The 72,089-nt window shown below is 30.0% G+C and overlaps 4 protein-coding genes across 4 annotated transcripts in view; 1 reads left to right on the top strand and 3 right to left on the bottom strand.

Moving 5' to 3' along the window:
- LOC145331850 (uncharacterized) overlaps positions 1–1,477 on the top strand; it is a 9,945-nt gene extending 8,468 nt beyond the window's left edge. Inside the window, exon 8 of the mRNA XM_080176699.1 lies at positions 550–1,477. Coding sequence (XP_080032825.1) covers positions 550–632 — 83 coding nt within the window. The 3' untranslated portion in view covers positions 633–1,477. The remainder of the gene's footprint in view (positions 1–549) is intronic.
- Positions 1,478–5,492: 4,015 nt separating this feature from the next.
- LOC145332055 (uncharacterized) lies at positions 5,493–11,881 on the bottom strand. The gene is made up of 8 exons (XM_080176963.1): positions 11,564–11,881; positions 10,269–10,390; positions 9,892–9,948; positions 9,339–9,397; positions 7,692–7,800; positions 6,627–7,437; positions 6,358–6,453; positions 5,493–6,023 (listed from the first exon to the last, which is right to left on the bottom strand). Exons 1-8 carry the CDS (start codon positions 11,621–11,623, stop codon positions 5,937–5,939), a joined length of 1,401 nt encoding a protein of 466 aa, XP_080033089.1. The 5' UTR covers positions 11,624–11,881; the 3' UTR covers positions 5,493–5,936.
- Positions 11,882–23,190: 11,309 nt separating this feature from the next.
- On the bottom strand, positions 23,191–62,586 carry LOC145331188 (calcitonin gene-related peptide type 1 receptor-like). Its single transcript, XM_080175809.1, has 21 exons — positions 62,519–62,586; positions 62,041–62,130; positions 61,064–61,101; positions 60,361–60,412; positions 58,270–58,323; positions 57,658–57,732; positions 56,763–56,800; positions 54,977–55,138; positions 54,161–54,202; positions 53,335–53,458; positions 52,760–52,889; positions 51,282–51,368; positions 50,941–50,995; positions 49,701–49,758; positions 45,881–45,934; positions 44,768–44,795; positions 26,419–26,499; positions 25,861–25,908; positions 25,259–25,339; positions 24,653–24,777; positions 23,191–23,940 (listed from the first exon to the last, which is right to left on the bottom strand). The coding sequence occupies exons 1-21, from the start codon at positions 62,584–62,586 to the stop codon at positions 23,886–23,888; spliced, it is 1,545 nt and encodes a 514-aa protein (XP_080031935.1). The 3' UTR covers positions 23,191–23,885.
- Positions 62,587–69,700: 7,114 nt separating this feature from the next.
- Positions 69,701–71,826, bottom strand: LOC145331187 (uncharacterized). Its single transcript, XM_080175808.1, has 5 exons — positions 71,769–71,826; positions 71,064–71,165; positions 70,486–70,656; positions 69,989–70,148; positions 69,701–69,740 (listed from the first exon to the last, which is right to left on the bottom strand). Exons 1-5 carry the CDS (start codon positions 71,824–71,826, stop codon positions 69,701–69,703), a joined length of 531 nt encoding a protein of 176 aa, XP_080031934.1.
- Between the last annotated feature and the right edge of the window lie 263 nt (positions 71,827–72,089).

Genomic DNA, 72,089 nt, shown 5'->3' with positions numbered 1-72,089 from the left:
TACCCTGTTAAGGAGAACCAGATCAGTTCAGCGGTTAGCGAGATCCTCTTCGGTACAGACAGACACAAAGACAAACACACATCCTGTTACTTTATTATAAGGATAGTATGATGCCATAATGTTTGATATTTTTTTATTGTTTAAAAGCATGAAAACAAGATGTATTCACTTTCCTCTGATGTTTGCTATACATTTAGTTGTATTGAAAGATGGGTAAACATAGTAAACATGTCATATAAAGTGACATACTCACATACATTAACAGATAATAAATTTATCATAACAAGTTCTTAATGGAGATAATGTCATAGAATACCAAGATTAGTTTGCATAAAAACTTTTGAAATGACAAAAAAAATTACATCCCTTTTGTGTATAGAACGTCTAAAAATTGTTTTTAAAACCTTCAAGAAACAAAATTTAAAATCCAAAGAGGTACCAATTCCCATTTGATCAGCCTTTTTGAGAGTGTTTTTTTAAGAGAATCTTAGATTTAGAACATTCTGAAATTAAAAATGAATTTTAAATAATCATCATTTTTTTCTTCAGTGATTGGAATAGTTGGCCTGATCCTTGCTCTGCTGGTTGGCTGCTGTGCATGTGCTGGAGTATATGTTTTCTGCAGAAGATAAACCAGACAGCTGCTAAAAAAAAGCTGCAGCCGACAAAACTGATCAAAGACAAACTTTAATTTTCTAAATCCGAGAAGAGCTGTTTTTTACTTAAGAAATCCTCGAACTTTTTGTGGACCAAAATTACCATTGAATCTTACCTATTGTAAAACCACAAATGTGCTCTTATATCCAAACATGGTTTTTGTGAGTGGGGGTTGAGTTCCCTGGGTGATTACATTCTCAAAGTTAAATTTTTTACCACCCCTGTAACTTATCATTAGAATCTTTTTATAAACTTTTTTGACCTTTTGTTTCAACATATTTGTTAGAATTTTGAAGTTATGAAATGTATTTATATCTTATGTAAATAATGTCAATTTTTCCAAAATAATTCATTTCCATAATTGCCCATCTTTTGATGTGTGTATACTATTTGGCAAAACTAAACGGATCATATGAAGGAAATGAAGTAATTCCTAAAAAGGACAGAAATCCTCTTCCTTGGGTATAGGAAGGCTATTCCCTTTCCTTTTTCTTACAAATTCTCAGTAAAGAAGGTGATTTCTGTCCACTATCTTACAAATTATCACTAAAGGAAGGTGACCTCTGTCAACCATCTTACAAATTCTTCCTAGTTCTTAGAAATTCTTCCTTTTCCTCACTATTACAACCATGTTTAATTAATCTACCTTATTTCACCAAATTCTTCCTTATTCTCAGAAATTCTACCTTAATTACACAAATTCTCCCTTATTCTCAGATAACTTACCTTATTCTAAGAAATTCTTCCTTATTTCAAGAAAATCTACCTTATTCCCCCAAATTCTTCCTTATTCTAAGAAAATCTACCTTATTCTAAGAATTTCTTCCTTGTTATAAGAAATTCTACCTTATTCTAAGAAATTCTTCCTTATTCTAAGAAATTCTTCCTTGTTCTAAGAAAATCTACCTTATTCTAAGAAATTCTTCCTTATTCTAAGAAAATCAACCTTATTCTCCCTAATTATTCCTTATTCCCTCAAATTCTATCTTTTTCTAAGAAATTCTTACTTGTTTTAAAAAAATCTTCCTTATTCTAAGAAAATCTACCTTATTCTAAGAAATTCTACCTTATTCTAAGAAAATCTACCTTATTCTAAGAAATTCTACCTTATCCTAAGTTAATCTACCTTATTCTAAGAAATTCTTCCTTGTTCTAAGAAAATCTACTTTATTCTGAGAAATTCTACCTTATTCTAAGAAAATCTACCTTATTTTAAGAAATACTTCCTTATTCTAAGAAATTCTACCTTATTTTAGAAAATCTACCTTATTCTTCCAAATCGTTCCTTATTCTAAGAAAATCTGCCTTATTCCTCCAAATTCTTCCTTATTCTAAGAAATTCTTCCTTATTCTAAGAAATTCTTCCTTATTCTAACAAATTCTTCCTTATTCTAAGAAAATCTACCTTATTCTAAGAAATTCTTCCTTACTCTAAGAAAATCTACCTTATTGTAACAAATTCTTCCTTATTCTAAGAAATTCTACCTTATTCTAAGAAATTCTACCTTATTTTTTTTTAGAATAAGGAAGAATTTATTAGAATAAGGTAGATTTTCTTAGAAAAAGGTAGAATTTCTTAGAATAAGGAAGAATTTCTTAGAATAAAGTAGAATTTCTTAGAATAAGGTAGAATTTCTTAGAATAAGGAAGAATTTGTTACAATAAGGTAGATTTTCTTAGAGTAAGGAAGAATTTGTTAGAATAAGGTAGATTTTCTTAGAATAAGAAGAATTTATTAGAATAAGGTAGATTTTCTTAGAATAAGAAAGAATTTGGGAGAATTAGGTAGATTTTCTAAGAATAAGGAAGAATTTCTTAGAATAAGGTAGATTTTCTTAGAATAAGGAAGATTTTCTCAGAATAAGGTAGAATTTGGGGGAATAAGAAAGAATTAGGGAGAATAATATAGATTTTCTTAGAATAAGGAAGAATTTCTTAGAATAAGGTAGATTTATTTAGAACAAGGAAGAATTTCTTAGAATAAGGTAGATTTTCTTAGAATAAGGTAGAATTTCTTATAATAAGGAAGAATTTCTTAGAATAAGGTAGATTTTCTTAGAATTAGGTAGAATTTCTTAGAATAAGGAAGAATTTCTTAGAATAAGGTAGATTTTCTTAGAATAAGGTAGAATTTCTTAGAATAAGGAAGAATTTCTTAGAATAAGGTAGATTTTCTTAGAATAAGGTAGAATTTCTTAGAATAAGGAAGAATTTCTTAGAATAAGGTAGATTTTCTCAGAATAAGGTAGAATTTGGGGGAATAAGAAAGAATTAGGGAGAATAATATAGATTTTCTTAGAATAAGGAAGAATTTCTTAGAATAAGGTAGATTTTCATAGAACAAGGAAGAATTTTTTAGAATAAGGTAGATTTTCTTAGAATAAGGTAGAATTTCTAAGAATAAGAAAGAATTTCTTAGAATAAGGTAGATTTTCTTAGAATAAGGAAGAATTTGTTAGAATAAGGAAGAATTTCTTAGAATAAGGTAGATTTTCTTAGAATAAGGTAGAATTTCTTAGAATAAGGAAAAATTTCTTAGAATAAGGTAGATTTTCTTAGAATAAGGAAGAATTTGTTAGAATAAGGAAGAATTTCTTAGAATAACGTAGAATTTCCAAGAATAAGGAAGAATTTGGGGGAATAAGGTAGATTTTCTTAGAATAAGGAAGAATTTCTTAGAATAAGGTAGAATTTCCTAGAATAAGGAAGAATTTGGGGGACTAAGGAAGAATTTGGGGGAGTCAGGTAGATTTTCTTAGATTTAGGAAGAATTTCTTAGAATAAGGTAGGTTATCTGAGAATAAGTGAGAATGTGTAAGGAAAAGGTAGACTTTGTTATGAAAAGGTAGAATTTGGAGGAACTAGGTTAATTTTCTTAGGATAAGGAAGATTAAGTGAGATTTAGGGAGGTGATTTTTATTCTCTTTTTCAGATATGTGAGAAAAAGGAGAGTGATTTTTGTCCATATTTCACTTATCTGAGAAAAAGGAAGATGATTTCTGTCCTTTTTGGAATGAAATTTCTGTCCTTTTAAGGAATGACTTCATTTCCTTCATATGATCCAACTAAACTTTTTTATAATATCTTTTACTTACTCTGTCAAACTATTTTACTTAATAGAAACATTAAAATCAAATATCTGGAACTAAAATGTATAAAAGCAAACCTAAGATCATAAAATATGCTTGCATTTTTTATATTGTCTGTGTTGTATGTATTAATTTAGATAAATGTTGTATTTTTTTATATTTCAACCTTTAAAACCTAAAATATGAGCTTATTATTAAAAAAATCAAAAAGAGGTGCCTTTATTGGAAAAAATCTTAACTATATCTTTTTGAACATCTTTATCAGCCTAAAATGTGACATTTCAAATAATATTTTTGAGATTCCAAATAACCAAATCTTTCAAATAAAAAGTGCATTTTAAATAAAAAATATAACAGGTATATGACTAAAATTAAACTTTAGTTAGTACCTTCCCCCTCCTTGGAACAAGAGTTTAAAAATTGTCATAGAACCAAATGGGTAATACAGTCTTGATTCATTTTTAATATTCTAAAAACCAGTTCAGAATATTTTTATAAAAAAAAAACAACCTTAAATTTAATAGCGAGTATAACAAGTTTTGCATAGTCAACAGTTAAGATATTTTAATGTTTTCAAACTCATGTTTCATTGAGTGGTATATAAGAGTAACATGATGTCTATCTGTCTGTAGCAATGTATCTCGAAACAGACGTCCAGGGAAATTTTTCACTATTTTGGAGATGGTACATTTACTAGAAAAAATTTACCGCCTCAAAAAATCTTTTGCGTTTTTTTTTTAAATAGTGGATTTTTATTTCACAAATCCCCTTCACTGTAGTGGCGTAGTCGCTAGTAACTTTAAAATTGTAATTAGCCTTACCAGATTGCCTCATATTGAAGGTTTAGTTTTTTATCCAATGCTTTAGAATAACCAGAAGATGTATATTTAATCTATAACCATTAGAAAAAATAATTAATACCTATTTTCTTTACTTAAATTTATGTAATGTATTTTATTTAAATTGTATATTTTTTATAAATCTTACATTATAAATTTTTAAATGAATCAAATCTTTAAGTATCTTTATGTAATTAAATTAAATTTTATTTAATTTCTGCTACATATAAATTTTTTTTTAATCAACTCAAATGATTTCTATTTCTTATCTATTTTTTAATCTTTAAAATTCATTTAATTAATTTTTTGTTAGTAATTAATTTATTTCTCCAAAATTCAGTTTATTTTTACGTATTCATAAAATTTATCAATAATAATACAAAGTAGCTTGATGTCTGTCCGTCTGTCCTTCCGTCCCTTAAGATCTTGGTAACCACTGAACCGATCGGATTTTACTCTTCAGGGAATATACCTACTGGTCCTGTGGTGGTTTTAGGCTATTTTCTTGGGTGGTGGGACACCCCCAACCCCCCAAAAACTAAAAAAAACACCCCCCCAAAAAATGTATTTACTTTTTTGGTAAAATCTCAGTAACTGCTGATCAAATTGGGCTCTACCCTTCTGGGAATATACCTACTGGTCCTTTGGTGGTTTTAAGCTATTTTCTTGGGGGGTGGGACACCCCAATCCCCCCTCCTTCCCCCCCCCCAAAAAAAAAATGAAAAAATCCCCACTTCAGTAATTAAACAAAGAATAACCTTTTTAAATATTTCTATTTAGTAGGGTTGACTTCCCCTTACTTCATAGGGTGAAGCCCATAGAGGCTAGAGACGAATCCGCTAGTATTTTAAAAAGCTGTAAATCTAAGTGTTTGATGTTGTTGATATTTATATAAGAAAAATAACAATTTGTAAACTTAAAAATTTTTTATTAAGAAAAAATACATGTTTATGTTTGTACAATGTACATTTGTAAATACAGAAATAATAACATAAAAGCTCTTTTTATGCTTTACTTTTCTCTAACTAGTACATTTTAATAAAATGGCTTTTATCTATCGACCTATATCTATAAAAATAGACTTCTGATATCATCTAATTTATCATTTATAGCACCTTTGGGTAAAGTTTTAAATCTAAAAGTAACAAAAAATTTGAAATTTGAAAAGGCACCTAAACCTATTTATTTTACATACATCATTGCATTAATTATCACATAGAATAAAACAAACCGAAAATAATACCTTAAACTTTCATCAAACCTGTGATTACTTTTAACTACAGTTTTTATCACTTAGTGATGTATGCAGTGTCTATTTTTTTGTTCAGTTAGATCAAGAGCTGCAGTGCCCTTATGAGGTAGCTTCCAGTTTTTCGGCAGCAGCGACTCCTATTTCAGACTCCAGAGATTTCACGTCTTCAATGACTTTTTCGGCGTCCTTAAAATATTTGAATTGGTAGCCTGCCAGGCGAAAATTAATTGCCTTTTAAAAAACATGATAATAAGATAACTTTGAACTTTAATCCAAACTTATTTAAAAAAAAATATTAAATTAAGATAGGTACATGACTGCTTAATAAAGACTTCTTAACTAAGTACCTCATTAGTAGAATACACAAAAACCTAAGGAGGAGTTTAGAAAGAAAACTTAAATAATGTACAAGGGGCTTGTTGGAGTAAACTCAAGATTTTTAATTACAGCACCTAGATAAAAATGGTGGGAGGGAGTACGTCTATCTTTTTGGTAAAGTTAAGAAGAAATATTTAATAACCTGTATTAATTGGCCAGCCTCTTTAGCAATCTCTTTCACATCTTCCACAAGTTTCTCTGCGGTGTCAACAACCTTTTCACCATCCTCAATTACTTCCTAATATCGTTTTAAACATTAAATTCTCTCATAAATACATAAATAAAGAAATACACCTTTAAAGATACAAAATGTGACCTCTTTATCTTGGTGTCGTGTTGGAATTGACAGAAGGATGTACATGTGCAAGTTCTAATTAAACAGAACTTGTGCTATTTAAACATATGTTTTACCTTAACATCAGTTGCAATCTTGTCAGCAGATTTCAACTTTTCCTGAGCAACTTCAATAACAGTAGCCACAGCATCCAAACTCTCTTCTACAACATGTTCAATCTTTTGTATGACACCTCCGCTGGGTGCAGCTTCAGTAGCACCAAGTTCAGCAGGAGATTCTGCTTGGGCAGCGGCTTCTTCTGCGGCCTTTTGTGCAGCAGCAGCTTCTTCTGCGGCTATTTCTGCAGCAGCAGCTGCTTCTTCAGCAGCTTTTCTGGCAGCTTCTTCTTCGGCTGCTTTTCTGGCAGCTTCTTCTTCGGCAGCCTTTCTTGCAGCTTCTTCTTCGGCAGCCTTCCTTGCTGCTTCTTCTTCAGCAGCCTTCCTAGCAGCTTCCTCTTCAGCAGCCTTTCTGGCAGCTTCTTCTTCGGCTGCCTTCCTAGCAGCTTCTTCTTCAGCAGCCTTTCTAGCTGCTTCTTCTTCAGCTGCCTTTCTTGCAGCTTCTTCTTCGGCTGCTTTCCTTGCTGCTTCTTCCTCGGCAGCTCTTCTGGCAGCTTCCTCTTTAGCAGCCTTCAGTGCAGCTGCTGCCTCCTCTGCAGCTTTTAGTGCAGCCGCTGCTTCTTCTGCAGCTTTCAGTGCAGCTGCTTCTTCTGCTGCTTTTTGTGCAGCTGCTTCTTCAGCGGCTTTTAGAGCAGCTGCTTCTTCTGCAGCTTTTAATGCAGCTGCTTCTTCAGCGGCTTTTAGTGCAGCTGCTTCTAAGGCAGAAGTATCAATTTCCTCAACTTCCTCCAAAACTTCTTCGGCCACTTCAGCAACTGGTTCTGCTTTTGCCCTGAAATTAAAAATAAATCTCAAAACTACATTTTATAAATCTTCAAACTGTATTAGTTCTCATGTCTGTCTGTTATAATAGTTTTTGTCTCCGATTAAAACTGCTTATTTTAAAAGCATAATAATAATGTTTTTGTCATTTTAAAGTTTCTTTCTCTTAGGCCCATGTTTTTTACATGTTCACTTATTTTAATGACACACCTACAGATAAAAATTGAATGTAGAGTAGTTGCACTGTACATATATTATACTTACGGAGTTATTGTTTTGTAATGTACAGATTTCATAAATTCCACTGGCATTGTATTGAATTCGATAGTGTTACAAAACCAGAAAATGGTTAATCCGGAGCTCGCTATTCCAACTGAAATAGACAATTAAATTACTATAAATTATAAAAATATTGATCATTACCTTCCTTTGTGGTCAGGGGAATGAATTGGGTTAAGTCAGAAGGGGGGTGGGGGCGTATCGTTATAGTAGCCAGCTTAGAGAAACATTTCAACAGGGTATGTTGGAATCTCTCAGTCTACTATGATACAATACTACTTAAACTATATTACTCTAAAGAATCTTTCAGTTCTCATAAAAAAAAATTTAAACAATCACAAATAAAAGTTTTCTACTCCATCTACATTCAGCTACAAGGCTATGACAACAAACACAACTAAAGCAACTGACTTACACACCAAACTTGCAAAGAAGGTTCACAACTGGTAACAGAGAGGTCTATGGTTTCTATTGTGTGGGGGTTAAAATGAGGGGTTCTAAGGGTTTGACGTGGGTATTTTTTTATTGTACAGGGTGCGCCACATATCCTCGGACATTCTTTAAACGGCCATAGCGTCAAAACTACTTGACCAATCAGGACGTTTAACCCCACTATAAAAACCTTAGGTAATGACCTTTAAGCACAAAAAATTCTTTGGACGAAGATGGGCTCGTACTCCGAGCTGGCCGCGCTTATGTTCAACAAGGCAGATTCGAGTTGCGCCGGTGGTATAATCTGGATTCTCGACTAGGGCCTAATAAATCGGACCTCAGTCCATCTGTAGATGAGGTAGAGTTGTGCAACTTGCTGGGGATACTGTTAGATACATAAGTAAGACACTAGAAAAGACTAGAGCTCTCTATCTAAAATGGTTTGGCTGTAGTACTCCGGCAAAGTGAAACGTGACAGATTTAGAGATGTCAAAAACGTCAAAAATCGTGTAAAATCGTGAAAATTTCTCGGTTCTCGACTTAAGAGACCCATATGGAACTTAAAAACTCATTTAAGACTATGGATTGCGCTGACAACCCTATTTGAATCTTCATGCCATTTCTAAAAAGGTATAGAACGTCGTTCTAGCTCAACTGTGGTCTAAATAAAGGCCTCCGTGTCAAATGGTAGCTTGAAAGTTGGGTGAATTAGGATCCTGCGGTTACTCACATTCCTAAGGAAATGTGGCCTCCCAGCAGCCTGATCTTAATTCAATGGACTTTTTGGCCTAGGGCTACTTTGAAGCATGCACCAATAGACGTGCCCATACCACAAAGACCTCCCCCATTGTCACTATCAAGGAGAACTTCGCCATCTTGGACAGGTACATTTTGACCTGGGCCTGCCGGCGGTTGAGGAGGCGGGTAAAGGCGATGATTGATGCTGGCGGCGATTTTAATCAATAATCTAATAGTCATATACCTAGTTTGCTTCCCAGTTTTTAAAATTTAATAAAATCTTTAAAATTGACGATTTTATGTTCATTTGTTTACAATTTAGAAAATGTCCGAGGATATGTGGCGCACCCTGTATTTCTTAAAATTTTAGGGGAGTAAAATGAGGGTTTTCTATATTTGAGGGGGGTAAACAGTAAACACCCCTTTATCCCCTATATTGGACGTCTATGACTGATAACATACCAGCTAAGTGCAGATTGAATTTCTTCTGGTTTCTATCAAAAACTTGTTTCCATGGTTCCCTGGTAGAAAAGATCAGTATTAGCATTAATCATAATATGTCGTCTTTCTATGAAATAACACAAAAGTTAGAATAAATAGGACTGGAATGTTCAAAGAAGCGTTTAACATAGAATGCAAAACCAAAAGAAAATCTGGTGCTGCTTTCTATAAATTTTTAAATCTTCAAAATATTTGTAAAACTTCTTTTATTTTAATTCTATTTTAAATTCATTTTAAACTTTAGTTTTACACTGGCATCTAAAGTAAGCAAACATGCTCGAAATAATATGTTATATCTGAATAAATATATAAAGTTCATATTATGTTTATGAGTTAACCTCTTACATTAAATATATTTTTTTACAGAAAAGAAATGGTGAAAGACTAAACAATTCAATAAAAATACAAAATAGGCATTAAATTTAGTCTGCCACCACAAAAAAAGAAAAATATTAAATATATATGGAAACATGACTTGTAGAAAAACTACGCTACTTTAGATAATTCTACTTACTTGGGAACACCAATTTCTGAAATGCTGGGCCTCTTGTAATTCTCAAGAGCTTTAAACCTAAAAAAAAGACAATTTATTTTTAAAAAATTTAGACTTTCAAGGGGAGGGTGGGGGGTAGTAATGAGTTTATACCCCCCCCCCCCCTCCTAAATACAAAAAATACATTATATTACCCCCCCCCCTGAACTTTGAAACCCCTTTTTTTTATTCACCTCAAAAAACATGCACGTCCTTAAGTGTAAATCAAATGACACAAATTCATGGGAAAATGTCTATATTACGATACGATACATAATTTTTGGCCTAAAACCAGTTTTAATTCAGCGGATTTTTATCGGTTTCGAAGCCAAACTAGAAAAAAATTATAATATACTCACTTAGTTTTGCTTGTGTGAATAAATCTGTTATTGTGTAGCTGGGTAACTTTGGATATTAATTGTGCTCTTGTTCTTCCCCCAAGAATACCAGAGGTGTTGTAGGATAGGGTCTGACCAGAGATCTTAATATACAAAATAAAAAATAGTGATTAGATAAAAAAAAGGATGACAAAATCCATATGTAGCGAAGAACTACATATAATCATGGAATAGACAAACAGACAAAGTGATTCGTAGAGCAGATTTTCAGTTGTCAAAACAAAGCTTTTGTTAGAATATGCAAAAATTCAAAGAACATACAAATAAATAAAATCAAACTCACTATCATGGTACAACCCTAATAATATCATACAAAATTACCCCTTCTTTAAATATTTTGACGTGAAAAAGTTTAGACTGTACAAACAAATCAAGATTTATAAAACTACAATGAGAAAACATCCTCTTAAAACTTTTAGGGGTCAGTTTTATTTTTACGCCATTGTCCCTTCCTCTCTTATAGTTTGGGTAACCATTGTAATAAACATTGATAATTTTCTCCAACTGAAAGTACAGAAAGTACACAATAAGATAAGAATTGAAGAATGGCGGTAATACATTAAATAAAAAGGATGACAACATCTACAGTGTGTTTTTTTTTATGAGAACTTTTTTGAAAGCAATTTTACCCCACTTATAGTTATCAGAAATTAATGATTAATGGCTTATTTTCTTCGTTTTTTAAGGCAATTAATAGAACAACAAAAAAATATTTCAGTTTTTATTTAAAAAGTACAGTAAAATCTAAAATTGAAAACTTCTACATCTAAAAATGGTTTTAGCGCATTTTTCTTATGCTCAAATAATCAACCTTTTGCAAGAATGGCTGCTAAACACTTCAAAGTTGAGATATAGAGATACTATTAGGGACATGTACTAGAACATATCAAAGTTTGAAGGTCATATCTCAACCAGGGAGGGAGTACTGGCCCCCCAAAGTCGACTACAGAAAATCCATTTTTTAAAGAAAAATGCGCTAAAACCATTTTTATATGTTGACACCTAAGTTTTGAAATTTAGATTTTACTGTACTTTTTAAATAAAAACTGAAATATTTTTTTGTTGTTCTATTAATTGCCTTAAAAAAACAAAGAAAATTATCCATTAATCATTAAATTCTGATAACTATAAGACAAACGGATGGAAAGATCTAAATTAGAGAAAAGCTTTACCTTAAAAAGTAGTTTTGCTTTTACATTTTCTACAACTTGTAATAAATAATCAATTTAATATTAAAATAAATCAAGCTTACCTACCTTCAAAATATTCTTTCTACACAGCATACAATTAAAACTTCTCAAATTTGGTTGAAACATCTTGATTTTCTCGTTCAAAAAAATTATTTGTCTAACTTACAGAAATCGTCGTGTGTTGTTTGTCGTACGTACGGTAAAAATGCGGCAAAAAAATAAAAACTTTTTTAAACACAGTTCTACACTAGTGCATTTGAGGATTTTTTTGCAAACTAAAAAAGCAAGTTTGAAGTTGTTATCTGTGTGTGTTTTTAAGTTTGTGGTGTATTTAACTGAACATTTTTAGCTGAACTGAACTGGGCTTGAGTTATAGAAGAATTTTGTAAGCAGGCGCCTAGATTTTAGTGTTTACACAAAATATCTAAGACCTTCATATAGAAAATAGCAAAAATATATTTGCTGTAAAACTGATTTTTTATTCCACTGTTAAAGTAAAACAATAGAGGGAGGAGGGGTTAAATTACTCTATGTCCCCACCCCGAGGACAATGTGGCGACTTTTAATTGTGTCCTTGAAAATCAACCAAAAGCGTCAGGAATACCAACACAGCCAAGTCACTCAATAAGAGTAGAAAGCAATTTGCTAGCAGACGAAAAAGATCCACGACATCTTTTATTTATATATGTATTATTTTACACTCAATAAAAAAAAAATTCTATATATGTTATATTTTTTTAACAGAAAACTTGGACTTCTTTATTTTTTGACGGTTTATATCTAAATAAAACCCTCTTTTCTACCTTTAGCAAAATAGTTATAGAAGGAAAAATACTATAAATAATACCCATATAAAGTTGTGTAGAAATAGCTGTTTTAAAATTTTGCTGACTCGCAAGGAAAATCAAGTTCAGACGGAGAAAGAATAAAAGGAGAGAGCGATATAATACATAGATAGATAGTGGGACAGACAATGTTTTTATAATCAGCTGACAGAGTTATATAACTCTATATTAAACCCTTCGTTCCATGGGCCAGTTCTTTGCGTAGCAATAGGCTAAATATATCCAAAAAGTTTAATTTAAAAATGTCATGTTATTATAAAACAAACTTTTTGTATTTTAAAGTAAAAATTCCCTTTGAAAAAATCTAGGAAACCTGAAATTTTACGCATTATGTAACTACACTTAAACTGCATAGTATATGTAGATGATATTCAGGGATATGGTAATGGATAATGAATTAATCTTTCCTCTAAGTTAAGCTTTTTAGACTTGGTAAATTGTGTATGTAGGGGGGAAGGGGGGATGAAAGAGTTGTAGATTAATTTTAACCAGTTTTTCCTCTACAATCCTAATTTGTATTTAAAAGAGTGATTAGGTTAGAGAGCTACCTCCATGGTTTAAATTCTATAAAGTTCTATAATTAGAGAGGTGACTCTAACTCTTCTTATTAACAAGGGGAAAAGGGAATGTGATTCTGACAAACAATTCTAAGTGAAAATTTCCCCTCAATCCCCTTTCTCCCACCCACCCCCCCTTTTACCCACTTCCCTTTCAGTAACACAAAAAACAAGTTTTACTCCAACTTTACTCCAAAAAAATATTTAAATTTCGGCAATTTCAAATGAAATTAATTGGCTGAATAGCAGCCCCTGTTATTAACACATATCAAATTAAACATAAATACAGGGTGTCCCTCGTAAACTGTTGAAACACTTATTACTTCCTTTATATTTGAGCTATCTTAGTAAAATAAAAAGTATTTGGCAGCCTACTACTGACCATTTAATGATATAGTGATGAAAAATTCGCAAAGTTAACAAGGTAATACATAACAGGCTGATTTTAGGGAATATAAGACTAATCCACAAGAAAAATATGCCTTAATTAACTTTAAAAGAAGCTGGTGGTCAAACGGTGGATCAAAAAGACTTACTCCAGACATTATAAGATCTGGCATTGTAGTTTGATTAAAAAATCTGGTATATTGCAGGTTCTCGTGTGCATTTGAAGCAAGCTCACATGAAAAATTAACAAAGAAGATCAATATTATGCCTATTTTTACATATTGTTCACTTATATTACACTTCAGATTATTGAATATTGAGAATTTCTGGTATGCCATGTTAAGCCTGTTCCATTTTTGTGCTCAGAAAGTCTGAGCGACCAGCCCTTTGGACCCTAACTAATAAGTGCAGTCAATTTTCACTAAAACCAATAAAATTTTTGGAATATAAGTGCAGTTGTAACCTTTTATAATATAATTAAGGATTTTGATTGCCATTTATCTGAAAAGTGTATTTTCTCCATAGGAAACATCTAAAAACATCGGGTTTTTAAAAACTAATAATTTTTGTAATAAGTTGTACTAAAACAGTAGCTTTTAGTCTTATTAGAATACAAATGACATAAAACAGGAAAAGTATTTAAATAAATTTTATGTCTCAACAGACATTGTCGCCAATAAAGAAAAAAATGTTTAAATAAAAAAAATAAATGTAGTTAAAAAAGTGTCTTAATTTCTTCTTATATTGAACAACTTTCATAAAAATGATACTAAATACAAAAAAAAATAATATCGCAAAAAATAGTATTGAATATTGAATATTGGATCAGCTGAAATAAATTTCCTATTCGAGCCCTAGTTTCCTAAAGTGTACAGCAGATAACCCAATTATTGCAGACCCTATTTTCAGCGACTCCGGTCAAATGGAAAAGCGATTTAATGTATAAACGATTTATACATTATACATTCAAAAATTTTAATTTTTCAAATTTTGATTTTTTTTGAAGTTTGAAGCTTTTTTAGCTAGTAGCAAATATTGAGATAGGACGCGGAAGCTACGCACACTTTCGGAAACTAAATTCAGTTCATCGAATATTGTTTATAGATGAACCAGAAATAAAGACTGAGTAAATCTATTTTTTTTTAATTTAGTGATTTTGTAGTATGAATTAGCTTTCCTCAAATATTGTAATCTTACAGAAATATATTTTAATCCTTTTTTCTTCATACATTTATTCCTGTTATTTTATATTTTATTCTATTGTTTACCAAAATAGCAGACAAAAAGGAAAATACTTTCCTTTTTAAGTTGAATTATTCTTTTTATTTGGGGAAGAAAAGATGAAAAGGAAAGTGCAATTCCTATCAATTTAATATGATTTTTTAATTATGAATTATTATTTAGTTATCTTTTATAAAGTAATTACAATATCATTCAAAGGAAAAAAAAATATTGACTGCACTTACTAACTAATCCTAAAGTTCACAAAGGAAATATTTTCTTGTGGGTTAGTCTAAATTCAATAAAATGAACCTCTTATGTAATACCTCGTAGATTTTTTCCTGTTTATTTTGTGGATTTTTCATCATTACCCCATAAAATGGTCAGTAGTAGGCTGCCAAATACTTTTTATTTTACTAAGATAGCTCAAATATTAAGGGAGTAATAAGTGTTTAAAAAAAAACAGTTTACGAGGGACACCCTGTATATAATACAATTTTGTTCTTTTGTTTTTTTAATCAAACTTATATATTAAATAGGGCTCAACAGCTACAGCCATTCTCAACCCTCAGCCGAGCTTCATAAAGCTGCCTCACAATCGGCTGCTCTGATTACTAAGCCACCAAATATGCGCCTCATCCACCAAATCTAAATTTAACCACTGCACTCTAATAAGCAGCCACCCTAATCCACAACATGTCTGAGCTTAAATCAGCCGCAGCCATCAAGTTTTAATTTAGCTACCCTAAGGTATAGGCAGCTGCAGCCGTAAATCATCTAATTCTTAAATTCTGCGGATATTAAAACTAATTTTTTGTTTTAATACTTTTGCAAAATTGTCTGTAATACGATGCTATACATGATTTTTCAGTATGGCTGACGTATGGTTCTTATTTAGCAGATATTAATCGGTTTCTAAACCATACTGGAAAAATAGAATTATTACTGTCTATCTGACATTGCACGTCTATATTCTGTAGCTACGCTAATAAAGGTAGTAATATCATTTGTACTTTATTGAAAACTATGAAATCAAATAATTATATTTATACATACAAAAACAGTTATTTTATAAATGTAGCTACAACAAGGTTAACAAGAAGCGAAATATTGGGCTTAAATTTTCTATATAATAGTTAGATCATAAGGACGTCCAACATTTGTATTAAAGATACCAGAAGGGGCTAAAATTTTAGATGAACCTAGTAAAAGTGTCTGACTCTGATTATGACGTAAAAAAATTAGCCAATGAGAGGCCACACCAATATTAGCATTATTATGTTTCCCTCAGGGATCTAAAGGGATAGGACAATGTAGTTTAATAATTATGATTAACAAATTATTCCTTGTAATTATCCAACACAATTTGTGTAACAAATATGTTCGTTACTAGAAGTCTCTAACCAAACAATAGCAATAACAGTGTAGCTACGCTTCTAAAAGTAAGCGACGCGACGTGATGTATGCATTAAGGGTGCCTTCCCACAAAATGAGGGTTTGACATTTGTACACCCCCCCCCCCCAATTATTTTAAAAGTAAATTGAAAACTTTTGTGGAGAGCATTTTCTCCTAAGTTAATCCCCTTTGAGGTGCTTAACCCCGCGGGGCACCCAGTACCTAATATAACATAAAACCTAACTTGATCTAAAATAATTAACAAACAAATGAAAGACTATCCATCTCCTCATTTATTTTCGATTAATTTAATAAAGGAAGTAGCTGGGGGGTATCAGTGCTCGCGAGAGTACTTTGTGTGATGGCGCCAAATTATGCAACTATCTTGAAAATATGCTGATGCTTGAAATAAACTCAAGACAGCGTACAAAAAAAGTATTAACTAGGATAACAAGGATGACAACATTTACATTTAACAAGCATAAATTTATTTATTTGTTTGTTAATATATCAATGCTATATATAAACTGATTGAGTTCTCCATTTTAAGAAAGCTTTACATTGGCCTTTGGATGGGAATAAGGCTATTTTATTTTAATATTTAAGTGTCTGAATGTTTTAATCTTTTTTCTGCCACTCCCTCCCCCTTTCAATACAAATCTATCAATAAATAATAAATATATTCTCTTTATATAGTGTAGTATTGGAAAAACTATTGAACCTATTAAGTTCTCTACTTTAGGTAATCTTCAAATAGTTTCTGTGTTGGTTTTATACTTTATAATTTTTTTAAATAAAACTTGGGATAGTTTAAGTTATTTTCCAGAAACACTCTCTGTTCCTTCGAATACAGAGTCCCTTGATGCTAATAGCTAAAAGTATTGGTAAATTGCAATTGGGTTGTCCTATATAAATGCAACATTTTACATACTCTAGGTAATCTAATTAAAATAGTCAGAATGTCTAACATTTTATTAGATAATTGAATGTACTTTTTTCTATTTTGAGAAATAGATCTTATAACAAAACTGTCATCTTATTGATGCCTTAATGATTAATTGAAAATTTTTATTTTAGTAGCAACTAACCCTTTGAAATATTGAAAATTAAACTTTGCTGTATGAACATCTTTTTTAGGGCCAAATAATTCACTACTGCTATTATAATTTGATTTCATAATGTAATTTTATTTCCGTTGTTGTAATTATATAAAGGGTAAATGAAGGGTATATATAACTGTTTATAGTTCAAATTTTAAGTTTCGCATCTTTGAAATGAAATGACAAATTTGCAGACAGAAAAATCCGCGACCTGACGCTCATTTTTCTAAGCTAGAGTTTATTCAACACAACCAAAAAGGGGCAACAAAAAGTATCTTTTACAGAAGCTAATGATTTATACACGGATTGGCAATAGACAATAACTTGGTGTACACCCTTAGCCTTAATGGTGGCAAACTGCTAGTTTATTCAACCCAATCGTTGCAGTCAATTATAGGTGCAAATATACAACGTACTTAAAATGACATTGTTAAAAGCCTGCCGTACTTAAAACGACATTGTTAAAAGCCTGCCGTCATACTGGCAAGATACACCTGACATGCTGCGTTTTTTTAAGTCAGAGAACGATGCCGGACCGCAGCCGCCTGGCACAATTCCGGTCACCTTAGACGTACAGTCTCTATACACAAATATACCAATTCAACAAGGTATAGAGACTTTCCGCTACTTTTTGAACCAGAGACAAGATAAATCTGTACCAACATCGTTCCTGATTATACTTCTTACATTTGTCCTTACGTGTAATATTTTAGTATTTAATAATACTTTCTATCTACAGACTATAGGCACCGCGATGGGCTCAAGAGTCGCCCCGACGTTCGCGTGTCTATTTATGGCTGGTGTAGAGCAATTGGCTCTAAAAAGATGGAAAGGCCTACAACCCCGACATTTTCGCAGATATATTGACGATATATTTTTCTTATGGAATGGTAGTGAAAATGAGCTTTTAAAATTTATTAAACATTTAAATGATTTCCATCCATATCTTAAGTTTACAGCCAGTTATGATTTCACCAAGAAAACCGTTGTTTTTTTGGATACAGTTATTTCTGTGACAAAGGATAACTTTATCAAAACTGACCTTTATGAGAAACCGGGGCGAAAATGCAACTATCTTTTGCCCTTATCCTGTCACCCCTCACACATTACAGAAAATATACCTTACTCATTAGCGTTAAGGCTAAAACGTATTTGCAGTGAAAATTTAGATTTTTTAAACAAATTAGATTGTTTGAAAATAAAGCTTTTATCACGTGGTTATAAAGTTAATTATATAACAAAAGCTTTTGATAAAGTGAAAATTATTGATAGAAATGTTGCTTTACAAAAAGTAGCTAAGCAATCTGAAATAAAACGCCCAGTTTTATCTTATCCTGTCACCCCTCACACATTACAGAAAATATACCTTACTCATTAGCGTTAAGGCTAAAACGTATTTGCAGTGAAAATTTAGATTTTTTAAACAAATTAGATTGTTTGAAAATAAAGCTTTTATCACGTGGTTATAAAGTTAATTATATAACAAAAGCTTTTGATAAAGTGAAAATTATTGATAGAAATGTTGCTTTACAAAAAGTAGCTAAGCAATCTGAAATAAAACGCCCAGTTTTATCTTTACAATATGACCCCCGTTTACCCTCTATTTCAAATATAATTTTTAGATTTTGGAAAGTTATGGTAAAAAATCCTAGACTAAAAAGAATTTTTCCCCACCCACCAATGATTACTTGGTCTAGGCCAAAAAATCTCAGAGAATATTTAATTCGAGCCAAACTTCCTGTTTTAAATGATCGAAAATCAGAGAGAAAAAAGATTGGTTTTAAACATTGTAATAGAAATTGTAATCTTTGTAAACATTCACCCAGATTTGCAAATTATTTAACATCATCAACAACAAATGAAAAGTTTCCTATTCTCTCTAGTATGAATTGTTTATCTTCTAATGTAATTTATTGTATAACATGTGTTAAACAATCTGGCAATTGTAGACTAAAACCACAGTACATTGGCAAAACGAAAAATCGTATTTGTGATAGATTTAATGCCCATAACAGTTCCATTAAACCAAATTCAACCAAAGCTGTAGGTATTCATTTTTCTTCTAATGGACACCAACCCAATGATTTTCAAATGGTGCCATTAGAGCAAGTACAGAGTAATGACCCTTGGATTTTGTTATCTAGAGAAAAATATTATATTCGTAAATTTGACCCTGTATTAAATATTAGAATGTAAAATGCAGTTGCAATGTTTTTTTAAAAAATGAAAATAACAACCACACCACAATCCCCTCTTGCTACGCCCATTCAAAATCTTCAACCCTTTCTTTCAGCTTTTTTTTGTTTGTTTGTTTTGAAATGGTCTGCTATTAGACCATAAATAGATATGTAGCGGGAGTGTAAATATGTTTAAAATGTCAAAAAAGTTTATAGGTATGTGTTTTTATTAATATGAATTATGAAAATTTAATTTTAACAGCATTTCTAATTACATAACCTTTTATAAAGATGCGATGCATCTCTACAATTCTTCAAATCAAAAAGAAAAAAAGAAACGTTAAATATCTTATTCAGATTCTTCAAAAATAGACTTTTTGTATGTATTATTTACTGATTTGTGTTTTTTCCTTTACAGGACGATTGAGAATGATAACCTTAGTTATTGAAATATATATATGGCCTGTACAAAGATGTTAGTTTGATAAAGTAGTCTTGGGTTGAGATGGATCAATAGCTTTTAAAACTAAAATGATTAATGAAACTCCAAACTTAAAGTTTGCTATAGATGAGTTGAATTTTGGTTGTTGTAATGTTTAAACGTTTTAGCTCACTCAACAAATATTTTCAAGTTGGCAAAATATGCACACAAAAAAATGGTCCCACAAAAGAGTTAGAAATTATCATATTTTATTTTCGCTATATCAGCCGGACATTAACAACCTCTGTTATGGAACATCATTAACATCGCAGTTTGCCGTTGTTATTTTGCCGAGATAAAAAAAAATATAACAGTCGACGTGTACTATGGACAATCGTAGGCCGTAGCCTACTCGTTCTATTTACTTATATACAGCCGCAGATTTGTTATAAAGGTTTGTTAACCGCAGTTGCAGTTTAGTCATGCTAGTTTGCTTTCTGAAGCCGCAATTTAGTCATACTGCTTAACTGCTTTTATCCGAACATAATTTTGATGCTTTCTTCCTCTTTGTCGCTTTGTAGTGACAATTTAAAATTTTTTCAAGTTGGCCATTAAGGACAAATGAAAATAACTCAAAATTCTATAATAGTTATTTATCCTACTGTATTATATGTAGATAGCTTTCCGCGAAAATTAAAATGAAAAATTATAAGATAAACGATACATGATTTTCTGTATGACTTAGAATCGGTTTAAATCCACCGGATATTAATCGGTTTCGAAGCCATGTGTACAAAATCAAAAGTTTATTAAAAAGATTGATAAAGTAATTATTATGTAAATGTCGTTGTATATGATATTTTCACTTAAAAAAATTCCATATTAATAGAATATACGTGGATATTGTGACAGGAGAAATTTTTCGTCAATTTAAGTTACTAACATCACTTATTGGTCAGTTCATTCATACAGTAGGAGGAAGGGGATATAGTAAAGTGGGAATGGGGAGGATCGTTATTTCAGCCGGCTACAAGTTTCACTTTATTGGAGTACAGAATAATATACAGGTGTAAGACCCAAGTAATAATGAATCGATTTAAACAACAATATAGCACATAAAGAAAATCTCAACTTTTCTTTTGTAAATTTTTATCATAAATAAAAATTACTTTATTATTTTTATTTCTTTTTTTGATAACAATAACAGCTCGCCTACAATATAATTAATTTTAGTCCCATGAAAGCTTTTTACCTTTGGAAAGGAAGTAAACAAAATATTTTTTGGTGATTTTAAAAAACTTAATTATATAAAGCTACCTGATATTAATTTGTTAATACTCATAGATCTAAAGAGATAAGAGAATGGCCTAAATATTGATATACATTCTCAAAGATGATACACATTTACACATTCAGTATATTACATTTTGTGATTGAAATGTTTGGACACTCAACTAAATGAAACAACCAATTAAAATTCAACAAAAAATCCCCCAGGTTGTTCGGTCATCGAATAGGAAAACGTTATAATAAGACTTTGAGGACTAGTGTAATAAACAGCCCAATGTCCCCTCACTCACAGCAAAACTGACAGACAAAGCAAGTTACAGAAAATCTGTGTATGAAGATTCATTGTGTGTGTACATAAAAAGCAAGTCATCTTGAAATTATGTACAATACCTCATTTCAAATGCGCTCTACGTTTGACAGAAATTAAAGATCAGGAAATTATTCTGAAAAATTATTAATATTATTGGAAGATTTGATGGGTTCAAATTCCTGTTTCATTGTCCCATTGGTGAGAGAAACTCATAACCATGCATAATTTTAATTTCTGAACAAATCTCATTCAATTAAAGGGTCTGTGATATGGTGGTACAAAAACATGGATATCAGCATCGCATTTATTCATATTTTTTTCCTTGAACTTTTAAAATTATGTATGTACATTCTCTGAATACTGGGTATCTTTCTCACCTATTTTGTCCGTTTTTGTCCAGCCGCAAGTAAAGTATTGCTAAAAAGACATGGATGGGCAAATTTAAATTTCCTTATATCCATAGTGTTACATAAATAGCTGTAGCACCTAGACTATTTTTTGAGACAGATTGACCTAACGAGTACACATAAAAGATGTTGATACAATTCATAAAGATAATTTTTTAGAGGACTGCAGTTAAACAAGAAATTGATAAAATTTGATTTATTTCTTTAGGTTGAATGTTTTTATCCCATTGGGGTTCTATTCTTTCCGTTCTTATTTGATCCTTACCTTACATAACCTAACCTAAACCATGCTTTTGTGGTCCAAATTCAAAATAAGAGAAAATGCCTCAGCAGCTGAAGCTAGACAGATGTTTTTAAAAACAAATTTCCTAACAAGGACACGTAAGGTTTTGGTACAATTAAATTTTTTTATTTATTTTATATTGGTTAATCCAGGGCACGGCAGCTGCTCAGCAACGGCCACCAATAGACGATTGGCTTAACAAGCCATCAAATTGTCATATCTCTGTCGAGCCACTTTTAAAACCACCCTATAAGCCTCACAGCCACTAAATTTCCCATAAGACACTTAAAAGTTCAATCCGCATTAGCCACCACCAGCCGCAGCTACCTTAATTAAACGGCTTTTGTAGCCGCAATAATACTAATTCAAACAGCTTTGATAAAAACTGATGTAGTAGCCGCAACTAACTGCGCAGATTCGACGAGGCGGAAATATTATTTTCTCGGCTGGTATTTGAGATAGTTGGCGGATTTTTTAAAATTACACATCTAGTATGCAACATACTTAAACTATCAGTCCGTCGGTCATACAACAAAAGCGATATTAATGAAGGTTTTCTATCATTCTTCATTATTTCCTTATTTTTCTTCTTTTTTCATGACCATTTGCTCTACAATTTACGTCTTCAGTTTGGTTGTCCATTATTTTTTGCTTCGCTCCCTATTGCTATCTTTCTTGTTTACCTTGAATTTAAATACACCAGAGTTTTAGAATGTTACAAAATGTTACAGACAGTTTAAGAGGCCAGATAAAAGAATTATAAAATGTGAACCTGACTGTATATAACTATACAAATAGTACAATATTTGCTATACTGAATGCATATAACTGTACAACTAGTACAATATTTGATATGCTGACTATATACAACTGTACAACTAGTACAATATTTGTTATGCTGACGATATATAACTGTACAAATAGTAAATATTTGCTATGCTAACTGTAAATATATGTAAATAACTGCACAAATAGTACAATATTTGCTATGCTGACTGAAAATAACTAAACAAATAGTACAATATTTGCTATGCTGACTGTATATAACTATACAAACAGTACAATATTTGCTATGCTGACTGTATATAACTATACAAATAGTACAATATTTGCTATGCTGACTGTATATAACTATACAAATAGTACACTATTTGCTATGCTGACGGTAAATAACTGCACAAATAGTACAATAGTACAATGCTGACTCTATATAACAGTACAAATCGATACAAAAGTAGTGAGAACCTAAGCTACAGACAGAGATCCTGATACTTTTATATAAAGATATTAAGATAATATAAAAATATTTATTAGTGTAAAAATATGAATTTTCAAAAGATAATAATCAGGTCTCGACAGCCACATTGAAGCCACGAATAAGCCAAAAATTTAAATCCTTTAAGATGCTTTGAAATTTTTTCGTAAAGAGGGATTGTCATATTTGGGTCAGGTTTTGACTGCCAGCTGATTTTCAAAATTTTATTAGGGTGATTTCCCTAAGGCTTACAGGCGGCTGCCAGCCCTGATTATAATATGCTTTATGAAACACAAAGTCAATATAAAACTGCTAAAACACCTAAAACTTCAAAAAACGCCATCAACTATCAAGTTATACAATTTAAAAAATTAATGGCATTTTTACAACAAAATGCCTTAAAGATTTTACTTTTCATTTTGTTACAAAATTTTTTAATTAATTTTTAATTCATATTTAAAGTTTTAAAAAACAATTTATTTTTTTTAACTGAACAATTATAAAATTTGTTATATAAAAGTAGAATCTAAATATTTTTTATTGTTAACATAAATATAATATTAGATCATATATTATTTCAAATAAATTTTATTAATAACCAAGAATAGAAAATTTGTGGAAAGACAAAGTAATCTTCTCCTTAGTTCTAATATACAAAATTCTGTTAAGAGATTAATTTATCCTTGATTGTCCCCTCCCTTCTGGCAGATAGTTCTTTATTTAATATTCATAGATTTGATTATGTCTCCAGTTTTCTTAGAAGATTTAATACTACAGATCCATCTCGACTTTGTCTGAAATAATAAAAATGGTTTAGTAATTATGAATTAGACGGCGGTGACCCTCAGAGTACATTGTCAAGGTTAATTTATTTAGAAAATTAATTGAAAATAAGGTAGGAAGGAACGTAGAGGGGGTAATTTTGTTGGTTATACTTTAGGTCAGAAAGGGGTTTTACATAGGTAAAAAAACTCCCCCCCCCCCCCTCTAATATTTTCAATTTATTTCAAATTAGGGGGGCGGGAAGTTCAGTACTCGATAGGAACTTTGGGGGAAGGAACCAATTAAACTTTTTCTTAATGTGATAACGTGTCTGTTTTTTGTCGATTTGACTAGCTCGATTCTTAACCTTTAACAGTTTAATAACAAACTAATATGTTAAAAATGATTGTAACTAAATGAAAACCGATAACATTTATTAAAAACAAACCCTTGTCTGCTAAAGTTCCTATACGTTTGGCCAAACTAAATAAAGGACGTACAAACAAATCCTAGTTGTAGAGTAGCTGCACAACAAATTTTTTGTTATACCCAAGGAAAAGGGAATCCTATTCTGAAAAACAATTCTAAAGGAAAATTTTCCCACAACCCCCTTCCCCTTTTCATCCCCTTCTTATCCACCCCTTTTCAGTTATATGAAAGCACAAGATATACCCACAGCTAACATCCAAAGGTTTCGTGATTTATTGTAGAATTGATTGTTACAATAGCTAGGCCTGGTTATACCTATGGTTTTTATCAAACTCTAATTGTGTCTGGTGTTGACTAATAACCGTGGTGGTGGTGAAGGTGGCCTCGGCCATAGTTGTGGGAAGGTCAGTTTCAGGGAAAGCACCGACTCCATAGGTGGCCTGTAAAAATGATAGAAAAATGAATGTAGATTATAAGGTAAAAAATTGTCGTCAATCTAGGTTGCTAAAATAGACAAAATTTATTGGTCAGTTCGTTCATCCAGTAAAGTTGATTCTTTTTTTAGCCAGCTACATCCTACAAGATTGACTTCCATAGAGTATATGATAATCTGCTTTAAGATCCAAGTAATTAATAAATCCTTTGTAGGAAAAATATGTTAACTTTAATTTTAATTTTAATATTAGAATTCATTTCTTAATATTTCCTTGTGAAACATACATAATGACAATTACCCCAACTGTAGATTCAAATTTTAGGTTGTAAAGTTTGGAAACTGATAGTTTGATCTAACCAATTTTGATTTAATAAAGTTTTTAAGCTAATGAATGAAAACAATATTGAGAAAACATTGGTTACCAGTATGATCTACAGTCTAATGTCTCCTCCCTCCCTAATAAGATATCAATAAAATGTTCTCACCTTAAATTGTTCCCATCTAATGGATAATAGGTTGATTACTTCAGAATTATAAAAGCAAAGCAATATCGAGGCAAAAGTACCCTGAAAAGTAGAAAAACTATTATAAACATAATTTATTTTGTATCATGGAAAGAAAACAAAGTAGCGGGTTTTGTCGCATTTTCACAGAAGCTTTTAAAAGGGTTGTTTTAGGTAAATGTTAATGATTGCCCTGTAGGGTTAGGAAATTGGCCCCCCGCTTGGGCTAGAAATAGAAAAAAAGCTACTGTGAAAATATGACGAAACCTACTACTTCGTTTTCTTTTTATGATCCTTTATTTTCAATTAGTAAAATATCTAGATTTATCTGATTAGGTTTAAGGTAAATATCTACCTATTAAGGTTTCTTTTTTCTGTCACACAGCATGGATAATTACACGTATGTCTTTGATTTGAATCTTGTTAGCCTTTGAATCTAGTTAGCAAACTAGATAATGACATAAACTACTAAAAGCCATAACCCAATCGGATTAGACATCCCACATTAAAGAGTGATAGAGTTCTATAGAAGAAAAAATATTTTTCTTTTTAAAGGATAGTTTATTATTTTAAACTTTTCTCACCTGGAATGAAGAAGAAAGACATGAAAATATCTCATATATGTACTCCAACTAAAACATAAAAATAAAATTGAAATTTTAAAATTAAAAAAATCGTAAGATTTTGTAAATTTTAGAGACAATAGACCTACTGCTGCAATGTATGGTATGTGGTACTAATAGTAAGAGGAGAAGGAATACCTAGGTCAATAAACAGGCGCAACTTATTACCATGCACAGTCAGGACATTCGGTGAAAGGTCATGCAATCAATGATTGGTTGTCTGTTGAATAATACTTAACCTAATATCAATAGAATATCAAATCCCCTTACAAGTGGATTGTGCTCTAGTGTTCTCTAGATGATCTCTTGGATTCAAATGAGAACTCTGCTAAAAGATCAAAACAAGACTTTTTAAACCTGAGGGGCTGAAGGCCCGGGCTAACAGAACTGGTTTTAATATTATGATTGTACATTCTGGAAAATTGTCTGTTATACAATGCTACAAATGATTTTTCAGTATGGCTGAGAACCGGTTCTAATCCGGCGGATGTTGAACGGTTTCAAAGCCAGGCTCTATACCTGAGTGCCTGGAGTTGGTCTAATTGGCATCAGAATGAAATGTGTCCCAAGAATTGGTATCAAAATTGCCGCTGCTTTTGTCTGAAAAAAGAATTCCTTCAATTTTTGTTTGTATTGTAATAAAGTCCGCTAATGATGGTAACAAAATAAACTTTCTTCTATATTATATTTCAGTGTAATCTATTTAATGGTTATAATCTAACTCCACAAATACAAAATATTATAATAATACATCACATTTTTACAAGTGTGGTAATATCTATTATTTACGTCATAGAGATTAAGTTTTATTTAATTCACAACAATTATCTACAATTTTAATACTTAAATTTTATTACTTTTAATTTAAAAAGTGTTACAGTCTGCCCTCAAAAAGCTAAAAATTTCTTTTAATTAGGTAAAACAAAATTTTAATTAGACTGTTTGATAAAAAAATTTCTGAATAAACTTGAATATTTGAATGTAAATATAAAAAAATTACTTTTCTAATTGCTTTACTTAAAAAAAATTTCAAAATCATACTGTAGTTTTGCTTTATTTAAAGAAAAAAGGAATTTTTGCTTGTATTTAGAACTCAAAATTGTAGAAATTTAAACACATTTTGGAAATATTAACATGATTAATAAGGGATTCATCTGATGGCAGCTGTTATTTCAGTAATTCTAGTTGTAGGCACTCCTGGCTGGATGTGTGGTTGCGGATCATCAGCTCTTGATAATTCCAATTATCCAATGAATACATTTCTCCATATTTCAGGGAGAGAAGGATGTGCATGTTGTCTCAGCAGATGGGTGAATTTTCTGCTCTTGTTTGTTGAACTCGTACCCGGAACAACTTGTTGACTCATCAGGCAGGTATAAGTGATTTCCCTTTAATTTTTTTTTTTTTTTGTATCAATAATAATTCCAAAAGCGATATATAAAAAAAATTTTTTAAGTTCCAAATTGTTAATCAAAAGATAAAAAAAAATTTTTTTTAATTTGCTTATTCATAATATTCAAATGATTGAAATGGAAAAAAAAATTTCTTCTGTAATTTTACTTTTCAACAACAAAAAAAATCTTAATTTGTTTGTTACTTTTCATACAAAATTTTTACTGAAAACTTCCTGAGGAGACCTTAACATAAATTGTAAAAATTTCTTTAATAATAAAATTTTCTATTTTCTATAACAAGGAAAATAAACCACTACTTTTACATTTAATTTGCAATGAAGAATTAAATAAGAAATCAATTTAAATATCTCTTTATCCTTGTTCGTTTTGGCTTCTTTAATTTCAGGTTTTTGTTGTTACTGGTTTCAACCCAATTTCCTATAATGTTATAATGATTAGTTTTACAGTGGCCAGTGATCATACACGTCTACTAGAATTTATCATTTTTACTTTCAATTTTTATAACATTATCTTTTAAACTTTTAATAACTTTTGTATGGTTATCATAAATCTTCCAAAGTAATATCTTTTTAATACTTTTTATAAATTGTAAGATTATCTTTTAAACTTTCAATAACTTTGCATGGTTATCATAAATCTTCCAAGAAAAGTGATATCTTTTAATATTTTTTATAGATATTTTCTAAAATGAACTGTAGTAACACCATTTACCTTCAGTTTACCAAACTCATGTCTGTGTTTACTGTGGCGCAGGCATTTAAATTTCTGGTTAATGAACCGGTCAGCGCCATTTCATTCTTGTCAGGGTCTGTTGATCTATCTTTGGATACCTGGATGAGATGGATCTTCCCTCCATTAATTTCTCTGGCGCTGTACTGTGGACATCTTTAATTTTCAGCATTCTGCTGAATCTTTTCTTATTGTGTCTCACAGGTATTATCTAAAATTAATTTATATATGAGTTAGGGTGCTGTGGGATTAAACTGAATACGCCTTTGGTTTCTAGCTGGTCTAACCATAGGTCTATTTTCTTCATTTACAACTATCATTTCTATATTATCTTTTCTTTTCCTTTTTTTGTGACACAATTTTATACATTTTCTCATAATTCTTTTAAATATACTAAGAACAATATATCCTAGAATCAAATTTGCCATGTATAATGAGATTTGTATATATATATTTTCTGAAGCAAATCTTTCAAAAATTGTTTTATCTTCTGAGAAGTTATTATTGAAATCTTTATTTGTTATAAAAGATTGTTCTGTAATTACCCCGTCTTTCCTAAAAGTACATGTACTTTCACATTTATATTCCCTATTCAACAAAATAATAGTTTGACCTTTTTTAGCTTTTTTAAATTGGCATTTTTCTGTATTTTTCTTTTCTTGCTTACACGGAATATCTATAATTTCATTTAGACAATAGTTTTTATCTTCAATTATTTGGCCTTCACATATTCCCTTATTGTCTATAACATAATTTTTTGCATCTAGAATTAGACATTTTTTATCGAAACAAAATGGCACTGGTATAACTTTATAAGCAGGCGATATTTTCTTTTTAAAACCAAAAATTGTATTGTTTGATACAACTAAGCTTTTAAAACTTCCCATAATTTTACATTCTGCAAATAATTTTTTATCTAAAACTGCTATTTCTGAATTTTTTAATTTTTCTTCTAGCTCTAAAAGATAATTTATAATTTGAATCAATGTTTCCATAATACTATGATTTTTTCTTTCATCTTCTAATATTTCCTTTAAACCTTCTATATTAAACTGTTTTTTCTGAGATGAAAAATTATATTTACTTTTCTCAAAATTAGAAATTTTATTAAGGTAGTCCTTGAAAGAAATTAATTCAATAACTTCTTCATAGATTTCAGAACTTCCCTTTTTATTATCTATTTTAATTTCACTAATGTCATCTAACATTAAGACTTTTTTAAGTTTATCTTTCATAACTGATATTTGAATACCATCGCTAGTGCATTTATTGGGAGTTGATTGGCATATATCATTATCAACACTCCTTTCGCTAATATTATCATCCCTATTAGTAAGAAAGCTATCATCTAGACTATTTAATTGATAAGATTTAAAGGTTAAATTTAGTAACTGCACCATACTTTTTATCGTTTCAACCATGGACAATATTTTAAGGCTGATGTTAATTTTAACATTACTATCTTCACCTGTAATTGTATCCAGCTCTTCTAGCTTCCTTTTTTCTTCATCACTTAGGGTATTGATTAATATGTTGAAGCTGCTCTGTAGTAGTTTATAAATTTCTTCCAGACTTTCATTAAATTTTTCTCCAAAGTTATTTGATATATCATTCTTCATAACTGACAGTTGTTGATCTATTTTGTTGATTAGTTCATTTAATGTATTTCCAGCTTTTCCATTAGCTTCTAAATTAATTGACACTATCATTTTGCGAATATTGTTATAAAAGTGCAAAATGCTGTCTTTATTTGTGTTTTCACTATAGCTATCATTGTCATTTTCATTTTCACTTTGATTAGAATTTTCATTAGTGATACTATTACCACTGTTATCGTTGTCATTATTGTCAAGATTATCACCATTTTGATCCTCTGAATTATTGTCAAGGTTATTACCATTTTGATCCTCTGAATTATTGTCAAGATTATCACCATTTTGATCCTCTGAATTATTTTCATTTTGATCCTCTGAATTATTGTCAAGATTATCACCATTTTGATCCTCTGAATTATTGTCAAGGTTATTACCATTTTGATCATCTGAATTATTGTCAAGATTATCATTATTCTCATCCTCTTGGTTATTATCGTTTGTATTATCATTTTCTCCATTTTCAGGTTGCTCCCCTCCATCGTTGCAATTTTCGTTTTCATTTTCTTCAGGGTAGCTTAACTGTTTTCCTAAAATATTAAGCAAATTAGTAATCTTAATACGTAATTCATTTAAAGAAGATTTATAAATGTTTTTTAATTCCATTGGAGTTTTTAGCTGTGTATCTTTCATTAAATTGTAACCAATAATTAGCAATAACTCTCTTTTTTTATCATTTACTTGACACATTAAATATCTTCTAAAATTATGAAATTTTATTTTTGCTTGTGTTGTAGTCTGTGCATCAATAACTTGTTGAATCAAAATTTGGCTTTCGTCATATATATCTCTATGATCTGTTTTAATTTTATTTTGCATTTCTATAAACAGATTTTCGATTTCTTCGTCACTTAGTCCATCAATATTATCTACTGATCTTTTTGTCCTTGGAACAGTGCTTAATATATATGTCATTGCGTCTATCAAATTTGTTATATAACATATATTATCATTCTCCACATTATCATTTGTACTAAAACCCCCAAGTTTTTGTTTGATTTCATTCCATTTGTCAAATACATTTGGTTCCCCTCTCAATATAGACAAAAAGGGATTTTTTTCCAATTGCAATTCTAAAGTTTTAAGTTCTTTTATGCCCAATATCTCTATTTTTATCTTTTCTGGCTTTCTGGCTTTTCTGACTACGTATATTTTTAATTTCAGAATTTTTGCATGTCAACAGAAAAATGTATCAAGTAGTATCAAGTAGTATCATCTTACTTTATTCAGGTATTTTAGTTGAAAGTTTACTTTACTTGTGAAAATGTTTAACATTAGTCGTAACAATATCTGTGAAATGGCCTGCGGCCCGCAGCTACAAGTTTATAAAAATGAAATGTTAGAAGAACTAACTGTGTCCACTATTGATGTTAATTTAGTCCAAGAGAATATACAAGAATTTGTGTATAATATGATGTAAGTTATCATAATAAAATTTTAAGCTAGGCATTTAGAAAATTTTGTTGATTATCATTGGAAAAATTTAAATCTAAGCGTTTAAAAAAAAATTTCGTAGATTATCATTGGAAGATTTAATCTAAGCATTTAGAAAATTTGGTGGATTATCATTGGAAAATTCAAATATAAGTATCTAGAAAAATTTTTTCAGATTATCATTGGAAAACTTATCCTAAGTATCTAGAAAATTTTGTGTTTAGAAAATTTTGTTGATTATCATTGGAAAATTTACCCCTTAATATTGCATTATGTAAATTATAAACTTTTACTCTTTACTAGTTTAATTCATTATCTTAGTTTAATCAAAATTTTATCTTAAAGAATTAAAAAGAATTTTCATAAGTGTTATATCTTTGTTTAGGGTCAACTACACCTTACAGCAGCCCCACATTATCGACGACGCTCTCGCTAAGTTTTGGGAGAAGAACCCATTACTATCTCAGCACAAGATTCAGTTGGGTCTTATAAACTTATTGAATACTGACGTGAGTTATCATTCATACTAATTTATCTTATTTTCTTATATAGTTTTAATTATCAATATTAAATATCTTTCATTAAAGTTAACTTTCATAAATTAAGGTATGGCATTAATTAGCTTGACAAAAAATCTTGAGAAAAAGTTCAATGAGTATTTTATAATCACAGGAGATTTGAGTATTAACATTTCTTTTTGAGTATTTAATTAAAAATATCACTGAAAATTGAGAATTTTTTAATACCATAAGCGTAAGAATTTTTAATACAATGTGTGAAATTAAATTCTGAAGAAAAATTTTCTTTCTAGGATGGAACACTTGTCTCAACTTTGTGTACGCAGTTATTGGGTATCAACGTAGCTATTCTTCGCTACCTACTTATCTGTTATTCCTGTGTTATGGTTTTGCAGGTAACTTTACATGAACCCCATATAAAATTACCCCTTTTAAAATGAGTTTACCATTATTATTTTTCATTTTAAAAGTGTTATTACCCTTGACTTAATAAGGGTAATCTAATTAAAGTTACTTTTAACATATACTTCATAACTTTAACTAGCTTCGAATTAATGTTACCGTAAATTAATTAATTCAAAGAAAAATTTGCTATGGTAAATAAAGACATTTCTTGAACGTTTACCATTTTAATTTGTTCTTTTGAGGGATATCTTTGAGCCCATAGACTTTTTTTTGTTTAGGTTATCGTTCCACTAGTCTATCTGGTGACTTTCTTTAGGTGGATACACAAAACTTTGAAAGATTACTGCGACAGAAAGCGTGCTACAGAAAAAAACCCATCTAATGAAGAGGAATTCAAGTAATAATTTTTTACCTATCATATCTTTTCCTGTCTCTATCTCTCCCTGGATCCATTTTCTTCTCTGAAATTTCACATTAAATTATAATTTTAATTTATTTCACATTTCAAAATAAATTAACCAAGAATTCTTGTTTACTATAATTGAGATTAACTGTTTTAATTTTTGAGATATGTTTGCTTTAAGAGTATTTTTAATGAACTAATGTCATACCTAGCTACTTTACTTTGGGTTGACAATTTTTTGTCCAGTTTTAAAAAGATGTTTTATAAAAGAACAGTCTTATGTTTGTTTAAAAAGATGTTTTATTTAAAAGAACCGTCTTATCTTTGTTTTTCTAAAGTTTTTTCCGTTATTTATTATTTCAATTTTAACCAGGTTTTTACATTTCTTTTTCTATTTTTTGTTAATAATCTATTTAATAATTTTTTAACAATATTCATTTCAATTTGATATATCAACTGACCGAGTGTCCCTTTTTAAAGCATAATTTATAAAAGGACAGTCTCTTTTTTTTTCTTTTGACTTTTTATCTTATTTTTAACTTTGTTCCAAGTTGTCTTTTATCATATTTCATAAGCCACATTATCTTTTATGAAGAATAATTTCCATTCTTTCATTTTTATACCCTAAGTTATTTTTTATTATATTCCATAAACCATATTATTTTTTATGAAAAATTATTTACAAGTCTTTCATCTTTATAATCCTAAGTTATTTTTTATCATGTTTCATAAAACACATTATCTTACTTATAAATTTTCCTTTATAAGTGTCCCTTTAAAAAGTTAGTCTATAAAAGGACATTCTTTTATTTAATGTTTTCTTAAATAATCATTTTAATACGTCAACCCTGTTAAAATGAATAATTTAGTTGGGGGGGTATTTTTGGTTTTATTTATTTGGTATTTATAATTTTTTATAATTTTCTACCTTTAAATTTTCCCATTAATTGGGGGGGGTTGGTATTTTTTAGTTTTCGTGGTGTTATGTGTGTAACGTTTGACTTTTTATTTTTATCTTCATATCTTTTTTTTAACATCTGTTTTAATTCAAAGTAAATAATTTACACTTTTGTTTTACTAAAATAGTGTCCTTTTCTTTAATTAGAGACCCCACTTTAATTTTCCTGACCCTATTTTATTTATAATGTATAGGACACTTCATTTTTTAAATATTTTTCCTTCTAACCAATTTTATTGTTTTCATGAATAATTTTCGGTTTTATTTCATTTTTATAAACGCCCATTTTAATATCATTTTAAACATAAAACCCACTCTATGGTTCTTATGTACAATTTTCAATTTTTTAGAAGAAATGATTGTCTTTTTAATTACCACATAATTGTTTGTATATCTTTTTTAGCCATACATTTTAGGTTCCAATTTTAGACTATTTTTAGATTAGACTATTCAAAATAATCAGCAAATATCTCCTATTTCAAAACTATAATTGGTAACTTTACACATTTAAAATATAATTTTTGTTTAATTAATCATATGACCTCAAAACTTTTATGAATCATATACCTTTCAAAGTGTTTTTAAATTTTTATGAATCATATATCTTTTAATTGTTTATTTTATCATTTTAATTTTAATATGACCTCAAAACTTTTCAAATTTTTATGAATCATCTACTTTTTCAAGTGTTTTTATTAATCATTTTATCAACTAGCGTACATTTTTTATTTAATTACCCCTAATTACCTTAGGTCTATTTTACAGGTGTCCTTTTTTTTATGGTCTGATGATTATCATTTTAAAGCATTAACACGCAATTATACCTACGTTCAATTTCCTAATTTTTCCACAAGTGTTCTTTTTTTCCTGTTTTAATACTTTTTAATTATTATACATTCAATTTTTTACCTTTTAATTTATTATTTTATTTATTTAATTATCATAAAAATTATCTTTTTTAGAAACTTTCATTATTTTTCCACATATTCAGTTATTTTAATATGGAAATCGATTTTATTTTTCACTTGAAATTTAAATGGCTTGTTATAGTGTTTCATCCAAAGTTTCTAAATAGGGTTCTTCTTGAATATCCGACAGATTATCATTTTCATCTTTTTGTATAAAGATTTCTTCATCTGATTCACTTTCTATATTGTCAAATTTTTCTTCTGTTTCTTTAATTTTCGCTTTTATTCTTGATCTTTTTGATTCCATATTAGGTATATCAAAAATATTGCTTAAATTACTTAAATTAATGCCTCCAAACATCTCAGCTATATAATTTGGAAGGTTTAATTCTGCAATTTTTTCAAAATTAATTAACTTTACATCCGCTATATGCCTAGTTATAATTTGATTACTTACTGTTGATTCTAAAAGTAAAACATATTTCTTTGTTTTTATAACTTTATACAGAATAGTTCCAAAAATTGGTCTATATTTTGCACCATAACCACTGTCATTTAACTTAATAATGACATAGTCATTTATTTTAAATTTGTGGTCAAATCTATTCTTGTTTTTCTTTAATATTATCTTCTGTTTTTCTTTAATAATTCTATTTCTACATTCTTTTACCATATTTAAAAATTCTTTATGGTAACTTTTTAATTTTTCTTCTAGATCAGAATTTACTTTAAGTTTATAATCAAACAAATATTCGCCTGGCTGTCTTATATTACCATCCAAATTTTTTACTGATAAAAACATAATGTTGTATGGGGTTAACTTACTATTTCCATAAGGTGTATGATTCAGCATATATGCTATTATAGAGATAATATGATGGACGTCCAAGTATTTTTTATTTTCTCTAACTACCCGTAAAATATAGTTAATTTTTTTCACCGCTATCTCCACAAAGCCCCTAACTTTAGATTTTAAAGCAGAGCTCTCTACCATTTTTATATTTAAATTTGATAAATATGTTTTTATTAGTTTAGATTTAAATAGCTGGGCATTATCACTTACTAAATACATAGGTAAATCATAAGTACAGAAATGGTTTGTGAGGCAATTTCTTATAGCATAATCTTTCTTTTCATTTATTACATATAATGAAATATAATTACTATACACGCATTTAATTACTAGAATTGCGCTGGGTAATTTTGATTTCTTTTTTAAATGGCTTTCTATTATTGGAAACTCCAATAAATCAATATAAATGGTTTCATTAGGCCTTTTACTGTTAATAAAAGATGTGGACCCCTCTTTATATTTATGTATTAATTGTTTGTTTGTTAAACAACCCATACAAGAATTTGTCAAATTTTCACATATCATATTGGCATATTTTTTATTATTTATATAATAATTAGCAAATATATAATTTTTTAATTTCTTTTTACCAATATGACCTAAGGAATAATGAAATAGGCATATAAATGGTAAAATTAGTTTTGTAGGTAACAAAATTTTCTTATCTATGAATTTCAGATCCATAGGATTTTGATTAGGACAATTTTTCTCTTGTAACTGTAAATTTACAAAGTCTTTCGTGTTCATAATGTTATTTAATTTATTAATAATATGTCTTCCTGGATCCGGCAATTTTAAAGCTTCTTGAATGTTTTTTATTACTTCTTTTGCTGGATAAATGTCTTTTTTCCTTATCATTCGCTTTAAAGGTTTATCATAAGATTTTTCTTTTATCCTAGAATTTTGTTCCAATGATACTATTTCTAACATTTCATCTTTATACACTGGTTTAAATGTTTCATTAAATCCAGTATTTTCATTTTCTCCGGTTAATCTTGAAAAAATGTCAGCAAGATTTTCTTTATCTGTGCAATGAATAAAATAGATATTATCGTTGCTGTACCAAGATGTGATTCTAGAACTTAAATTATCTAATTTTGTAGTTTTCTTTATAAGTTTACTATTATTTAAGACTGCGGTAATTACATTACTGTCTATCAGAATATAAGTGGGTCTGTTAATAATATATGGTTCAAAATGCATTAAACACAAATATAATGCCCACATTTCTAGAAAAGCAATTCCTAGCTTTTCAGTACCTTTTGGTACTGCTTTGGAAAAATACCCCAAAATTTTTATAAACTTTTTGTTTTGCTCGTAGGTGTTTTCTTTTATTATTTTTAAGAAGTACGTTTTTAATTCAATTTTTTTCATAAGATCTGGAGAAAAATTTATTGTAGTTATTTTGAACCGTTCTGATTTGATTACTTTTATACCATAGTATAAGTTTTCTTCACAATTATACATTATTAATATTTCAGAAAGCTGGGAACCCACATTAAGACCGAGGTTATGGGTGTTGTTAAACATATGGATTCGGACATCCAGGAGATTCGCAAAACCTGCCAAGAGGTATGTAAATTCATCTAATTTTTCTTCCATATATTTTTTATCTATCTCTGTGTATGACTTACAAAATAAATTATCTTCAAGCCGTCTTAATGCCGTTTTTTCGGTTTCATTTTCCCGTATTGGAAAAAACCCTTCAAAATCTGTCAATTGACAGTAAATAAAAGCTAAATTCATAAAAGCTTGTATATCATTTGTAATTTGTGTTTTGTAATTTAGAATTTTTGCTGTTTCAAATAAAGTTTCCACAAAATTATCTTTACATGTTAGTATTTGGAGATCTTCCCCGTTTTTTTAAAAACTTCTTTTTATTTTCTGGTGTGAACTCAAAACTTTTTATTTTGTGTACCAAATCTTTACAGGCTTCATTCATATTTAAATTTAATAACACCCCGCCTGTAGAATAGAAGCTACTATCGCTAAACAAAATATTTACACTATTAGATTCTACAGTGTCTATTGATTGAATTTCTGTGTTAAGTTTATCTTTAATTATATCAAAGTTTTTCTTTAATTCATCATCAAAGGTAAATGGTGACAGTTTTTTGTATAATTTATTTAATGCTTCATGTATTTTTAGACTAAATATATTTCTATAATAGTTCAATTTTCCCAAAAACACTTGTAGTTTCTTTAATGAGTCAGGATATGTCATTTCTGTTATAGTTTTTATCTTTTTATCAGGTATACAAAATTTTCTGTTTTTAATTTTATATCCAAGCAGCTCTATTTCACCGTTGTCAATATCAATACAAGTATTAGCCTTTTCTGGGGACACCTTTACCCCAATTTTCTTTAATCTCTTGAGAACATTTTTTACTTTACAGACATGATCCTCTAAATTACCATCTGAGAAAATTATAATATCGTCTATAAAGACAATTATGTCTTTTATGTAGCTAAATTTCCCATTTTCATCTAAATGTAAATATTTTAAAAAGGTTTGCACAATAAAAGCAGGAACACAATTTAACCCAGTTATAGCTGTATTAAATCTATATACTCCCTGGGGAAGTATAACATTAAATAGCCCCGTTTCTTTTGCCCTCTCTGAAAGTGGGATACTATAGTAGCATTTTTTCAAATCAAAAGATGACACATATTTAGATTTTGTTATCATTTTATTCAATAATTGTTTATAATCTGGTAGCGTAGCAGCTTTAGATTGCTTAATACTTAAATTTGCATTTCTCATATCTGCTATTATCCTTGGTAAACCAGTACCATCATTTCTAGTTTTTACAGTAAATATAGGTGCTCCAAAACTTTGATGTGGTGGCGCCACTTCAACTAAATTATTTTTTAATAATAAGTTAAAAAAATTGGTTACATGATTTTGGTCTTCAGGTGTCAAATTGTATGGTTTAGTATTTTTTACCATTTCACTTTTTGTTTCTACATCTAATTTAGGTATATTATCTGATAATCTCCCACAATCAAATGTATGTCTTGAATAAATTGATTCATTATACAAATATTCTGCTATTTGATAATTACCATCAGCATTTCCAGTTTTCATTAAGGCTGCTATTTCTTCAACCGTTAAATTTTTTATTTCTAATAATTTTGTTATATCTACACCACTAGAGTGGTCAACCTTTTCTTTAAAAGCCTCTATAAATTCATTTTTACTATTAGAGTGGCTCATTTCATCTTTATCTATATCTTTTTTATCTTTAATTATCTTTTCTTTCATTGATTTTACAATTTTCTTTATTTTAGACCATGAAGTTTGTTGTAATGGAGAATCAAAATCAGGAGAATCGTCGCCGATATGGTCCTTCGCACTCTCAGGATGATCCAGATTCTGCATTAAAAAGGCCCCTGTTAAGCCACACTGCACAGGTATATTTAGTCTATTTTTTACTCTACATATAATTTTATCTTCCACTATTTTATCTTTTTCTATATACACAGGCAAGTTTACATTATTTTTAATTACATAATCTTTCATTGGTTCACCATTTATAATTTTTCCCACAAGATATTTTTCTTCTCTAGGTTTAAACTGTAATTTTTGTCCAAAAAATAAGCTGGGTGTTCCTTTCATTGAAAATTCTAATTTTACAGTTTTATTTTCTTTATCGTATTGTAGTAGTCCTCCAACTTTTTTGAAAAATTGTCTTCCCAGTATAAAAAAATCATCAATATTATCTGATATTCGAATTGTTAAATTAATATTTCCATAACCTGGTAAGTTGAATGGTATTTTATATACTCCTATTACATTTATTGGATTATTATTTTCTATTCCAGTCAAAGAAATGTTATTTGGACCATTGTAATATTTTTCATAGTCAGGGATATAACTCTGAATAAAATCCTTGGAAACAATGTTATATTCGCTACCTGTATCTAGCTCAAATATTATCTTGGTATCTTCATAAAATATTGGGAAACAGAATTCTTTTGCTTTATCTATTTTTACTAATTTTGTTTTAAATTTCACTTTATTCATTGAATATTTCCGTTTATCTTTTTTATTCTTATGATATCTTACCTTTTTGTACTTTATTTTCTTTGTCATGGTTTTATAATTATTTCTTTTATTTTTCAACCAATTCCATATTAATAGTATCCAATTTATACTCTTTTTGGTACAGATATATGAAATCCAAAAGGTTCCTAGATTTAATACAATATCTATCCTTTTTTCCATGGAACTTATCATAAATACTGCTATTATAATTATCCACATAATTATACTAGGGCCTTCAATATTAAGTTTTTTCATAATTTCCATTTCTTTCACATAATTTACCGTATTTTCTGACTTAATTTTGATATTTTGAACCCATTTATACCTCTTGGTTTTATTTATAATAGTTTTTCCCCATTGTTTTAATTTATTATCCTTAAATACTTTATTTTGTAATTCAGGTCTACCCGGAATATGAAGGTTTGACTCCCAAGTAATCCAACTATTGGCTGGAAAAATTTCCTTCTCCTTCAAATTACACGTATCTGTTTTTAATTCATCTATTTTTTTCATTATTTCTACATCTTTTACAGAGAAAGTAATGTTACTATAACTCTTTAATTTTCTTTTTATTGAATTCATATCTCTTTCTAAATATTTCCTTATTTGAATAATGAAAGTATCTTTAATTTTATTAGTTTTATTTAGCATTATATAGAAAACATTATGGTTTATGTACCAATTTTTTGATGGTTTAATTATCTTATATTCTTTTTTAACAATTTTCGCTTCTATGCTTTTTGACACATTGCTGCTTGTTATTTTATTTCCATGCATTGTTACATAATTTTTAACAATATTGTACTTTTTATTTGTTTGACTAATTTCTTTGCTACAAATATTCATATTAAATTTTTCATTGTTTGATTTTGAACATTTATGATTAAAATATACATTTGAATCTATTTTTCTTTTTCTATTTATTAAATTGATACAGGATACTTTATTATTATCTTTCTTGATTATACTTTCATCGCAAACAGGTTCAATTTTTATCCATTTTATTTTTTCCATTGGATAATCATTTATTTTATTCAATATTAATGGATGGTTTTGTCCTTGTTTATCATTTTTAATTTTTATTAAATTTAAATATTCTAAAGATTTGAATTTATTTTCATAATTTTTACATTGATAACACCTGTACTTTAAATTAAAAAGGTTCAAATACCCTATTAATTTACTTAAACACTTGTGCATCATTTCATTTTTTATCATATTAATATATAATTCATAATTAGCATAATTTTGGCCTAATTTTTTATAATTATCGTCATTTACTTTTCCAACTATAAGTTTTTCTGAAAAACAACCATTTTTTAGCTCTAGTTTATTTTTTGAGTCATTTTTATCATTAATTAATTTTTCAACTTTTTTATACCATTTTTCATTGAATTCATCTTTTATTGGTTGTTTTTTATTTTCTCTAAAAAATTTACCTTTAGGCATTCTTCTGGGGTATGGTGGTATTCATATTTTTCTGCCGCTTCACACCTTTCACACGGTTTAGAAACCAATAGTTTCTTAAATATTTCGCAGTTACTATCCTTATGCTGGCCCTTACATTTAAGACAATTTCTAATTTTTAGTTTTTGCTGATTTTTTTGTCTTTTATTTTCATCGGGATTAAATATACACTCGTCTTGAGTATGATAGTTTTTCTTACATATTTTACATTTTTTAAATGGCCTAGGCTCATTTTTTACTTTTAAAACGTTGGAATCTTCATCTTCTTCATCACTACTTGCAGTAAGATACTCCTCCTCTATTTCATAATTTATTTCCGTAGTATTATCATCCTCTAACTCATTTTCATCTATCCTTTTTATTGGAACTTTCTTTGTCATTGTAGTTTTGTTAACAAATCTGAGATATTTGTTTATTTGGTCCCTATTAAGCAATATGAAATCATGGAGTGTTTCACTATTAAGATTTCTACCTAATTTAGCTTCTTCTATTCTTAAAATAGATAATAATTGAGTTGGTAGATATTTCATCATTTGAGAATGTATTCTTCTTTCTTTCTCACTAGCAGACATAACATTAGGAGGTAAGTTATTTATTTTCCTTCTATACTCATCATAAATATCCTCTATGTTTCTTTTGGATGTTTTAAATGTTTCAAGCATATAATCAATGTTATGGTTTGCTATACGTCCGTTGTTAACAATGTCACTGACAATGTTAAGATAATCTTTGGTAGTCAATTTTGCTGGGTTTATATTTTTGCATTCAATTCTGTCTTTGGTATCCCTTGGGAGAGAATTGTGGAAAACCGCATTGAATTCGAATTGTGAAAAGCTATCAAAGTCGAATTCACCGAACTGGTCGATGTAATCGATCAGTCCTACATTTTTCAGTGAGAGGAGTTGATTTTTTATAATTTTTAATTTATCACTAACTTTCTCAACATTGTAATATCTTAGACTTGTATCTATAAATTTGGGTGTGAAATCATCACAATTATAATACTTTGATGAGTTATATTTATTTTCCAATGTTTGTATTTTACCAATTTTTGATAATTGTTTAATAACATTTTGTTTCATTTTTTGTTTTTCTGCTTGATTTGATACTAAGTATTCCTCTAATAGTTCTACAGCTTCTGCTGCATGGGTCAACCAGAGTCCCGCAGGGCTAGAATCCCTGTTTTCCGCAGATCTATATACTGTTTTAGCTTCAAATTTCTCACCCCTAGCTGGTTTCCGTTTTAAATATTTTATTTCCATATTTAGATTATCAATTTTCTTTTGCAAATCATCCATATATTTTTTATTTAGATAAGAATCTCTATTTTCTTGAAAATTATCTTTTCTGGATTGTCTAAAATTTCTTTCATTTCTTTCAAAATATCTTTCATTTTTTGGATATCTTTGTTCTTGTTTATAATTAAAACCTCTAAATTCACCCCACTGATTTTGATGTTGATCATTTGTGTTAAAATTTTCTCTATCAAAATTAAATTGATTAGAATTATCTTTATGGTGATTAAAATTGCTTCTTTCAAAGTTCATTTCTCTATCCCTTTCATCCCTGAGATTTCTAAGTGAAATATCATCAGTAAGTTCTGTAAAATTTGTCACATAACTTTCTGCTTCTCTGTTGCGCAATAAATCCATTGTTTCTGTATTAAAATCTACATGGTTTTCACGTACACTTTTATAATCTTCTCCATTAGAATTTTCCAAGTTATCTTTATACTTTTGTAGCCTTTCTAAATATTTTTCTTTATTTTTAATAAACCAATTGCTAAACTTTCTTCGCCTGGCACCAGCAAAGTAAGGATCATTTTGTTGTTCTGTGTCCGACATCTTTTATTTTCTTTACCTTTATGTTTTAAGGAAAATGTTTTTTACAGTGTATTATAAAATAAAATTTGGTTACCGTTGAAAGTTTTTATTTTGATTAATACCTTCCTTATTTTTAGCTTACCAAATTATAATTCAGGAACAATTTTTCTTGGTGGAGACTATCTTTATTTTAGATTTTAATGAAATCTGAACAGGAACAATGTTTTGATGACTTTCCAGATAAATCAGGTAGAGTTATTTTTCAAAATTATTTTTACCAAGTTTTAGATTAACATTAATTATCTTTTAAAATTACCTTTACCTAAAAATTTTACAATGTTTGTTTGAACTTAATTCTTATAATAGTTATAGAACCAAGAGTAATTTGACAGCTTCGAATTTTTTCAGTCCAATTTTGCCCTCTAATTTCAGAACATAGAATTCTTAATTTCCATAAACCAAGAATATTTAAGCAAAATTTTATCATTTAATTACTTTAACAATAATTATTAGCTTTATAAATTGAACTTTTCTTTTGTGTTCAATATACAAACTTTTATTTTACCTTTTTTTAATTATCTTTATATTTAGTTTTATAATTTAGACTTTTCTTTTGTGTCCAAAGTACAAAACTAAAATATTATTTTCTTAACAATTTAAAAATGTTAGGTAATTAAAAAATTTTCAGCTTCCCAACTTTTTAATGAAATGATATAATTACTATAATTACAGTGTATGTCCGGTGTAAACACTTGTGTTTTAAATATTTACACTTTTATACAACAATTTTCATGAAATTTTCAATATTTTTATATTTTGATGACGTATATTTTTAAAACTTTATTCTGAATCAGAATGATAGATATTGTCAATTTGACTGTTTCCAATTATTATCGTTCCACCTAAATATCTTCTAAACTCAGGAAACCTGTCTAAAGTTCTATTTATTCCAAAATGACTAAATGTGAAAGGACCTGCTATTTCTTGATCTACTTCTTGTCTATTGTATGATGAATTATTATCCAGATTCTCCGCTGTACCTCTATCTCCTATACCTGTATTACCTTGTCTTATTAAATTATATCTATCTTGAATTAATCTTTTAACTGCATAATATATAATTTTCAAATTTTCCCCAATTTTAAATGAGAAATTTGCTTCATAAACATAAAAATTATTATCTTGATTTATTGATTGATTAAAGGTTTTCTTTTTTACATCAAATTTAATAATAACTAGTTCAAAAATGTTGATTATCAACCTTAGAACGTAATGGAGCATAAATTTAATTTTTGTTGCCCCCTATTTTAGTAGACAAACTTTGTTTTTACTATCTTTTAGTCCTTATCAGACCAAATTATCTTTTTTGTATATTTACCGTAACTAAATTTTATCTTTTTGCCTCTATTTTTAGTAGACAAAACTTTATTTGTATTATCTTTTTGCCTTTATCAGACAATATTATCGTTTAAAAAAAGGAATTAGATTTTTATTCACAAATTTTATTCACAATTAATTAGATATCTTTTGAAATTATAACTTAGATTTACTTTAATTAAAAGTTACCATTCATCCGACTAAAAAATTTTGAAAAAAAATCAAAAATTTACCAAATCCAAAAGAAATTTTCCTTGATTCTTGACCGATGGGGTTGCCAATCTATAATAAAGTCCGCTAATGATGGTAACAAAATAAACTTTCTTCTATATTATATTTCAGTGTAATCTATTTAATGGTTATAATCTAACTCCACAAATACAAAATATTATAATAATACATCACATTTTTACAAGTGTGGTAATATCTATTATTTACGTCATAGAGATTAAGTTTTATTTAATTCACAACAATTATCTACAATTTTAATACTTAAATTTTATTACTTTTAATTTAAAAAGTGTTACAGTATAATATTGAATTATTATACACAAATAGTCTCTTTAAACTGTAGAATTTATACTTCAGGTATAATATACGCAGTCCTAATTTTACTGTTACTGCGGAAGTTAAAATCAGCATGTTCAAAATAGACGGACGGACTTTCTGGTAACGATTATAGAATTCTACGCTTACTAAATTGTACTCAACTGTTATAGGATTCACCATGCAAAGTTTGAAATCGATGGGACAATTCTGATATGTCTAAATTTATATAAAAAAAAGCTAACCGTTACGGACGTACGAATGGTCGGACATTTCGAAGTATAGAGTAGCTTCGCTACTAAAAATAAGTAGGTAAAAATTTAATATTTTACCTGTTGCATTAAGGCATAGCTGACATTTCTGAAAAATAAAAAAAACTTAATTTTCATATTAATGATTGCAATTATTATTTACTAAGTATATTTGCGATTACTTTTATTTAATGAAATCTTCCAATTTTTAACATGTACAAAACGGCCTGCTTAATTGCTTCAAGATCCATGTCAGATCTATATAGGAAATAAATGTCTATAAACGAGCTCAAGTTTTCCAAGGAATATATGATTAAAACTCATAGTGCTCCAATAATCCATAATAAACTCTCATTGCCCAGAACGATAAGACCCATTATTTTACTTTATTAAAAATAAATTCATTTTTTTCATTTCATGTTGCTATTTACCTTATATTGATATATTTAATTTCTAATCATAAAAAAGAAAATTTAAATTTATAATATGATAAATTTAAGAAAACTATGTTTTAAAAGAATTCGATTGTGGCGACATTTTGTGTGTTCAAATATTAAAATAAAATTGTAATCATCATCATTAACCCTTTGGTGATGGTAATGTAAAGAAAAAAATATAATTTAAAAAAATCTTTTAAAAATCATTTAAATTATTAAATATTTACTTTCTTTTAGATAGTAATGCCGGGTGAGGAAAATAGATTTATTGAGAAATAGATATGCATATAGAAAACTAGCCAATAGGGAGATAATTATATCGAGCCAACTCTAGTACTAACATATAAGGAAAGATATCACCCTCCAATTAAAAAAAAAGATTAGATAAGCTTGGTCACCATAGACGTCATTGCGGGAGGAGGTAAAGGGGTAACAAAAAAAGTATCTATCTGTATGTTTGTTTGTAACGAAGGATCTCGCTAACCGCTGTTATGGTTTTCCTTTTCAGGGTAGCTTCTCATGGTTCCTGGCAGGGTTTATAACTATTTTGGGTGAGGGTAACACCACCCTCCCTAGAAAAATCGTCCCTGGTAAAAAAAAAAATACCTGACCTCCCCCCCCCCAATTTTTAAAATAAATTAAAACTCTTTGTTTAATCTAAAAGAAAACATTGGGTTATCAAATTAATTTCCTCCCTTTTCGAGTGTCCCTAGAGACCTCTAGGGGCGCAAACGCTAGAATAAATATAAATTTCTACCTGGCAGAGTATGTATTCAGATTTTGTTGACTGTTTATCTTCTCTCGTAATATTCTAGAAATAAAAATTGAATTTTAAACTTAAAATCAAACAAGTCTCAAAAAACGCGGCGGCATAGAGCTATACTACACAAAAAGAACTTAGAATATATATTTTGCTTTATCCAAGCCTTCTCAATTCTATAAAAAATAAAAATATTTGCGAAAATTCTTCAAAAAACAACATGCTTCATACTAGTTAAAATTGGCCTCTGGGCCAACTAAACTGGAATTAATATTTTTATTTTTATTTTATTTTTCGCGGAAAGTTGTCTACAATACGTTGCTGTAAATAACTAATCGTTATTTTTAAAAGCTAATCTATTTTTTTATGTACTGTACGAAATTGTACCCATATGCGGCTAGAGTTTTGCATTGCAAAGAATGACCTTCTTAGTTTACAAATCAGCTAATTTCTAAAAGTACGATTTTTTAACGAAAATATCATTTCCTATATTAACTTACTAGCGGCTACTCCCCTATCATCTAGGGGTTCTACATTCGAAGAGTAATAGAATTTCAGAAAAATAGCCTAAAACCATACCCTGACTTTTTATAAAAAATCAAATATCCTAAAACCAACCCATAACCTATAAGAAGATTCACTGTAAAGGAGAACCATATCTATCTAGCAGTTAGCGAAATCCTTTGCTACGGACAAAAACATACTACTTTATTTAATAGGACGCATTTTAATTTACATAAACGAATTATAATATTGCAGTATTTTATAACCAATTAGAAGTAGTTATGTACTGTTGACCAATGAAAGTCTCAGGTTACAATGTTCTTCTTTACCTAATCAATTAAAATGCAACCTTAACCTAAATTGGAAGCGTAGTAACATAATTTGACCAATTACAAGGAGATAAAAGTATACTTTTTAAAAGCAAAGATTTCCTATAATAAGGGTCAGTCGGTTCGTCCTTAACGGATAGCATTTTCCTTTAATTTAAGCATGTTAGAATTATCCTATCGATTTCAAACTTTGCATGATGATTCCTGTAGTAGTTAGGTACGATTTAGAAAGTGTAGCAACTCTATAATCGTTACCAGAATGTCCGTACATCCATTTTAAACATGTTGATTTTTAACTTTTTAAGAACAATTTTTTTTATGGGTTATAATCATCTGATTGATCTGATTTTTGGAGTTGATTCCTATTACAATAAGGTACACTATCTTAAGTGAATCATCTATATAATCAAGTCCTTAAACTGTAAATATGTCCTTAAACAGAATTCTGTATTTAAGAAATTGTGCAACAAATTTCCGTATGATTTTGTCAAAACATATATATGTATATTAGACTGGCCCAAAAAAACATGAATTTTTAAATCTTTACCATATCAATTTGCGGATACCTTGAAGTTGTTACCGGCTCAAAAGTAGACCTTTTAGTGAAAACTAGACCTCTCTACAATGAAAATTTATCTCGAAATTTCAATCTTAAGCTTTTTATCAAAAACTTCATATTTTCATAATTTTAACAAGAAATAAGTAAAGAACTGCCAATCTTAAATTATGTAACAAGAGTTCAAATACTAAGCAATCATAAAAAGTAGACAGAACCGCCATTCCTGCCGAATAATTCCAAAAAACGTCTAAAAACATTGTTTTATTTAAACTGATAATTTGTGTAAGAAATTGAACTAAAACAGTAGTTATTAGTCTTATGAGAAGAGAAATGATGAAAAACTCTAAAAAATCTACATTTTTAAGACATAAAATAGGAAAAAGAGTTTTTAATAAATTTCATGTCTCAACAGACATTGTCGCCAATAAAGAGACAATTTATTTTAATAAGAAATTAAATGAAGGTAAAAAAATATGTAAAACACTTATTCTCATATCCAACTTAAAAAAAAAGGATACTAATAAAAAAATTAATATTGCAAAAAATAATTTGATTGTTTATTATTAAACCAGGAATAAAGAGTAAGGCATATCTTTAATTATTTTTCTTCAATGATTTTGCTGTATGAATTAGCTTTCCCAAATTATTGTAATTGTACATAAAAAAATTTAATACTTTCTTTCTTTATATGTTTATTCCTGGTGATTTTAATATTTTATTTCAATGTTTGTAAACAAACAGACAGAAAATTTGATGTTTTGCTTTATATCCGGTGTAAGGCTATATTAATTGGGGAAGAAAGAATGAAAATAAAAATGCATTGGACGAGATAGCGATAGATTTTTTCTTAAAATCAATTATAGGGCTAAAATCTACAAACAATGCATAACCTATTTTTACTTAACGCACATTGAAAAGCGATTTAGACCTTCATTTGGGCCACACTAATGTATATTTTGTATATTCAGTTCTGACACTCTACAAGAGTTAATGTTCATCTGTCATACCGTTTATGGACGTTGTCATCCTTATTAAACAATCAAATTCTAAGATTACAATGTATACTACAACCTCTCCCGTAATGGATACAAGGATTTGGCATAGTTAATTGAAGATAAAAAATATTTCTCACTTCACATTTGAGATATTTTGATAATTGAGACAATGATAACAATAGATAAATTAATATTCGTGTGTAAAATTCTACCTTTGATTTTAACATTACGATTAAACAAGGATGACAACATCCCTAAAAGCGAAGTACTGAAACGGTAGGACAGACGAACGTTAAAGCTTGTAGAGAGTTAGAACTGAATAATCAGAACAAAAATGCATGAAAGTCGAATAAAAATTGTAGGTAAATTTGTTGAAAAAATGCTTAAATACAGGATAATGTTTAAGAACATACTAACATTTTAGGACTTGATTAAAAAGATGCTTCGCTTATAATATTGTACTTTGTTGTCCTAGGAATCAGTGTTCCAAAAATCAGATCAATTGGATAATTATCTTTGCTTTTTTAAAAATTATATAAAATAAATGAAATTAGATGTCATTGATTTTCACAACTTTGTTTTTATGTTCAAAAGTGTAAATATAGATTAAATTTGATTACAAGGCATACAAACTATACTCTGTCAAATGCTTTCTCTAAGTCAAAAGTACACTAATTAAACTCAATCAGTTTCGTACACTTTTCTTTTTGTACCACACAGATTATATATATAATGTATGGCATTACGAAACACATCAGGTCCCTTGATAATGCTCTTACCAAAAACATAAACGTTATTTAGAGAGACGAGCATAAAAATTTGTTAACATTCCTACTTTTTATAACATCCAAAAAAAACATAACCGTAATTTTTTTTTTCTTTTTTAAAAATTAAAGATGTAACCCTTCATTCTCCCAAAATGTTTCTTAGGACGCAGCCACTAATATTTTTTTTTAAATCACCAAGTGGATCATGGAAAGAAAACAAAGTAGCGGGTTTCGTCGTATTTTCACATTAGCTTTTCTCATATTTCTAGCCAATTTCCTAACCCTGCGGGGCAATCAATAACATTAAAATAACCTAACCTAACATAACCTATCAAAAGCTACTATGAAATTACGACGAAACCCACTAATTCGTTTTCTTTCCATGATCCCACAAAGTATATTATAGAATAGCATTGCTCCAGGTAACGTAATAATCTCCTCTGTACCAATGGATGTAGAATATACGTGGATTGGATATTATGACATGAGAAAAACTGTTGTCAATGACTCAATTTATTTAGGTTGTAATATCCACTCGCATTTATTAGTCAGGCAATTAATCTATAATGAGGGGAGAGATTGAATAAAATAGGGGGATGGTTTTAGCCCGCTACAGAGTTCACTTGATAATGGATCCAAGTAATATTACATCCATTACTATACCTGATGACGTTTCCCAGGAAGAGAGTGTTGACAATTAAAACCACAGCCACGGGCAATCCTGAGGGAATACAATTGTGTCAATTAACAAGACAAGGGTAAACAGGGAGGTAATTATGCACGAATGCGCAACTTTGAATTTTTATGATACAAGATCTTGCAATATATCTATAATACAAAGTAGGTCGATGTCTGTCTGTTAAAACCGAAGAATCTTAATAACTGTTGAACCGATCGGGTTCTCCTTAACAGGGTAACTTACCATAGGTACCGGGAAGGTTTATAACTATTTTTGGGGAAGGTAACCAATTTCTTTAAAAACTAAAATAAAATATTGCGGTTTGGGGGTTGGAGGCTTCGATTCCCCCTCCCCCCCCCCCAAAAAAAAATGTTTATCTTTTATTCAAATCTAAATTAAAAAAATAAAGAGGCTGGGGCGAAGCGGCTAGTATTATCTATAGGAAATATTCGTTGTTAAAATGTGAAAAATGAGACAGGTTTTGGCGCTTTCATGCAAAGTAACTTGTTGAACAATGATAACCCTATCCTTCTTCTTTTTAAAATGAATTAAAAATAAGGGATAGGAGGGTAGTTTGATTGTTTATTACTTTAATTTAGGTTAGGTTGGCTTAAATTGGGTATTGGGTAACTCTGAACTTTTAGGGAACTCTTATAGCAAATATAATAATAGAGATGTTACGCATATAAAAAAAGGTTTTTTTTTGTCAATAGGATAATTTAATATCTAAAACACATTATTATTTACAGAAGAGCTAAAAAAGCTTTTAAAAAGAAGGATGTGTGCGACTATATGACGAACATGTAGACATGTACATTAAATAATTGAGGAAAAATAAGATAAGGAAATATTAATTCTATTTTTTTGTCTTATTTTCCTTAGAATGACAATTCCATTGGGTACTACCATTTGAACAACTAGCTAAAATGGGTGTATTTTTGTCAAAGTTGTAACATCAATTTATTCCAGTAGATAAGCATTTATTTTTTATAATTCAAAGCTGTTTAAATTCATACTGACAAAAACAAAGTAATTGTATTTTGTTTCTTCATAATTGTGTTTTTTATAGATTTTGAATAAATGAATAAAAGTGACATGATGTATGTCTGTTTGTCTACATATCTGTCTGTTTGTACCGAAGGAAATGATCAAATATTGAGTAAAAATGCGGGAAACATAATTTAAAGCGCATTCTTATCATTTATGCCGCGTTTATTTTCTTACCTAGAAACCATCTACTAGTCCCCATATCCATCCAACAATTCTCATTCTCAAACATCTAGAAAAAGATAAATAAGTTAATGACAAATTTAGATTGGCGAAAACATCACGAAAACAATTTTGCACAATATTTGTCAATGGGTGGAATTTGTAAAATCCATCAAAAAATATTTAGAAATGTATTTTTAAATCTACATTTTATACCCCCAACCTATTTAAAAAAAATTTACATAATAGAGTATGACCTAATGCAATATTGTACAGACAACCAACTCTTGAAATCGGATAGACGGACAGATTAAGTGAATTTTATATTAGCTTACCTACTATAAAGGATGCTATACCTTTTTAAAGTTGATATAAGGCACAATGATAATACCAGGTACTACCCAGCCAAGAAATAATAATCCGCGTATCAAATTCTTCCCAACCTAAAGTTCAACAAGGATTAAAATATCCGTTTACACCAAAATAAAAATAAATAAATCGATAATTTTATTGAAAATACCCTAAAAATTTTCTAAGCCCTTCATTCTGTTTAAACTTATCATGTTATACATAAGTAAAACTAGAAACCTTAAAACCTTGACTTAAATATGTAATTTGTATTTTTAGCTTTTGCAACGGACAACCCAGGTTATTAAGCACCAATCCATGCATAAAATCATTTAAATATATATCTATCTTTCTATAAAAATTTGCATAATATCTACAAATCATAGAAAATCTACTTAGAATAAATCAACCTTCTTCAAATAAAAAATAAAAATTACCCCATGTTTTCGAAGTGTATAAATATATCTATAATACAAAGTAGCTTGATGTATGTCCGTCTGTCTGTCCGTCTGTCCGTCTGTCTGTCCGTCTGAAGCTTAAGATCTCAGTAACCACTGAACCGATTGGGCTCTACTCTTCAGTGATTATACCTACTGGTCCTGTGGTGGTTTTAAGCTATTTTCTTGGGGTGTGGGACACCCCCAACCCCCCCAAAAAATGAAAAATACCCCCCCCAAAAAAAAAAAATCTTTTTAAAACTAAAATTAAAATAGTGGGGTCAACTACCCCCCCCCCCAAAAAAAAAAATTTCCCCCCCCCAAAAAAAATGTTTTTTTAATTTTTCTTCTAAATCTAAAATACGAAAAATTGGTTTGATCAAACCTCTTGGGGCAAAGCCCCTAGAGGCTAGAGGCGAAGCCGCTAGTATAAATATAAAGTAAATTAATCTCTAATTGACAAGAAGGAAAATAAATAATCAAATTATCTAGAGCATAAAATACAAGATTATTTCCAACTTTGTATATGTTTTACTAGTTGCTTCGCCCCTTACATCTAGGGGAGGGAGGGGGAAGTAAAAAAATAACCTAAAAGAAGACAAAGAAAGTCCCTCAAACAAATTACTGACGTCATAAAAATGAGGGGTGAGGAGAGGGAAATAAAACCCCTAAAAAAGAGATGGATAATCTTTCATTTTTATTACGTCATATTGAGCGAATTTCTTCGTCTTCACCTAAAACCAACCAACGTCATCTTTAAAGCTTCCCTGAAAAGTTTAACCCAGTAGGATTAGGAACATCCGAGATCTTACCTACAGACAATAATGGTAAATGTAAGTTTTAAAACAAGGACATTTAATAGCGGATCGTAGAAACAGTTGAACAATCTATCCTTAGCAAAGCATTTAACAGTAAAAATGTTTAAGAAATATATCAATAATTTAAGAAAGATTTTAAAAGTTAATTTTCAAGCCAAATGAATAATTCAAGTTCTAATTTTATCAATTTGCTTTCCCGTTCTAGATATTTTACTGAACAGTTGATAATACCTGAAATGTATTGACAAGAATAACTTGTAGAAAAGTTCCTTCGCAAAGCATCCAGAAATAAGTTGTCATGGTGAAGTATATAAGTATAACATGTAGAACCCGGCACCAAACTAGATTTTCTGACCAGACACTGAAATAAAAACAAGTATAACATATGTTCAGTATACCTTGGTAGATATAGTTTTCTAGTAGCAATTCTTATGAAGCGTCATGTTGATATACTAAATAACAGTCAAAATTGATCTGATTATAGGTTGTCTTCAATTTTTAAGCTTAAATAAATTTATTAAATGCCTTATATTGTTATGAATTAATTTTTCACTGGAATCAAATAGTTTTCTAAAATCTACATACAATTTGACCCTAACAAAAATATACAAATATGATTATTATTAAAGCGCGCTCCCTCAAACATTTTAAAGAAAATAATATTCATTATGTTTATTTTAGGTTGGGTTTGGTCAATTGTAAAGGTCAGAGCCCTGATTGTGTTCGGGTGGGATAGATGATCTAAACGGACATACAGACTTTCAATAATAACTACTGAGTAGCTGCGCTACTAAAATCGCACATACCTGGTATCATAAAGAACAAGATGATACCAGATGAGCCACATCACATTATTCAGCGCCATAGCCATTAACAGGTTCATATGCACAGTCACGCGTCCACAGTGCAGCGACCGGCAGCAGAAGAACACTAAAACACATAATATTTAATTATTGTATCGTAAAATTGAATAGATTAGAGTAAAATACTAGAGGGGAAAAGGGTTAAATAAATGTATCTCCACATTGCAGTGTCCTTCTGCCGACTCTCAATTGGGTCATTGAAAATCATCCAATCGTGTCAATTACAATTATGGGTGTAAATAATTTTATAGGACATTGTCTTATCCCTTAGGATCCCTGGATAAAATAGTATGTTTGTCTTGTACCATTGAACTTAAATATAATTCTATTTATAATTTTCATAATTAAAAGAGTTTTTTTATTAAAGTTTGCTTTTAAAATCAAATAGTATATCAACTACAAAAATTCCACCCACTTACTTTTTTTGACAATAAAATCACAGGACAAGCAAGCTGTCCTAAAAAACTATTGATTTATAAACCTAATTAGTAAGAGTAGTGGGAATACCTTGGCACGTAAATAGTTGCAACCCATTATCCAGCACAGTTAAGACTTTCAGACAAAGGTTGTATAATAAAATAGTATAATGATTAATTTCATTCTCTGTTTGGTAAACTAAACCCATCGGTTGCATTAAGGCATCATAAACTATCCAAAGTCTATTAAATTTTCATTCTTAAATCTTTCGTTTTTTTTGTATCTGAACCTAGTATTACCTAAACTGAATAACATTATGAAGAAATTAATTAGAAAGAAAGATTAATTTTACCTGTAAATGAAAGACAAAGGAAGACAAGAGAAATGGATAATCCTGTAAACAAAATAGTTTCACATTTTTTACATTTAAAAAAAATTTAAATATTTTCTGTTAGCGAATCTACTCAATAATTCACTTTGACTGTACATACGTCCATCAGTCCGTAAAGCTATGGTTGAATATGATTTTTTTTGCAGCCATTCAAGAAAGACGTCGGTAAATTTTTTGTGAAGATTTCCTAAACCAATGAGCATCCACTGTATAATTTACTGTCAGGCTATAAAATTATAGATAAATAAAAATATAAAACGAAATAAGATTTTTTTGGTAATTTTTATAAATCTTTCTTTATTTAATGACCACTGAATATCTGCCCTTTATATAACTTTATTCGTATTTTCATACATTATTTTTTGGTGCTTCACTACTTATGGATGTTCTTAGAACTGTTTGTATTGAATTCATTAAAAACTTTTACATCAATTTAGTTTAAAATTAATTATTTATTTAATTGCCATTTTAATCGAAAAATTAAGTGATAAGTTAACAAACATGTCAGGAAAAAAAGACAGCAAAACAGACAAACTAAGAGATAAAACTACAAACACACGAAAGGAAAAATAGACAGACAAACTTGTAGAAGGTTAATTCAAAACAAGGAATATTAAAAAAAAATAAAATAAATAATAAATTAACACACAAACAGAAAAACCAAAGAGCAACAAAAGTTTTTGTTTAAAATTTAAAACAAATGATGTACATGGACACTGACAGACAGACAAGCATACAAATGAACATATTAACAAACAGACAAATAAAAAAAGACACGTTTGCTAAGAAAAAAGCTCTTTATGTCCAGGTAAATTGCAAAAACTATTCCTGTAATTGTCAGTGTATTGACTTGTTGTCTAAATTTCAAATCATCCAGGTCCAAACAGTTGGTATAATTACTCCAGGTTCTATTAGATCCAGGGTGTGACCACCAAGTTCCTAAATAGTTGGTATAATTACTCCAGGTTCTATTAGATCCAGGGTGTGACCACCATATTCCTAAATAGTTGGTATAATTACTCCAGGTTCTATTAGATCCAGGGTGTGACCACCAAGTTCCTAAACATTTAGTCCATAGTTATTTCATCCAAAAATAAAAAATAAGGATAGTTCATTATCAAATATATAAGGACATCTATATTTATAAGTAGTGCAGCAATAACTAGCTAATTAATTGTAGATTACATTGATCACTAAAATAACTTATTGTACAATAATATATGTTAATTTAAATAAATTTTTTAAATATGAAGATCAAGAAAGTCCCTCAAAAAATCCGCATGTTACATCATAAAAACGAGGGATTATCCATCTCTTCTTTAGGAGTTTTCTTTCCCACTCCTCCTCTCCTCATCCCTCATTTCTATGACGTCATTGAGGGACTACTACTTTATTCGTCTTCTTTAGATATGCCTAATCCCAATACCCAATATGTCCAAACTTAACCTTACCTAAAGTAAAACACAAGAAAAACTATCCCTACCCACCTTAATTTTAATATTTTACTATTTGTATCATTATTTTAAGAATGTATTAATTTTCCACATATTATGATATAATACAAAATTTTATTTCTTAATATAAAGCATTTAAAAATTTGATGTATTGGTATCTTAAGAACCAAATATAAATCATTATCTAAGCGAATATTTGGTTTATTTAAACTTATGTAAATAAACTTGAGCTAATGGGATCTTTGTTTTCCTAAATTTTGTTACAAAATATGTTTAATTAACTCGTGACTCAGAGGAAAAACATTCTTTAATATGTGGTAATACGGCAAACAGACGGACGGGCAGTTTACAGAATTGCTACGCAGTGACTTATCATAACAAGCCTTCTGCACTAATCCCATTATATCACCATTTACCTCATGACCGCCGGTGACCCCGCTGCCCAGCGGTCAAACTGGCCTGCCTAAATATGGGGAGGGGCACGGACACGCAGCTATCACGCGCCCCTCACGCAATTATACAACCGGGAGGCGCTGCCTCCCCTTTTACCACAGCTACCCCCGCAGACTGTCTACCGCCGTGGGCTAAGCCCTTGTGTCCCACACCCCCTTCAAACCTAACCTATTGTTATAATCTGTTGTATATATATAGTAAACATCCATTGTAAATATTATTCAGTTAAATATATAATTTCTGTATGACTAAATCCTGCTAGTTTGTTTTGGTAGAATAATTCAAGGCTAAGGCTCGTTGGACTCGAACTCGCAACCGGTGAGCTGAAACGTTCGGCTTACCACAAATATACGAATTTTTTCTTTAAGTCCTAACTGTTCTGTGCATGACAATGAGTAAAAAATGGTCAAGATATTTACCCCACTCCATCGACATGTTTTCCACGGAGGGAGATTACATTAATTTAGTCCCCAAAGTTTATAGAGATATCTCATTGGTTTGCTTAAAACTTTGGGTACTTGTATTAAATTTTGATTGTGTGGTACACAATTTTGTGCTCAATTTTTTCCATCAATCATTTTAATAGGTATACAGCTGGAGTAATTTTGATATCATGAAAAATTATAAAGTAGCTCTACAAAACATTTTTAACTTACCATCCTCACTGCAATATTTCTCTGCTTGATTGTGAGATCTAAAAAAGAAAAGAAAAATGTTAGATTTCTTTCCACGGCTAGATAGCTGCATCTTAGTTAGCAGCTGCAGCTGAATATAAACAAGGATAACAACATCTTTACAAAAAAAATAAGCCGTCAATTTTAAATAGCAGCCGAAAAAAATGTTACGGATTGACAGACAAATTAAATTATAGACGCTGACGGCTTCTACAAAGTTCAACGGTTGCTATACTTTATTTTTATTTTTAGAAAAGAACACAATTATAAAACAAAATACATAAAAGTTATAAACTGCATACTGGCAATTTTTAGACTTTCTCATTAATAATTCACTAACATCAGTTCTAAAACTTTTTAATTTTGTATAACAAATATAAAATATTTTCACGGTTTCAAAATAGAAGATTAGTCTGATAAGTGTCAAAATTTATTTTAATTAAATTTTAATTTCTGTTTGTATGAAACTTTGAAGAGAAAGAGCAGCTTCTTAATATTTCCAATTTTTGTAGGAAATTATTCAAAAGAATATTTTTCATAACATAATATAGTTTAAATCTAGAGGGATTATTAACAGTTAAACTATAGGATCATTATATTTTTATGTCATAGTAATAAGATGTTTGTCTGACTGTATGTAGCTTAGAATCTCAGTAAATGCTAGTCAGATCGATATAGTGAAGCTTTTTATTGGTCCAAGGAACAGGAAGGTTTAGGAGTGCATCTCTGCTCCCTATCCTCCTCCCCGAATTTGGCAAAGGTGAAGGGTCGACTTGTCCCCCACCCCTTACCTTAGTGTCATATATATTAAAACAAGTTATTTACTATTAGTCACAGTAAATATAAATATTCTACCAACTAAATTATTATTTTTTACCTGAAATTCATTTGTTGCAAGGCTGGACAGGTTGAATTCTGGAGAGTTCCAGGTGGTGTCGCATTAAAACAGGACCTGCAATAAACCAGAGATTTAAATGGATAAGTCTATATGGCCGATAAATTTATGAACATCCCCAATGATGATACACAAAATTACTCTAGATTAACATTAGTGGTTGAAATGTTTTAACACTCAATTTAATACGCTGACCAATCAAAATTCACTAAAGTCCCCAAAGGTGATAAGCCAACGAATAAGAAAACGTTAATATTTAACTTTTGAGACTAGTGTAATGTCTAGCCCAATGTCTCCTCCCTCCCTGGCAATAAACACACTTAAAGATAGGACAAGTGTTTCCCAATAAAAAATGTTTTCCGTGTGTTTGTTTATTTTTATAGGTCAGGTTAATTTGTATGGGGTTAAAGGTGCCCTGTAGGGTTATGGCACCGCAAGTATATGTCTCTTATTGGTAGGGTCCCCTGTTAGTTTAGGAGAAGAAAAAAGAACACCCCTCCCCCTTAAGAATAGGGTTTCAGTGTTCGACAGGCACTGTAAGGGAAAGCAGTAATTTGTGAATATTTTCATCCTTGTTGATTAATATTAGCTTACCAGGCATCAAATATAAGTGGACAGTAGGTTGGGTCATCCTGTTGGAAAAATGAGCTGTTTTAATTTCTATATGACAAGTAAAATCTTTCTAAAAAAAACAATAATCCTCTTTTTCAACTTTTCCTCAGATTAAAACTATCTTTTAGACATTGACAGAAAATGGATGATAAATTAAAAGATACTAAACATAGTTGGATCAAAAAAATAAAAGGTTGAAAACTTTGAAAACTTTGACTGCCAGTTTGAATCAACCAACCAAGACGCCAACAAAAGAAAGAAAATTTTATAAAACTTTATGTACCAATCTTTTTAAATACATATCTAGCTACTTTAAAGATGCTAGCGGCTATGCCCCTAGAGGCCTCTAGTGGCATTTAAATGTTTTTTTTTATTTTAAATATCTAATTTGAGAAAATATAATTTGTCTATGTTATCAGCTGTTACATTCACGCTTCTACGCAGCGCAACTACGCTAGCGACACTATGCGGCGGCAATATTTAAATTTTTTTCGATTTTATTGTGATTTCTCTTGGGAGGGTGGTGGTACCCTCCCCCAAAATAGGTAAAAACCTTCCCAGGACATATGAGAATCTACCCTGTTAAGGAGAACCCAATCGGTTCAGCGGTTAGCGAGATCCTTCGGTACAGACACACAGACAAACATCCTGTTACTTTAGTATAAGGACTAGTGGCTCCCTTGAAGGGAGGGTGGAACGTCGACTTCCTCTCACTTTTAATTGTAGATTTTAAAAGATATTTTTTTTCTAGGGGCGATTTCTCATAGGAAGGTGTTGACACCCTACCCAAAATAGTTATAAACCTTCCCAGGATCTATGGGGAGCTACCCTTTAAAAGAGAACCATATCGGAACAGCGGTTAGTGAGTTCCTTAGCTACAGACAAAAAACGCTTACTACTTTATATAATAGGATTTGTCCTTTCAACGATAATTGATGTCATAAAACGACTAGACAGTATACCTTATATTATATCGATTTATTGAAAAATAATAAAGTTACAATAATTTGAAAATAAAACATTCATCAAAAAATAAGTCAGGGATCTAAAGGGATAATACAACGGCCGATAAATTGCTATTCATTCCCAATGATGACACACAAAGCTACCCTTCAATTTGTACAATTTGTAGTTATTACATTTGGACAATCGACTTAATGAACCAACCAATCAAAATTCAATGAAAGTCCCCTAAGTTGTAGAACCAACAAATCTTTGGGGACTAGTGATATAAACAGCTAAGTGTACCCCTACATATTGCAGAATATTGCTTTTAACATATTAAACCATAAAAGGAAAAAAATTAAAAAACAATTTTTGAAATTTACATAAGATAGAAATTAGAATAGATTAAAGTTTTAGTTGTATAATTTTGTTTTTTTCATAAACTTGGCAGAATCTTTGTAGATTATACATAGAAAATTTGAATTTAGAGTTTCTATTGTGATAACAATGACGATTTTTTCCAAACTCCATGGAATGTGCAGAGACATTCAAAGGGAGGGCAGGCACCACCATTTTTGGGGGGAAATATATTAATTTTACCTCTCCCCCCCCCCCTCCCAAGCCTGCCATAAGGATTTTACACCCAAGTTTAAACCCAGAAGTTTAAAAACTTTGAAAAAAATTTCTGACACTTTGCGCAATAGTGCGAAGCCCTTTACTTTTTACACCTAAAGGCTTTTTTTACCTCCCCCCTTGAGAAAACTCGAAGGAGCCTCCCCCCCCACCCACAAAAAAAGAAGCATAACTGTCAACTAAACTTTTCAACCTTCCTTTCTTCCACCAAAGGTAGTAATTCCACATAAAAATTGGGTGAAATATTATTTCATTATCTTATGTCAAAGCACTGTTTTTTACAGGTTATGAAATTCTATTTTGAATTGAAACAAAAATCTTCCAAATTCTAATTGTGTAAAAAACTTTCCTTTTATCTACAATTTAAAAGTTTCTACAAACATTTTATGTAAATGTTCTCATGTTTCTTTTAGTAAGGTTTATTTCCCAAGTTTTAGGTTAAAAAACCTGGTTAAGGTTTTAAGGTTAGGTTAGGTTAAAAGTAAAGGTTATTACTCCGCAGAAATAAGGATATGACCACGCAGGATAAGATCATTAGCAGGTGTTCCTATGCTTCGTTTTTAATTTTTTCATCATAATTACTCAGGGGGTTTATCTTTGTTATTATTTTAATTTGAAAAAAATGAAAAATCGCAAAAGTCGGTGTAAGCGTCCATGCCCCCGATGTATATTAGTTTTAGACAACCAACTTTGTACAACCTTTATCTGCAAATCCTAACTGTGCTGAGTGTGCATTCTAATTAATCGTACCACCCGTTTTTGTGTCAAGGCATAACACCTACTATTGATGCTACACGCCTTACATAGCAGCATAATGTATTATTTTTAACATCATTTAGAGCTTAACAAAAAAGCAAGCACAGATTTTACCAATTATGCTAATGCACCTGGATTTTCAATTACTCTATAAATATTAAATTTCTTTTTAGACATAGTTCAACACACACAATATGCAATATTTTTAATCCGATATTTTACCATATTCTAGACAGAATTAATGTGCTGTATTAGGGAGTGGTTAATCAAGAAGGTAAAACTCTCAGTAGGAATCACTGTGATTTTTACCCCCCTGAAATGTTTTTACCCCCAATACATTTTAAGTGGTCGGGGGTAATGTGTTGGAATCGCCCCCATTTGATGTCCATTAAATTTTATTTTATCAAAATGAAACATTTTGTAAATTTTATTTCAAAACAACTTTCCTGTAGTTTAAAATTCTCTGCACAGGATAATAATCTGAAAATAAAAATAAATATAAATTTAATTTTTTAGTCTTTAAACAATTATGAATAATAAATACTTGAGAAAAAATTATTAATATTTTTTCATGAATTATGATCTTATAAGATATACCAAAAACTTCTTCTACTAATTTTTTAGATATCAGAAAGGGATTTGATTGGTACACGACTATTATTGTGTTTTTTTGTGCTGCATTTAAACCTTTAGCAAATTTGAAAAAAATATTGCTGTACTTCTTTGGATATTTCTTATCGTTTTGGTTACAAAAAAGTCAAAAATAATCTAAAATAAAATCTACTTCCGCATAGTATCACATTTAAGTGTTTAATATTCTCAAAATGATAATTTTGCGTCTTGACGTCCAAGCTTTTTATTTTGAGGGAGGTAAAATGAGGGGTTTGAAATTTTTGTTGTGTTGTTATCAGAGTTTGTTCCAAAAAAAATTTTACACAGAATCGGCTATGGTAGCCAGATAACAAAAATTGTATTTTTAGAAAAATCCTCCAAAATCATATAAAAAATCTTAAAAAATTGAACAAAATCTTATTTTAATAACTCTTCTATGATTTTAGAACACTTTTCTTTAAATTTATAGACAAATTTGTACAAAATAAAATTTTGTGATCTGGCTACCATGGCCGATTCAGCAATGTTTGATATTCTAAGAACCCACCTCAGGGCTCGGCAGCCACACGTCAGAGAGGCTGCCGACCCCTGGTTGTAACAATATGCAGTTCCTATACATTCTTCTAAGTTTTGTACCAACAAAGCTCTTTGTAGTGCTGCCTATAGAAAATAACCTCATACAATACAAATGACCAATTACAAGCCAATACACAGACTAAATTATGAATTTAATTCACCAATGGTAGGTCAGTATGACGTCATTTTGTATAGGTACTTTAAAAAGCTTTTTCTAAATTCTGCACCAACCTGTCTAGAAAATATTTATCGTTGACATGATAAACAGAATTTCTGTCTAGAACCAGATGAAATAATTTACCAATTGCTTGCACACTTTCACTAAAATATACATATCATTAATAAAATATAGACTATCTATCTATCTTTCTTTCTGTCTGTCTGTATGTCTGTCTGTCTGTCTGTCTGTCTGTCTGTCTGTCTGTCTGTCTGTCTGTCTGTCTGTCTGTCTGTCTGTCTGTCTGTCTGTCTGTCTATCTATCTATCTATCTATCTATCTATCTATATATCTATCTATCTATCTATCTATCTATATATATATCTATCTATCTATCTATCTATCTATCTATCTATCTATCTATCTATCTATCTATCTATCTATATATCTATCTATCTATCTATCTATCTATCTATCTATCTATCTATCTATCTATCTATCTATCTATCTATCTGTCTATCTATCTATCTATCTATCTTATTATCTATGTACCTGTAGGAGTTTGCCTCTATAATATAGTCAGGGGCATGTAAATTTGTTCTAACTATCATTCTACCCATCTGAAAATTTTTGAAATCCATTACTTAACAAGGAAATTAGAAAGATTGGCACATTTTACGTAATTTTCTAACGGATGTAGGTATGAAAATACTCTTGCTATAGAGTAGCAGCACTGTATTTTATTAATAGGAATAATAAACAAATACTTATAATTTCGTGACACTGTTAAGTAGGATTTTATCATAATTATTTATCATGCAAACAGTAAATAATTTCAGCAAAACAGATATTCTTATTTTCCTCAGAGAATCAACCTTGCAAATCACGACAGTCAGCCAGTCAATGCTTTTGATCATTTTGAAAATTCAATCATACACACACAATTGAAAAATGCAAAATTTTTGGGTGTTGAAGGTGTTAAAATCCCACATAAAATTTAGAAACCCTGTCTTCCCTTTTTTGTACCCCATCAAGCATACACACTTCTGGCAAAACCCTGTGCACACCACTGCTTTTTCTTTCTTTAAATGTAGATTAATTTTTTTACTGCACCGTGAAAACTCTATAAATTCTGATAGAGAAAGGTTTACCTAACACCCACATGGGCTTACACATCCCACATAATCTTGTTTGACATACAGGGATAGGTCAATTGATTTTAAGGAAATCTTCAGACCAACAGGCACCCTCTCAGCACTTATTATTATCCTATTTTATAAAGTAATAAGGTTTTTTTGTCTAAAGTTTAAGATTTCAATAACTACAGGTCTAATCTAGTTCTTAATTTTGAGAAAGCTTTACATAGGCCCTGGGATGGCTTAAGGGTATTTTATTTTTAGATTTAGGCATTGGGATGGTTTTAGGTTATTTTCATAACCAATTCTAACCCCCTTGAATACAAATCCCTAGATACATAGATAACCGCTAGTCCTTATATTAAAGTAACAGGATTTGTCCTTAAGCTACTTTGTTCTGAAGCTCCTTTGTCCTGAAGCTCCTTTGTCCTGAAGCTACTTTGTCCTGAAGCTACTTTGTCCGAAGCTACTTTGTCCGAAGCTATTTGTCCGAGGCTACTTTGTCCAAGATCCTCTGCTATAGGACTTTAGGGACGTAGCCCCAAGTTTTAAAAAAGTGAAAGGGAAGATATTTTAATAGCTGGACGGAAAGTTAAGATTTATTCTCCAATGCTATATCATTGATTCCTACCTAACTGTCTAACACTCACTCACACATAAGCAGGCATTGCATTAACTTATTATTAAAAAGATATTAATAAATATTTTAACCATAATATCTTCCTTAGAAATAATTAGAGGATTATTAATTATTTAAAAATAAAATGATGCTTATTTATTTACCAATTTCTTCATAATTTTCCTTTTTAAAATAAGAAAATATCAATATTGAAAAAAATATTGAAGAAAACCTGAAAAGTTAATATTTACAATATAAAGAAGGTGGTGTATCCAACCCCCATCAATTAAGAGGGGTGGTCCAAACCCTACACCGCTCAACATACCTATTAATTTTTTGACTGTGTTGATTATGTAGGGGTGGGCTTTAGGGGGGGGTGTATCACTATCCACATACCAAACCCATGAGTAAAAAAAATAACACACTTTTTTTTACTTTTACAGCCCCTTAAAGCTAACATATCCCCACAACCATCTCCATCTTGACCTATTAATATCTCTTAACTCTGTACACGCCACTAACTATAACCAAGACTCACTAATCGCTCGATCGATATGGTTCTCCTTTGCAGTGAAGCTTCTTATAGGTACTGAAAAGTTTTAAAACTATTTTGGGGAGAGTAGCTCTACTCTCCCAAGAGAAATCACCCTGGAAAGAAATCCCCTCCCCCTAAAAAAGTAAACAAATTTTTAAAATTCTATTAAAAATAATTTTTTATCGTTTCTTGTTTATCTATACTGTTAATTAGTAATATATGTATTAAAATTGGGGCAAGATTGACAGTCCCTCTCCTCCCTCCATTTTTATTGTTGTTCCCTAATCACACCACAAAATTTTTACATCACTCCTGAACCATAATCAAGATGGGTATGCGCCTTTTAGACATCAATGATATATTATCATCAGGGGGTGTTAAACCCCTCCTACACCCCCATTAGGTACGCTTTTTTTACTATGTGTATTTATTATATAAGTATGTACTATTAATAGTAGATTATCAACTCGCTAATAAGTAATAATTAAGTTTTATTCGAGAAAAAAAAACACGATAACAAGTTAACATTCATGAATAAAGGACATTTAACAAAAACATAATTAAAATATAACAAATTTTTAATAATCGCAGGGATCTAAAGGGATAAGACAATTGATAAATTGATGTACAATAATCATAAGCAAAATTAGTTCCTCTATACATTATTATAATTTGTGTAATTTGTTTAAACCAACCAATACAGATTTATGTAGAGTTTTCAATGAATCTAAAGTTTCTAATGGATTAAGTTTTGATTTCTAAGCAAGCCATATGTACTCGATTTTTAAATTATATTCTGTGAAAATCTTTTTATTAATAATTGAGTTTTTTTAAAAATAAGTCATTTGATTACTTTCAAGTTTTCATTTTAAGAGGGAATTATTCTTTATAAAACTCTAATGATTGTCTCTAAGAAATAAGTTTGTATATTATATATTTTATCTGTCCTTAATGTTGCATAAGTATTAGTGTTATAAAATAAATTAGGATGAAAATCAATAGATAGCAGAGCATCATTAAAATCATGGATAAAAATACGGACAAAGTAATTTAAAGAGCAGTTGTTATGTGGTCTTGAATCAAACATAAATTTGAAGAGAAAATTACAAAACCCTTCATATGTGTTTTTTGTGTATTAAAGTTATATTTTTGCAGCATGAATACCAAACTGACGGATTCTTAGTGGATTCTTATTGGTAAATTCAGCCGTCAATATTAAATAGAAGCTGATAAATATTTTCCCCATATAGTGTAACGAAATGGCTGACGAACATACAGACAAAGTGAGTTATAGAGAAGCTTCGCATGTAAAAGTTTTAAGGGTATATTGTAAATCCCATGATTTCTGACAATGGATGTAGAATATAAGTGAATACTTTAGCTTGCTAACATGGACCTTGTTTATTGGTCAGTTGGATCAGGCAGAAGGAGGGTTGGGGATGGCGTAAAAGGGGTGGAAGAGGGCAATTGATATATTTGCCCGTTCAAGTTTCACTCTACAAGAAAACATCAAAATCTGGTGTAATATCCAAGTAATAATATATCCTTTTTTTCTGGCTTAAGTTTAGAAACCACGTATGAACCATAAATATAAAAGTAGAGGCGGTGCGGTTGTATTTTCAGTAACACCAAAACTTATTAATTTTTGAGATTTTCCTGTACTAAAATTTGCTGATTAATTAGAAATAAATGTAAAAATAGGATAAGTGTTAAATGTTATTTTTAATCCCTTTAAATATATATTGAATTTTGATAAAAATAAAAGTACATATGTATATATGTACGTTACCATATAATCTTAAACTTTGAAAACATCCAGGATTTTTAATTCTCCATATTATGGTCCTTCAAGCTTCAAGGGGCTTCACTTTATAATTTTCTTCTTTTTTGGGATAGGGTGTCAGCTTTTTAATAGCCTAAAACAATGTCATGCCCATTAAGGATATTCTCTGAAAAGCAGAGATTAATCGGTCAAGTAATAAGCAAGTTATTTAGCTTCATCAAGACTGATGTACAGATGGTCAGACATCGTTCTACTTTGCATATTTGCCAATTTTTAACCAACAAAACAAAGTTAACAATGGGTCAGCTATGAACACTTTTACAGAAGAAATGTCGAAGGACATTACTTCCCGTTTATGAAAGTAATCCATTTAAATAAATCACATTTAAATTACTAAATTTATAAAAAAAAATCACTTTAAATGCAAAAATACTTGTGCTTCCAGTCAACGCTGAAATCCATCAGCGACTAGCATCAAGATCTCGTAAACTTTTCATGGTTCTCTTACAGTATAATTTTAAGAGTGGGGGCAAGAGGTCTTTTTTTTCTCCGTCTAAACTTTCGGAGTTATTGTGAGAGAGAGAGAGAGAGAGAGAGAGAGAGAGAGTGAGAGAGAGAGATAGAGAGAGAGAGAGAGAGTGAGAGAGAGAGAGAGAGAGTGAGAGAGAGAGATAGAGAGAGAGAGAGAGAGAGGGAGAGAGAGAGAGAGAGAGAGAGAGAGAGAGAGTGAGATAGAGATAGATAGAGAGAGAGTGAGATAGATAGATAGAGAGAGAGAGAGAGAGAGAGAGAGAGAGAGAGAGTGAGAGAGAGAGATAGAGAGAGAGAGAGAGAGAGGGAGAGAGAGAGAGAGAGAGAGAGAGAGAGAGAGTGAGATAGAGATAGATAGAGAGAGAGTGAGATAGATAGATAGAGAGAGAGAGAGAGAGAGAGAGAGAGAGAGAGAGAGAGAGAAAAAAAAAAAGAGAGAGAGAGAGAGAGAGAGAAAGAGAGAAAAAAAGAGAGAGAGAGAGAGAGTAAGAGAGAGAGAGAGAGAGAGAGCGAGAGATAGAGAGAGAGAGTGAGAGAGATAGGGTAAAAAATAAGATCTATTTACTATTTGACTTTTCAATAGAATGGAAATCTTTAAAAGCGAAGCTATTCTATATTAATGGTTCATCCGGCTAAAAACGAACAGCTCTGATAACTTAGGGTTGTTAAAATCGTCTCAAGGAATTTAAATTTGTATGGTGATTCTTCTAGCAATATAACAAGGATGACAAACAGCGAAGCTCTGAAACGGTAGGACAAACGAACCATAATACTTGTAGAGTGACAGCCGTTACGGACTGACGGACCTACCCTGATTATAGAAAAGCTTAGCTTTTTAAAAAGTAAAGCAAATCTAAAATATAATTGTCTGTTAACCCAACTTTCATATTCATGTTAGATAAGGTAGATCTAGATGGCTAATCTGGCCCCATAATCCGTCAAACTTAAAAGGAAATCTAAGCGGACGAACCCTTCGATAACCCAAATTTCTATTTTAGATTTAAAAAGAAAAAGTAAACAAATTCGACTATTTATAGCTGATTCCTAACGCGAATGAAATCTTTAAAAATGTCCTTTTGTATCAATGGATTGCTCTTCTGCTTTTTTCCTATTGGCTGGTTTCTAGAATATGTATCTAGATTAAATCTTTTAGTAAAATCCTTTGTATTAAGTGGGAATGAAAAAAAGCCTTGATAAAATCAGATTAAAATGGAATAGGAATTTTCCAGTTAGGTTCATAGACAATTCTGGCTTCATTTTGTCGTCATATTAGATAAAAAAAAACTTCAGAATCCCTATATATATATATCTAGAAGTAGAGGTACCAGTCATGTCTCATTGTTTGATAGGTCTGTCTTTTTTATGCCAAATTGGCTAGGATTGAGTTAGAAACCTGGTTAAGGTGTCTATGGAAAGGTCTTTACATGCCCCATCAAAAACTCTGAGCGTTATGGGGTTTAACTACAAGATTACTATTACTTAAGACGATTTGTTGAATTTTAGTCTCCATGTAAGGAAAAATTCTCCACAAGGGCTAGGACTCAAGCTGTAGTGCTCAGGAGAGGTGAGTAGTAATCAAAATTCGATAGAGTTTTCTCATTGTTATTGCTTGGACATGATTTGGGCCATTTTTTGTTAGTTTTTGACCAAAACTGTTCTATTAAAAAAATGAAGTGATTGTTTTTTAAACACCTTTTATCTATATCTATGATACATATCTTTTAAAAATAAGATTGTCTGTTTTTTAGACCAAACGTCAACACATCCTTTATCACTTTTCGAAGTTAGTTCCGTCAACAATTTATTTAACAAACAAACAAAAATTCATTTTTAAAATTAAATTCAATAGTCTTATTAAGAAGTTAAATTCAAATTAAATAGATAAACTATTATGACAATCAATAAATAAATATAAATATGAATAATCATTAGATTTTTAAGATAAACAAATCAAATTCAATTTAAACGATTTAATTTTTTATTAATGTTTTATAAATATTTTTTATATTAATTTTAAATTGATTGATGTATAATTTTTAAAAAGCTGCGCCATAAAATGGATAAAAAATACGTGGATATTTATATGAGATTCTCGCAAACCCTGATAAAATGTTTCTCCCATTTTGCTTAATAACAATACACCCCCTTATGACTTAACCCCATCTACTCCTCTGACCATGGAAGAACCTATTGACCAATATCTGAGGACTATATTAGCAACCTCAATTGACAACAAAAATTATCTACATATTCTATAGGCCATTACTATAAATAAAAGTTTTTTTTTTATTTAATCTAAAATAGTTCTATAATAATAATCGGGTGATTTATAGGTGGATAAATCTCTCTTCTTTCTGCCGCCCGCCAACAAAGGAAGCCAATATGGAAGGCCAGCCAGTAAGGTGTAAACCATACCGAGTGCTCCTACTCCCAATACTGAGGGTCCCTGAAAAAAAGGCCACTAAAATGTTATTAAAAGTACAATACTTTCCGACAAAGTGCCTGTTAAGGACTAATAACACCCCCCCCCCCCTTCTTACCGGACAAAATTGAAAAAATGGAAGGGTTCCTGTGCTTTACCCCTGTCTGAGGGGCCTGTACATGCAGTACCCAATACAACCTAACCTAACCTGACCTAAATTCAAAATTAAACAAACGAAGAACTATTACCCATTCTAACTAATCTTCTAATGTATGTGAAGCCTTGTTTAAAATTGTAACCTGTCTAAAGATTAATTCAGCTAGTGGGTGCTTTTCTTCCTCAAGTACTGCCTGGAGTAAAGCTACCTCTGAAGTTTCTAGTTTTATATATAGTATTTATTAATTTTTGTAATACTAGCGACTACATAGCAAAAGAAAACCATATCGGTTCTGCGGTTATCGAGATCCTTCGGTACAGACAGACATACACAGATCCAAGAAAGATATATTGACTTTCAGTACAAATACAAATGCTTATATAAAAGTAACATGATATCTGTTTTTCTGCGTGTTGCTAAAGGATTGCGCTAACCGCTGAATCGCTCATTTACAGTAAAGAGAATAAAATCGCCATTAAAAAGAAGACCCGCCCACCCCCCGCCCCCCCCCCCAAAAAAAATCCAGAAATAATTTTTAGTTTTTTTAAAAATTAAAATTGAAAATGGTGGCTAGACTTTCCTCTCTCAAACCTATTACATAAATTAGTAAGGTTTTGTTTGTTTGTCTTTTAAGATCTCTTAAACCACTAGACTGACAGAGCTCTCGACTTTCCCTTTAAAAAGCACCAGAAATGACATTAGGCCATTATATTTCTAAATCAACCCGTTTTGAACTCTTTTCACTACATACTTATGTTATTTTAATATTTAAAAAACTAACTTTTTTTTTGGAAAATATTGGAAGATGAATTAATCTACTAATTAAAATTAATAAATGCATCCCTTCAGTAGTTGTCACTCTTAATAAACTTTCTGACGTTGTGATGGTTGTTGACATTGTTGTTGTAGTAGTAGTTGTGGTTGTTGTTGGGGTAGAAGTTGTAGTTGTAGTTATTTCTGAGTTAATAGGTGCTGGTGGTGTCATTCGTAAGCTGAAACCTTAAAACAGTAATTATCATTTAGACAAGCAATATTGCTATTTAAGTGGGGCTAAAAAGAATAAAATTAAAAAGTTCTGAAAAGTAACCAATAATACATTATTTAAGGTTATGTTAAACCGATTAATATACGCTGTATTCGAACTATACTGATAAATTATATATAATATTGTGTTAAATACAATTTTCCACGAATATTAAAATAAAAATCTTTAAATTAATACCAGTTTTGTTGACCGGGCATTCGGCCCTTCGAGGCTAACCAAACTGGTTTTAATCTAATATTTTTTTTTTATTTTACTAACCGCGGAAGGCTGTCTTTAATACGATGCAATTACCTTTATTTAGTAAATTTATTCTAGAGTTTTTCTTTTTTTCAGCCTTAACTTTCTTTAGATTTTTATTGTCTACTTTATGTTGTACATTGCTTTTATCCCGTAACTCTTTGGATTCCTTCTCTTTGGGAATAAATTTCTTCTCCAACAGAAAATCCGCTATCTTCTCAGCAACTAAAAAAACGATAATTTAGAAAAGATTTGTTTTTTTTATGACATTTTATGCTTTTTGTGAAGAAAAGTAAGGCTTTAAAACTATTTTCTATGAATATTAAAATGAAAATAATAATTTACAATAGTTTTGTTATCCCGGACCTTCGACCCCTCGGGGATAACATAACTGGCTTTAATCTTATAATCTTATATTTAATATCTGCGGAAAGCTGTCTTAAAAACAAGGCGATAAATAACTATTATTACAATCCGATGAAAAAAGCCAAGATACTCAAAATTTCATACAGAGGTACAAACCTTCTTCCTACTTCTTTAATAGATTAACATTCAAATACTTCATAGAATGACTTAAGAATGGAAACTAGTGTAATAAACAGCCCAATGTTCCCTTCTTCCCTGGAACTTACCTATCTCATTGAAAAGCTGTTGATTTTCTTCAAGTCTTTGATCTGCGTCTGTTCCGTTGAAAATCATCTGCTTTACAACTTCCCTCACAATTCCCTTGAATTCTGATGCAAAAAAGACAAGATCTTTAAAACATATAACTCAAGGTATAGTTAACAGGGATTCAAAGGGATAATACAATGGTCGATAAATTGATGTACATCCCAAATGTTAATGCACAAAATTAACTCTTTGTATGGAATACAATTATTGGTTGAAACGCATTTACAATTAACTTAAGAAAAGTTGTTATGCCAACGAATCATAAAACGATATTATAAAACCTTGGGGTCTAGTGTAATAAACAGCCCAACCTCCCTCACAATACCCATATAAAATTCTGATGAAAAAAAAACAAGATCTTTATAACGAACGGATACTTGGAGTTGTAAGTTTTAAAATATTTTTGTAGCACTTGATAATTGTGGATTAGCAATAAGGATGCTAGAAAAAAATTAACTTTTTCCCTTTTTTGGGGATACACTTAATAATGTATAACATTTCAGAAGCATAAATCACAAGAATGCCGTTTTTTATAAATATTTTATAGGAAAGTCAATAATAAACACTAAAAGTTTTGACTTATTGTGTTTTTATGAAAAAAGATGCATATATCACAAGAGTAAAATTATCATGGGTTTACTAATTTGATTTCAAATACACTTCACCCTTTTGTTGATTATGTGTTATAACTTTCGCCTTAATGTCATTACTGTCATCCGACATTTCAACAACAATTGTAAAACATCATTTGTCAAAAGTTTTTTTCATTTTTTTTGAGAATGTAAAAAAACGTAATTAGTTCAGACTTAAAAAGTCGTGCAATCAGTTGTCTTGTTATCATACTTGTTTCTTAGTCTTGGGTATGGCTTCGAAACAATAGCTATAGACAAATTTACACGAATAATACAAATCATATAAGAATCATTACCAGTTACCTTGGCCTGGTCTTTTGGTCCCTCAGGGCCAACATAACTAGTATTAATAGT

The sequence above is a fragment of the Acartia tonsa genome, chromosome 11 (genome assembly GCF_053477335.1).
Source record: "Acartia tonsa isolate MP-2025a chromosome 11, ASM5347733v1, whole genome shotgun sequence".
NCBI classification, from domain to species: domain Eukaryota; kingdom Metazoa; phylum Arthropoda; class Copepoda; order Calanoida; family Acartiidae; genus Acartia; species Acartia tonsa.
This window is presented reverse-complemented; position numbering and strand designations above follow the sequence as displayed.

Coding starts and splice junctions, on each gene's coding strand:
- LOC145331188 (XM_080175809.1), bottom strand. CDS start 62,586: ATGGGTAGAATGATAGTTAGAACAAATTTACATGCCCCTGACTATATT. Junction 60,413..61,063: donor GAATTTTAAACTACAGGAAA/GTTGTTTTGAAA, acceptor AACGAAGCATAG/GAACACCTGCTAATGATCTT. Junction 53,459..54,160: donor CCTTTGTCTTTCATTTACAG/GTAAAATTAATC, acceptor TATGTGTTTTAG/TGTTCTTCTGCTGCCGGTCG.
- LOC145331187 (XM_080175808.1), bottom strand. CDS start 71,826: ATGTCGGATGACAGTAATGACATTAAGGCGAAAGTTATAACACATAAT. Junction 71,166..71,768: donor AACACATAATCAACAAAAGG/GTGAAGTGTATT, acceptor TTTTTGCATCAG/AATTCAAGGGAATTGTGAGG. Junction 69,741..69,988: donor GTGACAACTACTGAAGGGAT/GCATTTATTAAT, acceptor TTTATGTAATAG/GTTTGAGAGAGGAAAGTCTA.
- LOC145332055 (XM_080176963.1), bottom strand. CDS start 11,623: ATGTTTCAACCAAATTTGAGAAGTTTTAATTGTATGCTGTGTAGAAAG. Junction 10,391..11,563: donor GTAGAAAGAATATTTTGAAG/GTAGGTAAGCTT, acceptor TTGTATATTAAG/ATCTCTGGTCAGACCCTATC. Junction 9,949..10,268: donor ATTCACACAAGCAAAACTAA/GTGAGTATATTA, acceptor TCTTTTTTTTAG/GTTTAAAGCTCTTGAGAATT.